General features: G+C 37.4%; 2 protein-coding genes and 1 non-coding gene across 6 annotated transcripts; 1 reads left to right on the top strand and 2 right to left on the bottom strand.

Annotated features, from left to right (window-relative positions):
• The first annotated feature begins 832 nt into the window (after positions 1 to 832).
• LOC105331817 (hydrocephalus-inducing protein homolog) lies at positions 833 to 36,602 on the top strand. Of its 2 annotated transcripts, XM_066080301.1 has the most exons (88): positions 833 to 973; positions 1,153 to 1,310; positions 1,486 to 1,611; positions 2,485 to 2,604; positions 2,785 to 2,919; positions 3,106 to 3,305; positions 3,450 to 3,574; positions 3,666 to 3,867; positions 4,123 to 4,249; positions 4,505 to 5,004; positions 5,097 to 5,164; positions 5,246 to 5,576; positions 5,905 to 6,088; positions 6,428 to 6,544; positions 6,707 to 6,859; positions 7,035 to 7,273; positions 7,415 to 7,559; positions 7,716 to 7,828; positions 7,928 to 8,078; positions 8,191 to 8,328; positions 8,446 to 8,574; positions 8,737 to 9,093; positions 9,740 to 9,901; positions 10,062 to 10,232; positions 10,323 to 10,532; positions 10,627 to 10,764; positions 10,857 to 11,141; positions 11,472 to 11,662; positions 11,781 to 11,816; positions 12,220 to 12,493; positions 12,670 to 12,864; positions 13,025 to 13,174; positions 13,266 to 13,505; positions 13,622 to 13,724; positions 13,833 to 14,075; positions 14,180 to 14,338; positions 14,434 to 14,676; positions 15,871 to 16,031; positions 16,897 to 17,010; positions 17,878 to 18,018; positions 18,880 to 19,063; positions 19,159 to 19,300; positions 19,423 to 19,503; positions 19,761 to 19,808; positions 20,183 to 20,407; positions 20,564 to 20,692; positions 20,794 to 20,954; positions 21,051 to 21,130; positions 21,247 to 21,438; positions 21,530 to 21,681; positions 21,844 to 22,122; positions 22,759 to 22,803; positions 23,509 to 23,691; positions 23,781 to 23,900; positions 24,017 to 24,349; positions 24,499 to 24,700; positions 24,800 to 24,899; positions 25,006 to 25,105; positions 25,229 to 25,480; positions 25,659 to 25,829; positions 25,959 to 26,048; positions 26,456 to 26,557; positions 26,820 to 26,958; positions 27,047 to 27,220; positions 27,312 to 27,587; positions 27,770 to 28,091; positions 28,287 to 28,550; positions 28,677 to 29,028; positions 29,144 to 29,347; positions 29,454 to 29,720; positions 29,834 to 30,058; positions 30,182 to 30,320; positions 30,414 to 30,579; positions 30,755 to 30,902; positions 31,118 to 31,213; positions 31,420 to 31,627; positions 31,808 to 32,029; positions 32,198 to 32,367; positions 32,504 to 32,705; positions 32,810 to 33,255; positions 33,500 to 33,635; positions 33,730 to 33,881; positions 33,972 to 34,143; positions 34,290 to 34,459; positions 34,601 to 34,754; positions 34,843 to 35,073; positions 35,472 to 35,699; positions 35,850 to 36,602. In XM_066080301.1, exons 2-88 carry the CDS (start codon positions 1,170 to 1,172, stop codon positions 36,330 to 36,332), a joined length of 16,134 nt encoding a protein of 5,377 aa, XP_065936373.1. In that variant the 5' UTR covers positions 833 to 973; positions 1,153 to 1,169; the 3' UTR covers positions 36,333 to 36,602. The 2 variants fall into 2 exon arrangements, with proteins under 2 accessions (XP_065936373.1, XP_065936374.1); XM_066080302.1 differs by lacking the exon at positions 31,118 to 31,213 and having other exon boundaries at positions 35,850 to 36,332.
• A 1,245-nt stretch (positions 36,603 to 37,847) lies between these two features.
• LOC105331819 (PRELI domain containing protein 3A) lies at positions 37,848 to 52,305 on the bottom strand. 3 transcript variants are annotated; one of them, XM_020068733.3, is made up of 7 exons: positions 52,155 to 52,305; positions 49,934 to 50,102; positions 48,642 to 48,728; positions 47,791 to 47,880; positions 44,848 to 44,918; positions 40,768 to 40,870; positions 37,848 to 38,798 (listed from the first exon to the last, which is right to left on the bottom strand). In XM_020068733.3, the coding sequence occupies exons 1-7, from the start codon at positions 52,184 to 52,186 to the stop codon at positions 38,616 to 38,618; spliced, it is 735 nt and encodes a 244-aa protein (XP_019924292.3). In that variant the 5' UTR covers positions 52,187 to 52,305; the 3' UTR covers positions 37,848 to 38,615. The 3 variants fall into 3 exon arrangements, with proteins under 3 accessions (XP_019924292.3, XP_011432462.3, XP_011432461.3); XM_011434160.4 differs by lacking the exon at positions 47,791 to 47,880; XM_011434159.4 differs by lacking the exon at positions 48,642 to 48,728.
• Positions 52,306 to 52,588: 283 nt separating this feature from the next.
• On the bottom strand, positions 52,589 to 52,675 carry Trnastop-uca (transfer RNA opal suppressor (anticodon UCA)). The gene has a single exon. It is a non-coding gene; the product is annotated as a tRNA-Sec (tRNA).
• Positions 52,676 to 54,253: the final 1,578 nt, after the last annotated feature.

The raw sequence follows: 54,253 nt of genomic DNA, 5'->3' as shown, positions 1-54,253 counted from the left end.
TACATTTCGATCCGCTTCAATACTCGTATTGAAAATAGAGTAAAATTGACCCTCTGCTTAAGTTTTGAAGTATTTTATCATACACAAATGTTTAGCATAATCGGATAGTTGTTTTGTTTCATGAATCAACCTCTAAATAATCTACATAAAATTATTTCTTAGAGTTTGCACAGTACTACTTCTCATGAAAAATTGAAGAAAATTAACGACAAACCGCACTTTGGCATGTGACCCCGTCAAAACGAAGTCGATGACATTGTCATTTTTAAAATGATATTAATTCAAAATCATCATACATGTATAAGTGTCATATTTTAATTTGGATAGAAAATCTAATGCAGATTTTTTTTTTCAATATTTTCTCTCTCACAAGAGCCCTTTTTCCCATTATGTTCAATTGAAAAAGAGAAGTAACACAAAATTTTTGTGAACTTGTCCCTACTTAAAATTTAATTCGATTTTTATGTTATTTTTTGATTGGTTTTTATGTATCCTTAGGAACTTTAACTCAGTATAAAATTTACATGAAAATCACAATTATAGAAGTGACTGAATTGGGTCCGTCCGGTCTTTGAATCAAAGGAAAAGTAATTATAGACTCTACTCAGTTTATACATGTACATGTACATGTATATAGGCATTCTATAGTTATATTTATTTAGTCTAAAATTGACAGAACTCTGAATTCCTTTAATAATTTAAAAATGAGTTTAGTTTAAATATCGATCGAAAGCATGTACGATCACCGTAGAAGTCTAATTTTAATAAGATTGTCTCGTACAACCAGACGCTCGGCTGTCTCCGTAAATCCCCGACGAGCTGCTCGTCCGTAATTCAAGCGTCTATGCGATTAAGACAATTAAGAGGTATTCCGAATAAGCTCTATAGCAACTAGAAAGCAAAATGGCGACGACAGTCAACAATTACTGAACGTTGCTGCAAAGAAATAGGAAATAAGATCGTTTAAGCAAAGGTAACGAAACAATGTATTTGTACAACTTAGCAATACGGTTTCTTTTTTCTACATCATAATTTACAAAATATATCAATATTATAAACCGCCAACAATGTTTTCTGAGATTGATTTAGCACCCAAATAGTTGAACAATAATTCTGTGTGATAAATAACTGCTTTTTATATCAATTCGTCAGGAAAAATATAAACAACGATGCCTCTTGGGCCATTTGGAGAAGTGGTTGGTACCACAGGGACCCTAGAGGCCCTTGGTCCTGACGCTAGTAACTACAAGAGCAAAGTAATTGCTCCACGTAACCCAAAACTCCTTAAAGATCATGAAGAAGGGCATAAGGTATGACAGTTTAATTTTTGCATTTTTTATCTTGCCTTTGATATCCATGGTTTGTTCCAAACTTTGAAGTTTATGTTTAAAGATAATTCACAAACTCTATATGTATACTTGATCGTTTTTATACATTTCATTGCTTACTTTTTTAAAATTGGAGAAAATTTTATGTTATTTTCAGATGACACCCAGCAAGTTTTTATTTGACATGCAAATGAATACAGAACAAAAACTGGCCAATACTCATATAATGAGAATCCCAAAGAAGATTGAACTTCTGGATATGGCTGATACAAGTCTGCAGAAAGTATGTCAATATAACCATATCTAGAAAAGTAGATGCCACCAGCAGAGCATTTTTAAAAATCATTAGTTATTTAACTTAATTCTAGTAATCTATTATGTGTTAGTTAGTAGACACAAAAGAGAATCTTGGTTTTTTGGGATTTACACAACTCATGTGCCTTTTTTAGATGTTAAAGTAATCTGATGGTTTAACAAGTATTGATACCAATTTGGAAATATTAAACATTTATATATACATTTTTTTCAGCCATGTATTTGGAGTTTTAGTTTCCCAAAATTGGTATTATTAAGTTGATTGTTTGTTAATGAATTATAATAATGTTGATGTTTCCCTTCATGATGTTTACCATGTCAGAAAATGCATATATCATTATGCTTGATACAGAATCTGTTATGTTGCATGAATTGACCCCCAAAAATCTGTCTTATATTGGTCAGTTTGTTTTCCAATCTATTTAAACCTTGGTAGGTTTTTTAGACTTGCCCAAGTCTCTATATTGTGTTAATGTTTTTATATTTCTTGCAAAATTTTATCATGTTTTACAAATTTTAATCCCTGCTATCTACCATTATTGAATGTAATCAAACATCATTTAAAGGTATTAAGGAGAGCACTAATTATTAAACATAAAGAATTATGCAGGTGTAATTTGGTTCTTCTTTTTTTTTACATTGAATAAATTTAGACAAATCATTTGGTGAATATCTTACAAGTCGGAATGTAGCTTATTAGAATGGCTTGATTTTTCATCAGCAGAACAATAATCATAAATGAACAATTTATTAAACAAAATATTTTTAGAGATTTCACTTAAACATAGTACAAATGTACATATAAATATTTATGAAATCCATGAATTTTCTTTTTCTTCAGTTTTCTCAAGTGAACATAGATGAACCAATGTTTCAACCATTCCCTTCTGAAATATATTTTCAAAATTTTGAGCCATATGAAGTTTATGAAGTACCTTTGATCCTTAGAAACAACGACAAGGTAAGATTGAATCCAAGGGCTGCGTTTAAAGTTATTAAGGAACACAATCAAATATTTCAAGTCTTCTTGATAGCATTTAAATTGCAAGATTGTCACATGTACTTTTGAGTTTTTAAAACACAAGATGGAAGAATATTTTAGTTTGTCATGGAAAAATGACAGAAGAGTCTAATATTTTAGGTACCAAGGCTTGTGAAAGTGACCCAGGCCGATTCCCCCTACTTTGAAATCATTAGTCCTCATGATGTGGGTCACAAAGTAGGTCCTGGACTGCCTACAACATTTAAACTACAGTTCAGGCCAGAGGAGAAAAAGGTGAGACATCATTCGAATAATCAGAAATTTATATACACAGTTACTTCTTATTCATGATAAGTTTCATCTCTCTTTCATAAATCCTTGATCTAGAAAGTAAACTTAAATGAATAAGTTTGGACTGAATAGTATAACTAATACATGATTTGCGTTGTTTAAGTAATTGAGACATATGGTACATTTCAGGACTACAACCATGAGCTTGTGTGCATCACTGAGCGGGAGAAGTTTATCGTTCCGGTGAGAGCTATTGGAGCACGAGCCATTCTTGATTTTCCAGACAACATACATTTCCCAGCAGGCCCTGTCAAACATACTCGCTCAAAAACACTGCTGGTCAGGAACATTGGCAACAGTGAAGCCAAATTTACACTCAGTGCTGAAGCGTAAGCCATCTTTCAAGATTTATTTCAGTAAAGAACTTGACTAGTTTCTTGTTTGCAGCAGATTTGGGAGTAATGATTACTCAATATTTATATCTAAGTGTAATTTGTGTTAAAGTTTTACTGTATGTGTTTATATAATTTCAGACCTTTTAGTGTTACACCAGAGATAGGAACCTTGGCTGTACAAGATAGCATGCAAGTTACTGTTGAGTTTACACCCCAAAAAGTTGGGGACTGCAACTCAGATCTTGTTCTCCACTATGACACAGGTAAGTCACAGGTACATATACTTTAACTAAATGTAGTCACATATATAATTACCATAAAATGTAATGAATTCTGATCCATTCTTATATTAAGGTGAAGATGTGCTGATTTCCCTGTATGGTGGGGCACAGGATGCCAATGTTAGATTGGACAAAAACTCCATCAGAATAGAAAACACATACATCTCTATGGCCAACCAGAGAACGGTGACTATACACAACCGCTCAGATATCATCGCACACTTCAGATGGACACAGTTTGCCACGAAGGAAGAGGAGGACCAGCAAAAGATGACGTAAGTGAAGACTTCAGTACTTTCTGCAAAATGTTTAATTGATGCGGAGTTTCATGCTTGAACATTTGCCATTTACCAACAACTAGTACATGTATTGCAATTTACTTACAAGAAGAAAAAACCCTTTTCTCTTGTTTAAAATGTAAACTAGTTATGTACAATAAGGACATAATTACTTCAGTTTAAGATAAAATAAAATTATTTCAATACTCAACTACCAGATTATGCACCATTTGATTTTGAAATTCATTTCAGCATGACAACAAGGCTCTCCTTAGAGGAAAAACAAGACTCTGACAAGTTTTTGGATGAATGCGTTCAGGACCCTACTCTCAGGGACAAACTGTCCATTCTGAACCGGACTTTTCAAAACAGGAGGAAGGTAAATGGTCAAGGTGTTGGATGAATTGCTGAAAAATACTCAAGTATAGTCTGATACATATGGGCAGTGTGCGTGTAACATAAGTGTTGATTCTGTGTAATACTGTATACTGTAGTATACCAAATAAAAGTTAAAATACCATCTCTATAACTTTTAATGACATGTAATCATCAAAATCATTTTTGAAAAAGCTTTTTTATTCTTAAATGTTCATTTTAAGATACATTTGTTTATACTTTGTACATTGTTTTTCAGCTTGTGGAAAATGACAAGATGTTGTTCAACGATGATGTGATCCAGATAGAACCGGTGGAGGGAGATGTCTGGCCTAACTCCAGCTTTGAGGTCAATGTCATCTTCAAGCCTCGCGAGGCTGAAATTTGCATGAAGACTGCTTTTTGTGACATCACAGGCAGAGAAAGTCGTCTCCCCCTACGTATCCGTGGGGATGGAATTGGACCCAATGTGCAGTTTTCTTATGAAACCCTTGACATGGGGAATATTTTCATTGGATCAAAACATTATTATGAAATCATTCTGATCAATAAAGGAGATATTGATGCCATTTACAGTGTAATGCCTACAAAAACTATATTTGGGCCATGCTTCAGTTTTAACCCAGCTGAAGGAATAGTGATGCCAGGGGGACACCAAGCCATCCAGATCTTGTTTTCCAGTCCCTACTTGGGGGATTTTCTGGAGGAGTTTGCCTTTCAAGTCGACGGACAGCCTCAGCAGCTTAAAGTCTCATTCACGTAAGTGTTGTCAGATTTCATTGATATCCTTTTAAATTAATTTCAAAGTGTGTAATTTAGAGTCACTCTCTTTGCATTTTTTTTTAATGTAGCGGCTCTGTGATTGGACCAACATTCCAGTTCAATGTGCCAAAACTCAAGTTTGGAACAATCTCGTATGGTAAGTCACCATGATAAGTTGCACGTCTAGATGGAGAATAAGAGAGGATATGTGTTGTTAATCTTATTTCATTTGTTTTAGGTTTCTTGAACACACAGACCTGTAAGCTTCAGAACACTTCTCTGGTTCCCATGAAGTTCCACTTGCGTGTCCCAGGGGATGGAACCACCCCTAGCATCTGCTGTACAGATGACCTGGACAACAGTTCCACAGACAGAGCTTCCCCCACCCCAGGGGCAGGACCCCCAAAGGAGTTTGAGATTGTCCCCAGCACTGGGACTCTTCAGCCCCAGAGTGAACAAAAGATCACCGTAAAGTTCATCTCTAACACAATCAAGAAATACGAGCTCAATCTGGTGGTTGATGTGGAGAAAGTGGGAGAGGATGTGCTGTCTCTTCCCATCTCTGCCAAGTAAGCCACTTAAGTTATAGACAGGCCACTGACATCGTCAGTAGGAAACCACTGATGATGTCAGTAGGAAACCATTGATGCTGTCAGTAGGAAACCACTGATGTTGTCAGTAGGAAACCCCTGATGTTGTCAGTAAGCCTTTCATATTGTCAATACACCACATATGTTGCCAGCAAGCCACTAATTTTCTCAGTAAAAAGCCACCGTTACTAGGTAGATCACATTTTTTGAGTCAGTGCTACTGGTAGCTAGATATTGGTGTCTGTAATGCATACATGAATAATTGTCTTTGAATTGATGATGGACCTAGCCTTGTTTTGTGTTCCAGGTGCGTAGTTCCACCTGTTACTGTATTAAGTCCTATTCTGGATTATGGTCGATGTTTCTTACGTCATCCATACGAACATTCCGTAAAACTCCACAATGACTCGGATCTACCAGCAAAATACGAGCTCCTACCACAACAGATAAATGAGGATACACCTATTGTGTATAGCAGCCCAAAAGCAAAGGTTTGTAACAGGATCACAGAGGGAATCAGTTTGTGTCAATTACAAGTGATGTTTTATAGCATATTTTGTACTTTTGAATTTCATTTGTATTAGAGTTCTGCCCCTTAGTTGATCAATAGAAATACATTTGTATAGAAAAGTATGCTTAAAATTATTCCAGCATTGTAAAAAAAAATTTATTTATGATAGGAAGAAAAAACTTTTTAGTACACAGCAAATGTTTTGAAATTTTTGGCTCATGATTAAATAAGACTGTACTTCACCCCTCCCAATGGCCATTTTGAGGGAATACCTGATAAGTCAGATTGAGTGAAGTGGTCCATGTGTTGGTGTTTACAGGGGGTTGTGGAGCCCCACTCACTGTGTGATATTCCTCTCCTGATCGAGGCCCAGATGCTGGAGGAAGAAGACATCGTGGCCTACTTCTCCATATTTGGCAGTCCAGATCCTCCTCTTGTAAGTCATCGTATCTCAATGCATCCCCTCAGCCTTTACAAATATTGACAAACACAGGCAAATGCTATACCCTTTTGACAATGCTTGCTCTTGAGTCTACTGATACATTTACCACAGTGACATGTTTAAATCTTTTATTCATAACTATTTACATGTTTTCAGGGTGTACATATTTCCTGTATTGGAGAGGGACCAGTCGTGCATATAACCCCCAGTGATTTAGACTGGGGGGTCTTGCCAGTCCTGACCAGTATTCCCATGGTCATCACCCTCTCAAATGAATCGCTGATACCAGCTCGCTTCACAGCCAACATGGTGGGTACAACATCAAAAACAAAACAAATGATCATCTATATTCAAAAAATTTTTACCTATGGATTGAGTTGTGTATGCACATATTTGTAATCACACTGGTATGTCTAAGTTATCACATACATGTTCTGGCACCAGTTATTTGTGTTGATGATATGTGACTGGATTCTCTCTGTAGGTGAGGCCTCGGTCAGCCTTCAGTGTGGATCCTGTGGAGGGGGAAATCCCGGCCGAGAGATCACTGGACATCAAGGTCATTGCTCACCTGGACGATGCAGTCAGGTTCCAGGATAAACTACAGCTCAGTTTCCAGGAGAGTCAGGTCCGCTACATTCCTCTGACTGGATATGGTCAGGGCACTACCATCGTCTCAGACCCACCCCTCACCCCACAACTCAATCTGGGACCAAATTTTAGGTAATCCCTGCAGAGAAAAATCTGATGAAGTATAATAATAACCTTCAATAAATAAGATTTTGATTTTTAATCAAACAAGAAAATTTGAAAAATTATTATAAAACAATTCTTGGAACATTACCGGTATATTGGCAATTGTAGCAACCGTCCTCTAAAGAAATCATTCAAGCTAACAAACAAAGGGAGACGACACCAGCAGTTGGTGTGGAGCATGGATGGGTTTGGTCCTGTGGGTAAAGCCAGGAAAGATCTGGCTGCTTACAACCCCCTGGACATGAAATACAGGGTAAGCTAGAGTTGCAAATAAATTGAGAAACTGCATCAGATTCTGTAAATTATATGAACTGATGCTGTATCATTAGATTACAAAGATTTCAATGCACTAATAGATATTTAATGCCTTGATAATCGGTGCATCTATGAATATTGATTGATTTTACAGAATGTTCCTCCTCCACCCCAGCCACCAAAACCAATATTCAGTCTCAATCCAAACAGATTCGATCTTCCACCAGGAGCCAGTTTTGAAATGTTCATTGAAGGCTTTGTTGAAAGGTATATTTTCAGATCCACCCAATCACTATATACTGAATAAATTGTTCAATTGTAAACAAGTTCAGCTGTTACAATGTGTTAAATGATTGAATTTTTAAGTCCACAATACGTGAAGGAGCGCATGCTTTGCCACGCCATTATTGGGAGACAGGGAGGGAAGGAGCTGATCATGAGAGTGGACGTCTCCGCTGATTTCATCAGTCCACTGCTAGAGTTCTCCACCAAATCTGTCTACTTCAGGTTTGATAAGGTGAGATCCAGGGGGGACAAAGCAAGTCCAACCGAAACAAAGCAAATTGTTGAGAAGTGTTTTTTTTTTATAAAAACTTGACCCTTTTGCTATTATGCTTGATGTACTTTAGAATCCAAAGGACTCGTTGACTAAAATGATCAGAGACCTGAAGATGATGAATGTGTCCACTCTCCCACTGACCACTGGGCTGAAGCTGCAGCAGCCATTCCAGATAGTGCTGGACGATGGCTCCAGGGTCTCAGAAACGGTCAGTGTAACCTTGTAATACAGACAGAGATATATCACTCAGAATGCAGGGAAATGTCTTGATTGTAGAGAAAACTTTCATAGTATAGTTTTAGTAACTCTGTGTCTTGTTCACTAGGAAATACATCTGGATATTGGAAAGGAGTACATCTTGAGAGTAGAGTTTGACCCAGCGTACAAAGATGATCTTCACATTCGCACTATTGATGAAGTTCTGCATATTGCCTACAAAGAACACCCCCATATTGTAAGTTCACCATCTGTCATTTCACGAAACTCTCACAAATATAGAAAATGGTACAAGAAACAGCTAAATATTTCTTTTCTGCTATATATAAAGCTATTCAAAAGATTTATCAACTGCAAGCACCATTACCCATTGTGTTGTAATGTATGATTCATTAACCAGGACTACATCGCTCTCCGTGGAGAGGTGTACTTCCCCAATCTGGACTTTGAGAAGTCTGTGGTAGACTTTGGCTGTATCCTGAATGACACAGAGGTCACCCGCTACGTAAACATCACCAACAACAGCCCAATGGAGGTCAGGTACAAGTGGTCGTTCCTGATCGGCGATGAGCCGTGCACCGTCATCAACCGCCCTCCACCAAAGAAAGCCACCATTCAGCTGGAAGAAGTCCTAGAGGAACAGGAAGTGGAAGAGGAAGAGGAGGAAGAGACAGAGAAAGTGGAAGTAGTGATTGAAGAAGAGGAGGAGGAAGAAAAGTTGGAAGAGGAGGAGAAGGCTGAAGTGGAGCCGACTAAGGTATGTTTAAAACATGTGGAATAGGCGTATGTACATTAAAATGTTGTTGTTTGTAAGGTAAGGTATATGCAAATACACAGAGATAAACTTAGAAGGGATTTGTTTAATATGAACATAACACATTTCTTATTATAGTTGATCATAAATATCTCAAATATTAGTACTTTATTTTAAATGGGTTTCAAGTTGGATGTAAAATCTGGCTTGTTTTATTCATAAAAGCTACTTTCATCTGTCAGAACTGTTTGTCGGAGCGCATCATTAGGTGTACTTTCATTTTGGTAAGTCTGGTCATGAGATTATATCTTTAAACTTTTGGATATTCATTCAAACTTAGTTTGAAATCTGTGTTTTCTTTGGATCTGCATGGAATCCTTCATGTTACATTTTGTTTTCTATTTGTTGCATGTCTGTTCAGTGATTCAGAGGATTAAAAATAGAATGCAGTTTATACATTGACTTTTTATGTATCATTATAAGCTAGAAATATGTCACTATCAAGTCTAGGTGTTCATGTACATTTTGAATATGTTATTTTGGTTTCACATAGAGAAAGAATTGTGCTCTTAATAACCCACAATTAGGTAGATTGACTTTCGTTGCAAGTGTGCTCAGAAAATGCTGATGTGTATATTGTGTTTTACAGGAGGAGGAAGAAGAGGAGGAAGAGGGCGGTCTGGAGCAGACAGAGTCCAGTGAGGAGGTAGTAAAGAAGGCGGAGGAGGAGGACAATAAACTGATAGACAGCAGTCCTCGAGCAGACAGTCCATCACAGGAGGACCACATAGAGAAAGGACAGCTGGAACAGGTGGGTGACTGGGAGGAGGGGTGACGAGGGTCAGACAGTCCCTATTTTGTATCCTTCATTATTAATAATTGAGCAGATTGTAAATATCTGATATATTCTTTTATCAATGTCACCATATTTGTTGATACTGAGTGACTAACTGATAAGTTTGGTGTGACAGGAGGGTATGCCAGAGCACGGAGTGGAGAAGGATCAGGCTGAGGACTTGAGGATCAGCATTGGGTCACTGAAGGAGGCCATCCCTGAGGAGGACCCCCTCAAGAGTAACCGCGCCCTCAGTCGCCTCCTGGAACAGGAGCGTGAGGAGTTATCTCCCATTGGCATTGAGGAGGTATGCTTTTGTATGGCTCAACTGAAGTACAGAAGACTGATTTTTGACAGCTAGAATTGATCAACTTATTTTTGCTCGTTGTTATTTCAGGTCTTTGACATTTTACCTTTGTATGGAACATTGATGCCTGGTGACACGGAGCAAGTGACCATGACCTTTTATGGTCACGCTGACATATGGGGTCAAGCCAAGGCCATTTGTGAAGTTGAAGGTGGTCCAACTTATGAAATTCTTCTGAAAGGAGAGGCATCTTTGGTGGAATACAAGTTTGACACCAAGGAAATTGATTATGGAATGCAGGTAGGAAAATTTTAAGTAGATTCATTTGATTGTGGAAGGTTTATGATATTGCATAACATGTAATCATATATTGTATTTGTTCTTCTTCTTTAAGATGTATGACCATGTTGCCTCTGCTGAGATAACACTTGTCAATTCGGGAAAAGTTGGATTTGAGTTCACAGGAGTGGGCATGGACCCAGCACAGGCAAAGAAACCTCAACCGGGTGTTCCCATTATGGTCCCCCATACTGTAAGTCCCACGGTGATAGCATGCACTAGTACGTGTATTTCACTTGTGTAAGCAATGTGATAGTGTGTAATCCTTTACTTAACATATTGTAGGGCTACATTGAACCACTGAGCCAGCAAAAGCTGACAGTCAAGTACCTACCAGGGGTACCTGAAGACTTCTCCAAGAGTTTCAAGATACAGGTGGCTCACTTTGAACCGGATGAAATCAGGATCTGTGGGGCGGGAGTGTTCCCCAGAATCTCCTTGGATCTGCCCAGAAATGTGGATCCGGATGGAAACTACATAGAACTAGAGACCTCTGCCCGAGAGAATTTGGCCAAGGTGGAGAAGAAGGTGGTGGTAGTGGCAGAACGACCAGGCTGTGCCCATGTACAGGTGAGAGCTCAACCAAAACACCTGTACATATACATGTATACCACATAGCAGCTAATTTTGGCTAATATTGGCAGTTAGACTAAATTGCATCAGTTGAAGGTGAAAAATTTTTAGGTTGGTTTTATTTATTTGAGTTGATTTCTTTGAAATTGCAAAAATAAGAAATATCAAAATTTGTACAATACATAACTTTAAAACTATCGGTAATCTTGCCAGAATTATTCTGTGATTTGTCAAAACCTAGAGTAAGTTTTCAAATGTCCAGCCTTTCTCAGACAAGTTAGAGAAGAGTTGACAATATCCTGTATGAGTTCTGTTGTGTGTTTGTAGGGGGAGATGAGCACACAGCCCCAGGAGCTGGAGATACAGATGGAGCTAGAGAGACTGGCCGTGAAACAGTTTGCGCTGGACCATCAGGCCCAGATGTTGGCACGGCCCGACTTATACGATGTCACACCCCCGGACAGTAATGAGAGCCGCGAAACATGTGACTCAAAGGTCCCCAAAAAGAAGAAAGTCAAGTATGTTCTCTTTTCTTTTATTGGCTAGTGCATTCATAACAAGAGAAAATTTTTGCACTTCTTTATGATAATCAGATGTCTCTTTGCTCTATCATTAAAGCATGATTGATATATTTAGGAAATCCGATTCAGTTTCATCTTGTGGTTCCCTGAAGTGAGTCCAGTAACTTAGATCAGTTGCAAATTATTTTGGGTTTTTTTTTCATTGTGCATGTATTTTTATTTTGTAATCCACATTTTCTGGAATATGGTTGTACTTGTTTTTGCACAGTAAAGAGTACCGTAAATGATTTAATATTAGACATTTTATTTTGATTTTGTTGTTGATTTCTTTTATTTGGTATTTGGATTTTTGCATTACCTTATAATTGAAAATCATTTTCATCATTTTGTTCTTAAATTTTTTTTTTGAATTTCTTTTTTTTACTAGATTCATCCCAGGATTTTAGTTTTTTATTGCTGAATTTAGTATTTAAAGGATGAAAAAGAGTTTTACTTCAGTAAATGATGAAGGAATTCACTACATGTACAACAACATCATTTTATTGGTCTTTCAGACCCAGACTTCCAGAGTATCAGCTGGACTTTGGCCATCGTGTCTTGGGAACAGTGTGTACACACATCGTCAGGGCAACCAACACTGGCGTGTTTCCTGTATCATTCCAAGTGGAGCGTGATGACGTCCATCGCTATGGATTCCATGTGGAACTTGATCGTGTGCGTAATTTGCCTGGAGCTCCAGATCATGAAACTGTGGACTTTGTTGTCAGTTTTGATCCCAGAGGAGCTAATCTGCCATTAGGACCTATTGAAACTGTGGTTCCAATAAATGTAAGTAGTTTTCAAATTTGATTAAATGTATCTTTTTAAAAAGTTTGAAGATTCGTGTAAATTATGTCAATCTGTATAACATTCAATATTTCCACTACTGGTATGTTTTATTATTACCTGGTATTTTACACAATGGATTTCACTTATTGATCTGCATTTCCTGTTTTGTTTACTAGATCCTGAATGGTCCAGTGATTCAGGTGAGACTGAAGGCCAACGTGACGATGCCCGACATGGAGATCTCAGATGACACTCTGGACTTCGCTGATGTCAAGTGTGGGGAGTGTAAAGTAATCACTGTTCAGCTGTTCAATCAACAGCAGGTCAAGTGTGAGTGGAATTCCCTCCCCACCGAGAAAGAACTCAGAAAGGTGAGACTAAAAACAAGTATTTTAAAACAGTTGATAAGATGATCATATTGTATAATATTCAGATAATGTATTGTATGTAAGTACATGTATATTTTATAATGTTAAGATAAACTGAGTCTCAGGTTTTCTGATTAGCAGTACAATTTGTTTCATTTTGCAGGCTGAGAAACATGTCCCGATGCACCTTCGGAGAAAACAGAAGGACAAAGATAAGAGCAAGCCCCGTCATTTTGAGATCATGCCTCCCACTGGAGTCTTAATGCCCGGACAGAGAATCAATGTCCAAGTCAAGTTTATGCCCACAGAGGAGGTAGCTTTCACTTTCATTTTCTATAGTTTAACAAAATCTCACAGTAAAGTGGTGATGTATTCTGTCTAATTACTATTACGTCTCCCCACAGAAATTTTATGAGCAGAGGATTCCGATCCGGATCTACCAGAGCAGCCAGAGAATCCTGCTGTTGTGTCGTGGGCAGGGCCTGGAACCCAGGCTGGAGTTTGATCGCAATCTTGTCGAATTCGGTCCAATTTTACCTCACAGCAGTGGAGATGAACAGGAGATTATTGTGAAGAATCCCAGCAGCTTCCCGATAGAATTCTACAATCTGGAGTTTGACTCTTCGTACCTAGAGGAAGAAAAGGTATGGGGCGTTTAAAGTTTTACAAACAAGCTAAAGAACATCAAAGGCCAGCCATGGCTTTCATTATAAATATGTATTCATCAGTATTCATATAAAGTGACATAATTTTTTTTCAGATTTTGAGAATCATGAAAGGATATGATGAATACAACACAATTTTGTTGCCTCCAAGAGGCACTGGAGAAAAATTACCCCCAGAATTGATGGAATATTATGAAGGTATGTTTAAAGCCCAGTATCTATTTCTAAATCAGTCTATGCTATGTGAATACAAATAATATATATGGACATAAAATGAATGAAACAATAATCAAACTCCTCTTCCAGAACAAATGAAGAAGTTGGAGGAGTCAGAGAGGACACGTAAGGAGGCGGAGGAGGCAGCCCTGGCCGCCAAGAGAGAGCTCGAGGACCAGAACGGGGAGGGCGAGAGTGATGAGGGCAAGGAGGATGACTCTGTCCGCACTGACCTGCCCCCAGGGACCATTGACTCCCGCCCAGGATCCAAGGCAGGGACCGCTGAGCCGCTCGACCTAGAGGGTCGCCTGAAGAAGGAGGAGATGGAAGATGGTAAGGCTGTCCTCTGGAAATGCCCCTTGTCAGTGACTGGAATTTGACTCCATTTAATATTTTTTCAGAGCATTATTTATTGTATGTTTTATGACCTGTTATAGGAGACGATACTACAAGCAGTATTGGAGTGGGCGAACTTGAGATAACACCAGTGTCTGCTGCCATCGCCAGACATCTTGGCATTGACCTTACACCTGAGGGTAAAGCTGCCAGGAACAGACGTGGGCTGGCCATTATTGTCCATGGTGCACCTATGTCAGGTAATGAAGAACACCTTGGAGTTAAATCAGAACACTCTTTAGATTTGAACTGATTTTGCACTCATTGCACTCGTAATGTTTTTCTGTGCTTCTAGGAAAGACAGCCACTGCCATTGCTCTGGCCAAGAAGTATGAGGCAGCCATTTTGACAGTTGATCAGATGATACTGGATGCTATTTCTAGTGGGAACACCACCTCTGGGCTGAGGGCAAGAGAAATGTGTCAGGAGGCAGCTAGGAAGAGGGCAGAGGAGCTTAAACTGATGGAAGGAGAGGAGGCTGAAAAGAAACCTGGGGGCCTCAGTGTGGAGCAGCTAACGGCTCATACACAAGTCACAAGTAAGTCAAAAACAGCCCATACACAAGTCACAAGTAAGTCAAAAACAGCCCATACACAAGTAAGTCAAAAACAGCCCATACACAAGTCATAAGTAAAACAAAAACTGCCCATACACAAGTCATACTAGTAAGTAAGACAAATACAACCCATACACAAGTCATAAGTAAGTCAAAAACAGTCCATGCACAAGTCATACTAGTAAGTAAGACAAATACAACCCATACACAAGTCATAAGTAAGTCAAAAACAGCCCATGCACAAGTCACAAAAGACTACCAGTAAGTCAGACCTCGATCCAAACACAATTCATGACTCACTTGAACCTTAAAATAAAACATATCAGTGAGTAAAACCTCCTAATATAAATATTTTAGAAAGACAAGCATCAATAATCAATTCTCTATCATTGAACAATTATGTTGTGTAAATTGAAGATAAAAATGGTATTCATAATTATAAAACTTGTTGAATAATCAATTTCCTCTAAACATCATATGTTTACAGTATATTTTTGTATTAAGTGAATGATATCCAAGAAATTATTACTGCTCTACCCTATGCCCCTATATGCCCCTGAAATTGCTTCACAAATACTGCACGATAGCACCAGAGACTAATATAAACGTGTACTAGCGGTTTGATTTTAGTCATCAATTCTGATACGCATCTAGAATTGTTTAAAAACGACAATTCACTCATCCATGCATGCTTTAACAATCACTTCATGTGAAATCTTGATCACCCAGATTTGCTATGTGTGTAGAAAGTCAGCATTTGGTAAACAAGTACAAGTACCACAAGTCATACCCTGTATATTTGATGTCTGCATGCTAGCGCTGGTAATGGACTTCATTTCAAAGTTTTCAGATCTTTTGTCAACCAACTCTCTCAACTATATTTTGTGATAAACTTTTCAACAATGAATAGGGTATTGGGAAATATCTAATACCTGGTTTAAATTATGGAATATGACTTGAAATAATGAAACCAGACAGAATAAATGAATCTGATTTAAGTCATTATTTTTCTCAAACAATAAGTGCTTGTAGTACATGTATTTTGATATTGAATTGGCAGTAAATCTTCATTTATTAAATGCCACATGAATAAAGTGGTTGACAGATCTGTGAACTATTGCACATCAAGGTGTGGACTAACCTCTCACTGACCATCACCCCTCACTCTATTCACAGCTGGCCCCACCGCTGTCCCCCAGACCCAATCCATCATCTCCAATCGTAAGACTAGCACTGTTTCAGATGTCAAAGGACTCAAGGACAAGCACCATGGCAGTATGGCAGCAGGAAAGACGGGCGTCAACACCTCCTCCATAGATGGCGCCACGGGAAGCCAGGTGGGTGTCTGTTGTTATATGATGGAAGTCCATTTTTATCCATCTGCACAGTAATTCTTCAATGATGATGCATGCTGATGAATTTTGATACTTGATATGATGTAAATGTTACTGTTATCTTGTTAATACATGTATTGTTGTCTGTGTTTTTGACTCTAGTTAAGACTATTCTAGTTTCACACAGTCTCTCTTTACTTACTTTATTCCTAATTACTTGTTATTAAAAAATTTATATTTGCATGTGTCTAATGCATTAACATTCATCATCATTACTATTGAACATCTCTTTATAAAGAGTCAGTATACAATTGAGGTATGTTTTGATAGTTCAAGTTGTAAGACAAATGTGCTGCTTTCAGATGCATAGTCGAGCTCAGTACCTGTATACAACTACCTATGTGGTAAGACTAGTTCAGCGTCAGAGCTGACTGAATTTATATCGGTGTCAGTCACGGTGGTAGTTGACACAAACATACAGACAATGCAAGCAGCTACTCAGGGAGACAGGTCTTTATTTACTGGGGTTGCTCTATAAGACTAGAAATGTGAAGGGAATAATCCATTTTTTTTTCAGTTCTATCATATCAATTCACCCACTGGACCACGCCAAACAGTTATGTTCTCAGAGTCTATTTCATCATCTGTCAGTTCATCAACATCATCTATTATTACATAAATATACATATATGTACCAACCTAATATCCAATATCATATCATTTAGTCATTTAACAGAGCACTTTTATATCATTTTTATTTATCACTCTTTCAAATTTCTCTTTTTTTCCTCTTTGTCCAAGATTCATTATTTATTATGTGGTTCGTCCAAGGTGTAACCCACTACTAACAATTCTTACTAATCTCCAGCAAACCAGTAGTAAGACCTTGACCACATTACAGGCTGTACCGGGTCACGGACACCCCCCAGACAAGGGCGGGGCCGGTCACCCCCCACCCACCAAAGGAGCCCATGCTGAGAAGGTGCCTCTGTTGTGACACCCCTTGTGTTGTGTTCGTGATTTTTGCACCCATACTCCTGAGCTATCCCCCTAATAGTCATTTTATGTTAATGAGTTCAATATTTTGATTTATACACTTCTTTTTTTTTAGTTGTATAGTAATGTTTTATTTTGTATATTTTGGGATTGTTTTTTAATTTCTCTCAAATTGCTTTGATTGCAATTAATCTGTGAGCCCATTTTCCTGTATCTTGATTGACTTGTTGTAAAACTAATTAATACATGATATACATATATCATTTTTCACTTAATTATTACTAAATTAGTAATATAAATCAGAGGAAAAGAGGAAATCAGTAATTTATTAAAAAAAAATTTCTTCACAATAATAGAATGATTGTGAGAAAAGTTTATTCGAAATAATGTAATAGTGCCCTATACATTCACTTACTAACACATGAACCAAACCAGCTATTGTTAGTATTTTTTCATGTAGAATATTCAACTTCTGGTTTGCATTCAAAATAGAATTTTATTTGTTTGAGGTTTATTTTGACCAACTATATTATTTTTTATTCATTACAGGGGGGTGTGAGTTCGTTATTTTGTCTTAGTTGATATTTTGTAGCACTAGTAATCTAATGGTTATTCCAAATTTATTCTCTACATGACTGAAAATCACGGATAAATGTATTAATGAATTCACATTAATGAGTACATGGTTGTCACTGTTTTCTGTCATAATAACCTGATCATGCACAGATTCTTTGGTGTTTGAAAATAATATAACATAGCAAAAATTCAATGTCAAGGTTAAATGTCCATGTTTAAGTTACCAATATTTTAGCTATTTCTGTACAATTCATTGATTTTATTTCCCCCTCTCCAGGTCCCCAGCAGTCCACCTCCTTTGGCGGCCCCCATTGCACGTCGCCTCAGCGTTAGTGCCAGCGTAGCGGGGGAGGAGGGGCTGATGAGCTGTGTCCTCCCTGAGGACCTCATTGTGGAAATCATCTCCGAGAGACTCCAGGTGAGCCTGCCCTCAATCAGTCAGTCACTGTCCTCAGTCAGCAATAAATCCCCAGTCAGTTACTGTCCTCAGTCTGCAGTAAATCCCCAATCAATCACTGTCCTCAGTCAGCAGTAAATCCCCAGTCAATCATTGTCCTCAGTCAGCAGTAAATCCTCAGTCAATCACTGTCCTCAGTCTGCAGTATATCCCCAGTCAGTCACTGTCCTCAGTCTGCAGTAAATCCCCAGTCAATCATTGTCCTCAGTCAGCAGTAAATCCCCAGTTAATCATTGTCCTCAGTCAGCAGTAAATCCTCAGTCAATCACTGTCCTCAGTCTGCAGTAAATCCCCAGTCAATCACTGTCCTCAGTCAGCAGTAAATCCCCAGTCAGGCACTGTCCTCAGTCAGCAGTAAATCCCCAGTCAGTCACTGTCCTCAGTCAGCAGTAAATCCTCAGTCAGTCACTGTCCTCAGTCAGCAGTAAATCCCCAGTCAGTCACTGTCCTCAGTCAGCAGTAAATCCTTAGTCAGTCACTGTCCTCAGTCAGCAGTAAATCCTTAGTCAGTCACTGTCCTCAGTCACACAGTCACTGTCCACACCCCAGCAGTAAATGTTCTCACCCAGCAGTAAATCCCATATGAACCTGTACAATATTTTCAAAAATCGATGAAAATTGATCTACAGAAAATAAAATTGAAATGGTGAGATAGTAAAAAATAAATAAATAATTTGAGATGAAGACCCCAGTGGATAATAATCCAAGAAAGTCTGATTGTTGATTTTGTGATATTTCAAATAATTTATTTGCAATTATTACCTTTTTTCTAACAACTTGGGACTCGATTTCTTTAAAAAGAATGTTCATATTTTCCTTCAGTTGAACGACTGTCACCGTGGAGTTGTGTTTGACGGGCTGGAGAACCTGTTTGCCCAGAATCTGTACATCACAGCCCATGCAATACTGCGGGCCCTCAACAACCGGCGCTTCATCTACTTCGTGACCATGAAACTGGACTACAATGTCCTCAAGGAGCAGGAGAAGAAGGCTGAGGAGGAGAGAGGTCAGTTAGCCTGACATGACTTGTCCAGCAGTTAAACGTTGTGTTTAGGCATTAAGAAAAATTTAGATTATTTGGATATGGTATTTTGTTTTCAGAGCGTCAAGAGAAACTGAAGGAAGAAAAAGATAGACAAAGATTAGAGGAAATGTCAGAGGATGAATACGACGCACTGTCAGAGAAAGAGAAAGCTGAAGTGGATAAAAAGAGACTGGAAATCAAGAAGGAGCGAATCAGAAAGTCAGTACATTTATAGATAGAGTGACCATTCATAAAGCGGTTTAAAGCAAGAATGTCAGAATATTGAAAAAGTTTAGGGTTTCAAATCAATGATTCATTTAATTTTAATCTTTTCATTACAGGGAGATGGAGGAAAAAATGGAGAGGGAGAGAAAACAAAGAGAACTTGAAGAAATTGAGAGACAAAAACAGGAAGAAGAAAAGTGAGTTCCCTTCTAAAGACTAGAGTCAAATTGTCATTGAATAAAAAAAAGAGGATTAAACAAATTGTACATTCAGTAGTTAGATTATCTTTTGTCAATTGAACAATATCTAACATGGATATTTTACTTGGGAAAAGTTTTAACAATATTTTGGAGGATTTTGGGACAGTTTATTAATTGCACAGTTAGTTAATTAGTGAGTAGAAGAGAGTAGCAGTAAGCTTTAGTGGATTAAATGTGTTGATATTCTGTGGTAGACACCACAAGGGAGGAGGGCATCATGTAGCACACACTAACGACCAACAGTAAGACCCGCCTGTCACTAACCAACTGATCCGTGACTGCTAACCCTGTACCGTCCGGCTTGTCGTGTCCGTGTTCTCTCAGTCAAGAATGTTTCTCAATGTTTTTTTTTCTCAACCTGAAGCGATATTTGAACTTTTGTTTGTATGTTGCTGAGCTTGGTAAGATCAGAGAAGTTTTAGTGATGTAAATCTGCAGTGGTTATACTTATAACATGATCTTGTTGTTGGGCTTCTGGTAAAGATTGTAAACACTAACTCATACTGGATTTTTTGTTTATAGTTACTTGCAATTATAGTCTTCAGCTATTTCTTTCTAAAGTAAATAAATATAGATCAGTTACGGTAAATTAAAACTTTTATACCTGATTATCTAGGGCTTTGAAGAAAGGAAAGAAAAAGACAGCTGAGAAGAAAGAAGAACCAGCCAAGGATGGAAAGAAAGCTGCAGCCACTGGGAAACCCCAGAGTGCAATGGACTCTCGTATCCAGGCATCGAGGGCGGGAGCAAAGGCTGATGGTGACCACAGCAGTAAGACCGGGGCCAATGAGAGGCCAGAGTCTCACCAGACAGAGAAGAGTGACACAGCTGTAGATGACAAGTATGTCTGAATCAACATCACTATAATCTGGTGATGCTTTCACTAGGCCTCATTTAATAACCTTATGTTTACACTGACTTGTTCGTTCAAGAGATTACATTTTTACTATTGTGAATACACTGTACCAGTATATAATAATGATTTTTTTTATTGTAGGAAAGCAAAGAAGGGTAAAGATGGAAAGAAGGATGAAAAGGGGAAAGATAAGGGCAAGGAACCAACTGATCCTCCACAAGAGGAGCTGCCTCCCCCTCCCAAGGAATCTGACATCTTGCTAATGCAGAGGTACGCACACAGGATTCAATAGTTATTGCCTTATCATAATTAAACTTTCTGCACCTACCCCTATACCCAGGTTTTATTCACATTTATTTTCTTGTTAATAGATTCCGTACATTTGAACATGCCCAAAAAGACATCCTGGAGATGATTGACTTCTGGGATAGAACCACCCTGAGTCTAAAGAGACCCCCCACACCCTCCGAGAAATCAGAAGATGATGCTGCTCACCACCCACCCTCTGGCAAAAAGGGCAAAGGAGGGAAAGGTTAGTATTCCCTCTTGTTGCATATCACTGCATCCATAAGGAGTCTTCACCTTTTAAGCATGAGAATTATTTTCTTACCTTGATTTTATTTTTTAGGTGATAAACATGAAAAAGAAAAGGAGAAAGAAAGACAAAAACAGATTGAGAAAGAAAATGCAGAGAAAGCCGCCAAAGAGGTCAGTTGATGCAGAGGCCTGATTACCATTACGTTTAGAATTGTCAAGTTTTACTGAAAGGTTATTTTGAGATTTAAAAGTACATGTATTGGCTAACATGGGGTTTAATGTTGTAGGCTGCAGAGAAGGCGGCCCAGCAAGGCGAGGGAGATGGAACAGACGGGGAGGTGATGTTTGATGCAGAGACCACCAAGGAGAAAGAAGACGATGGTGTTGGAGTCCCCAATATTGTGGTAGACTGCTCAGACAAGACAGTTCCAGCCTACGACAAAGTGCTGCAGACAAACAGACTGCCCTCAATGGAAGAGGTACTGACTCAAAGAAAACAAGTGAAAAGGAGGATAGTCACTTTCATCACTTACACAGTACTCTTGACTAAGCTTTTCTTGTTTTTTGCAGGTATTGGATGGGCTAGGTCTTGGCCCCAAGGGACCACCAATTCCACCACCCGCCACCTTTGCTGTGGTTCCTTTCCCAGTGAAGAGAAGAGCACCCCCTGTCAGTGAGTTCGGAGGGCGATACATATTTGTGGCATCATCTCCAGATGATCCGTAAGTGCTTTGTAATACATGTAATAGTGAAAATAGCAACTAGTTTTGAGTTCGTAGAATGCTGTATACATGCAGTACCACAATGCAAAAGGTTGTTTGAAAATTCTTTTTTGAAACTTCATGGTTTAACTTCATTGATTTTCTGGACCCATTTCGTTACAGAAACATTGGTGCTCCAGACCCCAAGGAACTGGAGCCAGAGGAGGAGAAATCAGTGACCCCTGACAAGACAGAACACACCACCCCCACCAAAGGCAAGGCTGGGAAGGCGTCCAAGGAAGACAAAAAGGAGAAGGAGGACAAGAAAGGCGAGCGAAAGAAGAGTGCTGAAAAACGGACCGGTACAGGAACCGCCAAAACTTCTTCCCGCCGCAACTCAATGCAGGTGGTTTCTCCACCACCGGGAGCCACCACCCCAGTGTCGGACATCGATGCCCTCAGGTAAGACCTGATGTGACAGCTTGCTGATATTCACAATGGTTTGCTCCCAGGGAAGATTAATGCTAATCCCTCACCTCTACTTATGTGGGACCCTGGTTTAGTGTCGGGAAAGTGATGTAGATTTATGATAAAATGATTATAACCTCTATATTAACACAATGATGAGTTTGTTGTATTATGAGTATTTGTGCATGACCTAACTTTGTAACACTAGCTTTAGCTGAAAAAGGACAATACTAGGACCATACTTTACAATAATAAAGTAAACGTATCAAACAAACATTATATGATTTCATCAAACCACATTATATATCTAGCTTATATTCAACATGAATATATACAATGAAATTTCTCATCATTTTGCCCTCTAATTAGTTCCCAATAAGCTTAATTGCATGCTGTAGCATTCTACCTTTGACTTGGCTTTAGTGAGGTGGAAGTTTATATTACTGTAGTTTGATATGATTAAACTAGGTGACATAGAAATAAAGCGTGTGTCAGACCCATATCAGGGGATACATAGAATTTTCCTCCAACACTAGACTCCTTAATATTAGCCTTTAACCAATTTCAATTCCCTCCCTGACTAATTAACTGCCTGATTGTGTGCATGCTGAATACTGTGTCTCCTTACAGCTCTACCGGGGAAGGCATGGCTCTCGGTGAGGCCAAAACACCCAGGTAAGAAAATGCCCTAGCACAGAGCGCCATCTTCACAGTGTGTAAGGGGAGATAATCCATGCAAACACCACACACAATCACATTTATATACTCTTGCTTATAGTTAAAAAAAAAAGAATCAGATTCAACTTGTAAAGTATGTGGGTTCAAAATTTCTCCTTGAGGCAGAAATGACCAAAGTAAGTATAAAAAATCTTGAATATGAAAAGTGAATAATACGTAAGGATAAATGTTCACATGATACACATAGACATTGCAACAGAGTCCGATTAGAGCCTAGTTCTTGTTGTGTATGATACTGTTGGTGTTGGGTATTTAGTATGTTGTTTGTGGCTCCTCACCTTGTAATGCTTATATTATCTAACTATATTACTAATCAAAGTTTTCATTTTTTGATATTATTTCTCTTCTGGGTTTTTTTTTCTTTAATTCTGTACAATTTGATTTTCAGTTAATCATTTGAAACTCTCAATAACCAACTTTTTGAACAAATTAAAGTTTTTTTTAACTTATTTTTTATTGGAAAATTAAATGTAAAAACTTGAAAAATGAGGTTAAAATGAACAGTTATTTTAAACTTCTAGATCAGTGCATGCATAATTCAATTTGGTGTCAGAGTATATGTATAAATGGATATAATAGGATTGAAAGACTGGACCAGATTAACTGTGAGCATTCACTAACTGGCATTTTGTCTTATTGTAGGCTGTCCATCTTCCGCTGGATAATCCCATCCAATGGAGAGGTGGTGATCCGCCTGCGTTTCCAGTCGGAGGAACTTGGTCAGTTTGACCAAACTCTGAACTTTGAGATCGTGGGGACTCGTCGCCGCTACCAGCTGTACTGTAGAGGGGTGTGTGCATTCCCCTCCATCAGCCGTGAGCCCAGGTACAGAGTCCATACCGCTAGCTGTAACTATCAGTCAATCTTGTCCTGTTGTGTGAATTAGCTTAACATGGAATTCTGTTATTTTTCAGGATTGTGTTTCCTAACCGTAAAAAGAACAAAAAGTCTGATGAAATTGTGCACAAGAAATACATCCTGGCTACTGAGACATTCGAATTTGGCCCACTGTCCCCAGGAAAATCAAGAGCAGAGTAAGATTTTTAATGGTTTCTTCAGCCCACGGATTCCAAAATACTGAGTGGTATGAGGTATAAATGATAATTTATATACATGTATTGTTAAGATTAAATGATTTATGATATTTCAGTATGAAGAGTGGGCGTTTCCCTGAGACCATGGAGAAGATCACCATGTGTAACACATCCCCGCTGGAGGCAGACATCAGCTTCTGTTATTTAGAGGACAGTAAAGGAGAGACCTTTATCTTGGATCCACCCAGCATGGTTCTTAAGCCGGGCGAGTCACAGCCTCTTACCATCTGGGCATACCCTCGCCATGAAGGACATTACGAGGATAAAATTGTGTGCTGTATCCGAGAAAACCCTGAGCCTGTTGTTTTCAAGGTCTGCTGTGATGCCTTCCTGCCTGCTCTAGAGCTGGACAAAAAAGTATTCCATTTTGACAGTGTCTTGTTGCACAGGTAAGCATTAATTAATAATTAATAAATAATAATTAACTTTAGTCGAGTTTATTGCTCAAAGTGAGGAGCATTTTCATATAACGACATGGTCATCACCTGTCTCTGTCTCCCATTCAACAATCGATGTAAGTTCCTTTATATTTACTCAGAAAAGACACTAAGACAATTTACATGAGGAACAACACCCAGCTCCCAGTGAAGTGGAAAATCACTGGGTGGGAGAACCTGGGTGATGACTTCACCCTGGCCGAGGACAATGGTGTGGTGGAGCCACTCTCTGAAGTTCCCCTCCACGCTTACTTCAGAGCCATGAAACCGGTCTCCACCATCAAAAAGATGATCAGGCTCGAGGTCAGTGCTTCAGTCTACAGTTCATGCTCCCTTTCACTTAAATTCTTTGTAATTTTCTCAAGTTCTTGTTTATAAAGATTTTTTACTTTGACGTTCTAGGTGTCTGATCTTCAAGAGATTACTGGTTTGTTCACTAATGAAGCCATTCAGGTTATGGCCGAGGCTTATGATGTAGCACTGGATGTCAGCTTCCAGAAGGGTAGGTCCAGAAATACATACCTAGTTCAGAGACAAAAATCTATTTAAAAAAAACACTCTTTTTTCTCAGAGAAACGTTATGATTCATTTCTACCCTTGGTTCTCAGGAAATGATGGAGGACTGGATTTCGGAACAGTCAAAGTTGGACAGGAAGAAAAGCTAACCTGCCACCTGAAAAATAAAGGCAAATTTGAGATTCAATACAAGTAAGTAAATCTGGTTTCCTTTGATAAATTGATCTGTAAGTACATCTTCAAATCACAACATGTATGCACATATCTACTCGTCAACAAGATAGTTGATGAATAACATCCACTGAATATTTGCAGCTTTGTTTTTGACAACTGTGATCCCAAGAATCCTAATCCTTGGGACTTGTTCACTGTGAATCCCAGCAAAATGACTCTGAACATGAATGACCGCCCTCAGCCCGTTACTGTGTCGTTCAAGTCCAATAAGGAGGTTCACATCAAGGAACAGCCCATCCTGAAATGTCAGGTGATTGAGCCCAGACTGGGTGACGGAGGTGAAGTCATCGCCAACATTCCAATCAAAGTCTCAGCTGAGGCTGAATTTGCCAAGTAAGAAATTCTGGAATTTTGTTGAAAAATCTTAAATACCCCAACTACTGCCTTTTTATTTCTTATGTTTACATTTTCATTCATTTAATGATAATATCAAATTATATGATGATGGTAGGTTAAATGTTGTTAGGAAATTAAAACTTCTGACTGTACTATGGTTCATTTTTCTTTTCAGGTACTCAATCTCACCTGTCAGTGATATCAACTTTGGAGCTCTCCTAGTGAACAATAAGAAGCAGAAACAGTTCACTATCTACAACCACGGGAAGTATGAGTTCAAATACACCATCACTCTGATGCAGAAGGACAAGGACAATCAGCAAGGTCAAGGTCGCGGCAATCGCCCGTAAGTATCCACATAGTGCCCAGAAAAACCACCACAAATTAATGTTTTGAATCTTAAGCTTTATTACATTGTGTCTTATTAAGTAATTAAGTAATGTTTATGTGAAATGTTGTACTTTTTTTTATAAAGACCTGTGAAAGACAACAAGAGAAGTCGATCTCGAGACGGCTCGAGCTCAGGCCGTTCAGTTGCCAAGCCTAAGAAGACAGATTCAGTCAGGTAAGGATTTATCTGGTGATGTGGTTATTAGATGCATAGCCGATAGTTGCTTATAGTTTTTATGACTTTGATAGAAATAGATATTTCACACTTAGATGTAGACCTAATAATACTTGTAGATTAATTGTTTAACAGTACTTAATATTTGGAAAATCTTAGATTTCAAATGTTTTTCTCTCTAATATGTCACAACACTTGAACATATCAAAAAATCATAATCTGTTGCTTTCACTGCTAATACAATTTGCTATTTCCTAATTCTTATGTTCCACCTCTTTAAACAGACCAAGCTTTTGTACGTTCTTGAATTATATGTAAAAATGATGCTACCATTCCCTACCTACAAAAGCTTGGTTCAGTAGCTTGCTTGGTGTGTGTCTAATTGTGAGTTTCTTGGCTTTATGAAGTAGTGAGTTTAACAGCTATAGCAAGGCAGGTTTACTAGATCGCACAGCCTCCCGAAGTCTACAACCCTCCAACCAAACTAACAGACGCACTGGCCTGTTCAGGTATCAGCCTTGTGGGCAAGTGTAGGCTGCAGACGTTCGTTACTTTGCACTTATTTAAGCTCTTTAAAAGAATACTAGCATAGACTATAACATGTTCTGTGTATTATGGGAATATTAAATTAATGATTTACATAGAACTATTTGAACTGATTTTAATTTTGCTTGCTCTGCAAAATCTTTCAGATCAATCTTGGTTTTTATCTTGATTGGTACTTCATTTATAGTTCTAAGTAGAAACTAATCCAAAGAATTTTTTTTTTAGACAAGAAGGTGTTGGTGGTCAGTCTAGACTTCAGTTCAAGATCTTCACCTTGTCCCCAGCGTACGGAATTATCTACCCTGACCACAGCCAGCAGATTCTGGTTGAGTGTGCTGCCGAGATGCAGGGCAGATTTGATGAGGTAAAGATCTTTGGTTTTAAATGCTTAAACATTTAATATTGACTTTCTTCAATGCCTGTTTACTGAGATCTTGATTCCTCGTGTACAGGAGCTGTCCATAGATATCACAGACAGGGACCCATCAGATCACTACCCTCACGGAATCTCCTACAGAATCATTGCCGAGACCTGCACTCCCTCCATCAATGTGGATGATATCGGGTCCATCTTTGAGGAGCACAGGATCGTCAAGAATCTGGCCCTGTGGCAACATCACAGTCAGGTATGGTATTGTCATTAGTAACAGCCAAATCAGGAGAGCAGCCTACCTCTAACAATGCATTACAATACATTAAAATCATTTGTTTTTGCAGAATGCTGAGAATACCACAATGGATGGTGGAGTGTATGGCGAGGATGATAAGAAGTTTATTTTTAACAATGTTATTATCGGACGTAAAGCCAAGGCTCGTTTCAAGATCAGTAACACCAACAAGGTGCCTTGTGACATTCTGTTCTCAGTGAAGGCTGTACAGACAAAGGGAACCAGACAACTACAGGACATCTTTGAGGTGGAACCTGTTCGGGCTCAGATCATGAACCACAGCCATGTCTACGCCACGGTCACCTTCACTCCAACCTCGATGCAGGTATGCCTCACTACTCATACTACATTGGAATGTTAGATAAAAATTTACATTAAAGAGTGTAGAAATATGCTAAGTTATATTTACATTTAAATTTCAGCTGAGGAGTGTGTTGTGTCTTAGTTGAAAAATGAATTTGCTTGAAAGTTTCTGATTTACAATCTTTGGCCTGTTTTTTTTTTCAGACTTTCAATGCCATCTTTGAGGCTGCAATAGAGGGTGTGGCCACAAACCAAGCCAGAGGAAAGAACCTGACATTTGAGGTGTCTGGGGATGGAAACCTTCCCAGAATCAACATTCAGAAGCCAACGGTGCGTAACAAGCGGGGCCAGGCTCTGATGCTCTTCAAGAAGAATCTGGTCAACCACTCTGAGACCATGCCTCTGGTGCTGGTCAACGATGGAACACTCCCCAGTAAGGTGGACATTGATCTTATTGACCAGGACGGTGTGTTCCAGCTCAAACCGGTCGAGGGCACCAATGCTGTGATGGATGATGATTATGAAGGTATATACTAGTATCCTAGTACTACCGGTATTTACAAGTTTGTAAAATGTCTTTCTGAAAGGTTTTAGCAAATAAGTCTATGCTAATCCGACAGAGACGACAAAGCTAATGCACATATATTTAGCAATCACTTTGCATTGTTGATAATGTGTCAGATATTTGTTAATGCTATTACCTATATGGATTTTTTTTCAGACACCAAACGCCCACACACTGCCTCAGTAATCGTTGGGGTAGGAGAGACGGCGTCCTTCACTGTGACCTATAAACCTACAGCAGTTCAGAGGTCACAGGCCCACATTCACCTGATGGTGGTGGACAACCAGTACGAGGACTCTGTCATCCAGGTGGTGGGTGAGGGTTACCAGGATGACATCACCCTCGACAATATCCACAGTGTGGACAATGGCACCGAACTGGACTTTGAGGAGGGCAATATGGCTGAAGATGATGTAGCAGGTTTGCTGCCCTAAACATTACTTTAGTTCAGCTTTTACTTACTACATTTAGTTTTAAAAGTGGAACAATCATAATGTAAGTGTTTTCACTACACAGCACTAAGTACCTTATAAACTCTCTTTTTAGCTGCCAAGCCAAACTTGATCAGATTTGGAGACTGCTTCATCAATGAACCCAGAACTCTGTCCTTCTCCATGAGAAACCACTCAAAGACAGACTGCCTGAGGTTTGCATGGCCCGACCACCCACAGCTCAAGTTCTCCCCACAAGTTGGTCACCTCCACCCTAACAATGCTAAAGACATGACCGTCACCTTCAAATCTGACCAGCCCAAAACCTTGAAGGAGAACCCAATCAACTGTAAGGTCACCAAGATCACGTTTGACAAGCCTCTGGATAAGGTATCTGACTGGGACGACAGGATCCGCACGGTCAAGTGGATAGATATCCCCACCTCTCCACAGCCCTCAAGTGAAGGGTAGGTTCAGAATGGCATAAATTTTAAGCTTTGTCTTTTAAGATTTATAAACGGTAATATTACACTGATAATTAGTTGGAAAGACACTATTCTATCTTTTCCTGTTTTGTTGCAGAGGGGCCAAGGCACCGTTGAGCAGTCGCCCAGCCAAGAAAAAGGTGATTGAAACAGAGACCGAGCCTACTCACACTGAGCAGGCAGACTCGAGCCGAAATGTGGAGCTCCTGGTGTCAGCAGCAGCAGACTTCTGTAAATACGAGTGCAAGATTGAGTCAATTCACTTCAAGGACACCCTTATGTTCCAAAGCAGAGTTTACGAGTAAGTCTGCCATCATATTTTTGTGATTTCATGTACATGAATGTGTAGTGAACTGATGATTATTAACATTAAGTGATTTATGAATATTAATGTTTTCGTTCATTAGATTCTCCATTAGCAACAAGGGCAACATCAAGATGGACTACAGCTGGCAGGTTGTCATGGAGAACATGCCCCCACCCCCACAGCGGGCCGTGACCTTTGTGTCTGAGGGTGACCGCCCAGAGTCCAGGATGGAGGTACCAGACGCCAGCTATATACCATTCAGCATTGAACCAGAGTTTGGTACAATAGCCGGCGGTAAAAAACAGAGCTTTATCGTCAAGATGGCTCCCCTGGACGTCAGTGACTATGAGGGAAGATTGATCTGCACGTAAGTATCCGTGATAAACCCATCAGAATTGTCTTATATTGAAACACTGAGAAATTAAGATATCTGTTTACTGAGTTTTTTCTCTGATCACATATTAACTCTTTGTATCCTAGGATTCCCAACCTGGAAAAGGACCAGCAGGGACCAGTGGTCGGTCTGAAGGGCAAGAGCCTGATGCCGTACTGTCACTTTGAGCTGGAGGACTCGGACTACATCAGTGGGGCGCGCAGAAACCCAGAGATGAAGGGACCAAACGGGGCCCCACCAGGATCCACCCTGGACCCCAACACCAGAGTTATTGAGTTTAGCTGCATAGGCATTGGAGTCAAGAACACCAAGTATGTATTTGTCTGTAGCTGTTTGATTTTTTTTATTATTAGTATGCTGCTATAGAACTCCCTATATATTGTACATGTACATTTATCACTATTTTACAACTGTTAATGCTTGTTCCATTACAGAACGTTTGCTATAGTGAATCCAACTAGTCAGCCCTATAGCTTTGAGTGGACCTGTGAAGACGAGGATGATGCTAAGAAGCCATCAGCATTCAAATGTCTCTCACCTAAGGGCAGTGTTAGATGTGGCAAGAAATTCCAGGTGATTGCTTGTGATTTTTTCTCTATTCTAGAGCTTAAGAATGCTATGAATTCAGTGTTTCCCAGGAGATTTAATGCTTTATCTGTTTTCCAGGTCTCATTCGAGTTCACATCCCAGGAGCTCACTCTGGTCGAGTCCTTCTGGAGGTTCCACATTCCTGAGCAGAACATCAGTGTCCCGTTCCTGTTGGTGGGTCAGGCTCGCGAGCCGGATATTTCCATGGACAGGTCTCACATGAACTTCAAAGCTCTCCTTATTGGTAAGTTTGAAATTAACATGGAAAGTGTAAAATAGAGTCATGCATTAGATGTGATTTATGAGGAAGGCTTATATTGGCAATGCCTGCTGCCTAATCCAGTTATGTTTTGCATAATAGAATATATGCTCAAATGAGAGATGTCAGTACTATGGAATGATTTAATCTGTATTTCCAGGACACGAGGCAGTGGAGACGGTCTACCTGTTGAACAATGAGGACCAACCATTCTTCTTCCAGTTTGAGGAGGACTCCTGCCACTCGGCCGGCTTTGCTGCTCACTTAGGAGTCAGTCCAATGTCTGCCACCATCCCTGCCAAGTCTCGGTAGGTCATAGATTTAACAACCCCCATACACTTAGAATCCTTACCTTTCTTTTATTTCTTTTCATTAGTTCATTTATTTATTCTTACACCCTGACTCCGAGATACCATAACTTTTTATTTGCTGGATTTTCCATTCTCTTTTGTTTACTAACATGTTTATTGATCTTTTTCCTCTCTTTTCTTTCTTTTCCTCCATGCTTTCTCTATCTTGCCAGTCGAAAGACAGGCTGGCTTTATTACAAAACTTACCCTGGTGTGTTTGAGAAACTTAAAGTAACACCCTGTCAAGGTTCTATCCCACCCAAATCCAGGTAGAGTACTCCAATCAATATTGAACACCCAGATCATCTCTATTGCTCACTGCTTTTGTCCTCATTTCATGCATGAACATTTGCCTGAGCTTAACACTTATCTGACCATTGTGTTGGGAAATTTATTCATTTTTCTATAATCCAGTTTTAGAACTTGCGATGATTTTAGAAAAAATTAAAACTTAAATGTAATATGAAATTTTTAGGATGCCTATAGAGCTGTACTTTGTGCCAAACTCAGACAAGGAAGTGAACTTTAACCTTGTGTGTCGCGTCAAACGGAAGGTGCTCCCCGTCACACTGAACGTGAAGGCCGAGGGCTACGCCATGAACTGCCAGCTCCTGTGCGAGGACTCCCAGGGGGTCAACAAGGAGTTTGTGTCTGACGGAATCAACATCATTAGATTTGGAGAGGTACACAAAGGGGTCAAACAGTTGACGGCAGATTTGATATTTTTGTACATGAAATAGAAAACAAAGCAACAAACTTCCCAATATAAAACTTTTTTTCAATTAGATACAAATCAAAAATATTTCACAAAATTTTCATTGTTCGACAGAAATTAATGAATATATGATAAATGTGAACTGCAGGTTGAGGTCAATGAGAAACAGCTGAGGAACCTGACCATCTTGAACACAGGGAAGTTCAACTTTGATTACCAGTGGGAGCTACACATGTCCAACAAGAAGAAGGAGATGGTCACCATTGAGCCCATGACTGGAGGAGTGGAGAATGGGAAGCGAGTAAACTGTAAACTGACCTTCTGTCCTCCATGTAGGACTACACTCAAGGACACCCAAATTGTCCTCAAGGTAAGAGGATTCTGTCCTCCAAGTAGTAGTACAATCATAGAAATTGTTCTTAAACAACAATCTCATGCAAAAAACATTATTATATTTCTCATGCCATGTAAGTAAATTTTTTGAAAATGGACTTATATTATAATAAATATTTTAAAGTATGGATTGAATTTGCTACAGATTTCTCATGGTCCGACCTACGTGATAAGCCTGGAAGGACTCGGAGTGACCCCTGGTCTCGGATTTTCCTTCCCCGCCTACAACTTTGGGAACTGCTTCATCATCAAACCAGGCATTCCACCCAAAACAAAGGTCCTCACCCTCATCAACAAGGACAAGAAGGAAATCAGGTAACTATGAATTAGAATTTACTGACATATGTCCATATCTTGTCAGGCTGTGTTTAGAAAAATAGTGTAATTGTGGGTATAAAATAATGTAATTACCAAGCTTTTCTTGGAACTGTAATGTTCCTTTTTTTTGCAGTGTGGAGTGCTTGTATCCCAACAATGACTATTTGCGGCACACGTTTGAGAGTGGAATCTGCATTCCACCTGGCAAGTCCTACGACATGACCTTCACCTTCTGTCCCAGAGAAGCCAAGAAGTATGTGGAGACTGTACAGTTTGAGATCAATGGTCTGTCCAAGCAGAGTGTGCAGATCAGTGGAACAGGCACAGAACTAAAGGTCAGACTCTATGGCAATCAACCATGAGGCCTCAAACAATCTATTAATATTTACATTAAAATTCTTTTATTTGTATTATCACATGAAATATTTTGTTTCGCTAGGTGGAAGTGGCAGATCCTAGACACAGAATTGTGGACCTAGGAGCAACTGAGGTCACTAAAAATGCCCCAAAGAAAAAGAAATATATCCCAATCATCAACAATAGTCCAGCCCCTGTGACCTTTAACCTGGCCTTGACTCCGGAGACCCCTGCCCTCCAGTCAACAGGTGCCCTTACCATTTCTCCCACTAACACAATCACACTGGAGCCCGGCGGTATGTGTAAGGTGGAGGTGGCCTTTGCCAGCAGTAGTAGGATCCCCCAGTTCTCAGAGGAAGTGACGATGGAGTTTGCCGGTCAGTACGAGACTCTATTTGTGGTGAAAGGTCAGTGTCTGGGTATGGAGGTCAGCATGGACACCACAGCGATCCCGTTCCCCACCGTGGTGAAGGGAAGTTCCAGCTCTCGGAAACTCATCATGAGCAACACTGGGGACATGACAGCCAAGTATGCATTACTTTATCTTTGTGAATTACATTATACCGGTACATTGGAATTTTTTAGATAAATGTATTTAACTTTAGAGTTACCAGATACATGCTTTAGGTTACAATTAAATTTGACTTTTGAAATTATGTTTAAGAAGTCTTCTTTGTCAAGTGAATTTTAATGTCATCAGTACATTTTGAATAATACCCAGCTAAGTTCATACACTAAAAATATAATATGTACAACAATGTATATTTTTCAGATTTAAATGGGACCTGAAAAAATTCCGCCCTGATTTCTCTGTCTATCCTGTGGAGGGCTGCATTACTCCAGGCATGGATGTGACCTTTGAGGTCATCTTTGAGCCCAAGGAAGCTGTAGCTGACATCCGATATGATGTAAGGCTGACAAATTAATTCTTTAAACTTGAATAAGGAAACACTACTTTGCACTACTAATATTGGAAAAACTTATATCCAAATCACATTGTAGAATTTGAGATGCTTCTTGGAGGACCCAGTTACCAAGAAACCTGGAGTTCATCCTCCAGTAACCTTGACCCTTACTGGAGGTTGTACAGCACAGCCAACCACAAAGGAAGTCCCCCAGCACTTCTCTTGTCCCGTCCGCTCCACGGATTCAAAGTAAGTCGAAGCAACTCAACAGTTTTCTCCAACAAATCATTTAGTTGTCTTGGACAGAAACATGACAAATGATGTTTTTTGTCTCTCCAGGACTCTTTCAATTACCAACAAGACCAATGCCTTGTGGACCCTGAAGCCTGTTATTGATGCTGAATACTGGAGTGGCCCCCTTACATTCACAGTGGAGCCACAGACTATGAACAAGGGCTACCCCATCTCATACCACCCCCTGACCATGACACAGGAGGGGAAAAAGCACACTGTAAGTGATTGATCTCAAGGAATTCCTAGTCTTGTTGAAACTGACAATACCACTTCATACTCTTGCTTCATTTCTCCATTCTTGTCATGTAGAATGTGTACATACTATTAAGTTTGAATGTGGATTAATTCTGTGATTGTTTACAGGGCACTGTTTTCTTCCCGTTACCTGATGGCACAGGTCTACTGTTTACAGTTAGTGGGACAGCAGAACCACCCAAAATGAATGGCGGTGCCAAAATTCAGAACGACATCCCATGTAAAGTTCCATATGTGGAGCATTTGCCTGTAGAGAATTGGTTAAAGAGGCCTCAGAGGTACAAGACCATTTCTGGACAACTTTTGTTGTTCTATTCAAAAGAAATGAAGTGTTATCAAAGAGTGTGATTTAAATGCAAAAATGTATGTACATGTTTAGTAGTACTCTTGTCCATAATTTATAAATCTGTATGCTTCAGGTTTTCTGTGAAATGGGAGATCTTGCGTCAGGACACAAGACAAGACATGTCCACCGATATCAAAGGCATGAGTTTCATTGACGTCCCAGCCAATGGCACCAAGGATTACAAGCTAAATGTCTTCGCTTACAAAGAAACAACTCTGCCTCTAAAGGTAAAATCTTAACCTGCAATAGGTTGATTTCTTCTTTTATCCCTGTAATAATAATTTCTTTTTCTAAACATGTCCTGATTGATTGTAGGTTGTGTTTACCAATGACAAGACTGGAGAATACCAGTGGTACGAGCTTCAATATAAGTTCATAAAGGGAGGAACCATCGAGACCATAGAACTCACAACTCCAGTCAGGCAGAGTGCATTCAAGAAGATCAAACTAGAGAACACAACAAAACAGGCCACAACCTTCAACGTCCAGAACAACATCGCTGAGATTCTGATGCCTAACACGTTCTCTGTCCCTCCACAGTCCACAGTGAGTCTCTTTCTCCTCTCTCCTTTTCTCTCTATTATCCGTGTTTTTAAGGTACTGTGGAGTCATTAGAATTCATTGTAGCTCAGTTTTCATAGATTTCTTGGGTATTCTTCACACAAAGATTAATATCTTCAACATATTGTGAGTCAAAGTTTTTAGTCTCTCTCTCTCTCTCTCTCTCCCTCTATAAGTAAATCCTAGGAGTTACATCCTTAAAATATTGACAATTTATTAACAATTGGCTGCCAAGTAGTTCATACTCATCACTGCAGGACTGGGAAAATTCTGATAACAAGAATTTGGAAAAAAGATGATAAGAAAATCTTTGATTCCAGGATAAGGTACACTGCATTTACTGTATGTGCAATTTGATTAATTGAAATGATCTTTGTTTCCAGTATGAATGTACCATTGAGTACCAGCCCTTGAAGGTCGGCGAGTCCCTGCAGAGAATTGAGATGGTGTCCAATGACCTTGGCAGCTATGTGTACGAACTGAAGCTAAAAGCCACCCCAGCCCGCCCTGAGAAGGCTCTGTACTTCAGAGCAGGCCTCGGACAAAGTCACATCCAAGTAGCCAAGTTCCTGAACTTTGCCAAACAAGCTAAAGCAGATTACACATGCAAGGTAAATTTTCGGTTCCCGTCTTTCTCACAAAAAAAGGCAATTGTGTGACTGTGCAGTTACTTTTGTAGCACTTTATGCTGAAATGCCTTGTTTCATCTTTCACTGTTCTGAAAGGTATATATATTGTAACACTTCATAACTACAATACAGGTAGACAACAATGATTTCCACACAGAGAAAACTGTGGCCGCAGCTCCTGGAGCACCAGGGGGGACAGAGGTGGCCCTAGATGTGACCTTTGAACCTTCTAAACTGGGAGAACAGAGAGCGTTACTGACAATCAGTTCACCGCAGGGAGGGGAATATGTCTTCCCTCTGTTCGGAACCTGTGTACCACCCAAACCACAGGGACCCTATGTAGTAAAGGCTGGATCCACCACTTCTATTCCATTCCGTAATGTATTCCACCAACAGACGGCCTTCACCTTCCAAGTGGATAACCCAGCCTTCCACCTCACAAAACAAAGCGAGAACATCAAACATCGTAAGGAGTACAAGATTGTAGTTGGATTTGATGGAAATGACAGCGGAACCAAGGCAGGCGTGATGGGAAAATTAATAATCACATGTCCCAAGTCTGCTGGTGGCCAAAACATTCAGTGGGTCTATTACCTGAAAGGTGTCACTGTGTAAAGTGCTAAATCGATGAAAGACACCGCCATTTTATGAAATATGACACGATATGTGATGTGTGAAACAATGTAAATTCCGTCCTTGAATTGTTGAACTGTGAAACTGTGATATTCCTTTGACTGTGTTGTACTATTTATACTATTTATCTCTGAGCACTTTAGCTATTGTTTGAAGAGATTTCATTCTTTGTGAATTTATGTAAAAGTTTTTGTCATTCATTGGGAATGAAGTACATGTCAATTGTAATGAAATAAACCTATCTTTACAAGAGTTTTCACTGTTGAACTTATTGAGCAATGTAATACGGATGATAAATTCTACACAAGATTTGAGCTAAGGCAATCAAAGGCATACTGAGTACATTTTTATTTAAGAAACTAAGTATGATCGAATTTCTGTGAATCTTGCAGAATATCCTCTTTATTTCTATTCTACTAACAGCTCAGTTTTTCTACTGATTGTTTCTCTGTTTTGTTAGTAATAGTTTACACGTGTATCAATCACAAGCTACTGATTGGAATGACATGCAGACAACAGATTTTAAATTGTTTTTATAACTTTTATTAAATAGCTTTGAATCATATTTTTTAAATTTTAAGGGTATTAAATATTATTATTTATTTCATGAAAAAAACACAGTGGAAGTGTGTTAGAGAGGTCCTTTGAACAGCCGCATAGAGTTCTTTGAAATAAACATTTGCGGCAATACACATCTGACTGGAACTATTAGACATAAAATTAACATAGTTTAACTTTTTTAAGATCTGAAAATATACTTTTAAGATTCATGCAAGGCTAATAGGTACTGTTCTGATCTGATTATTTACTGGTGGCATCCATGGGATATTGGAGAATAATGGAGGCACATTTCTTTGATCTTGGCAGTAGCTGTAGGAAAATATGCATTCACTTCAAATGTATACAGAAAACTACACATTATATTAGAAATGCCATCAAAAAAGATAGAAATAATCACAACAGGTAAACTGTTTCTGACAATGGTACACCATGACCTGAATAAGTTCCCCCAGCTTGTATTAGAGAATGCATTATTACAAGAACTTCCAAGGTTTGTAGTGTAAATATGTACCGTTGGTTGATCAGATAAAGCTTATCTACCAATTAGCTGACAACATGTAAACCATGCTTAGTAAAATACAACCAGCTGAGAAACAATAGTTTTTTGTAGACTGCCTGGGTTAGAACTGACAGCAAACTTGAATGGTGTACAATAGCTGTCATAATCAAGGGGAGTTAATTCTTGTATGGTCTTCATGCGACTATGGTTCACCAATTATTTTCATACAAAATAGCAGGATATTACTTTATTGACATCTATCATAAAGATTACATGCATCTGTGTAATCCGAGTTGTGTTTTGTTTTTTTGTTATTTTACAGACAATCATTTACCGTAAAAGTTAATTAATGTAAGTATTAACGATAAACTTTTATATATTTGAATGCTTTACCCGTACTATATTTTCTGTTTTATAAAATACAAAAAGCAAAACCATTAAGTTTCATTTCATTTATTTTCTTGAAATATGATTTAAAACAAAACTATAAACAACAGAAAATAACACGATACATAAAGTAACATATTACAGTGAAAAGACCAGACTGCAATTCCCATTAATCACAGTCATGATATGCAGAAATCCACCAATAATCAGTCAATTCAGATTTTAAATTGAAAAAAAGTGGAATTTCTCAATACACAAAAATGCCTTCATTGTTTGTTTCCTATATATTTATATAAGTTAAATGAACTAGAATAATTATATGTGCATCAACATTTTTATCATGCAGCAAGATCTAACAACAGAGGCAGATTTAACTGACTATAAAATGTGTTCATCATTCAAATGTACATAGAAACCATTAATGAACAATGTAATGATCTATGTCATGACCATTAAATATACATGAAGCTTCAGTTGTAGAGTCAGAGATTCCTACACTGCATCAGAAATGCAACAGAACATATTACACAAATTTTCTTAATATCCTAATTGTACTAAAATTGAAAAAAAAAGAAAGAAATAAAACACCTAGATGGATTTCCATGTGTGTATACCAATGATGAAGACCCTGAGGAGTTTATTATGGTGATGACTTTATCACAGATGGTAGCTCAGATGTCAAGAAATGAAAAGAGCTGGTCACACAAGGCATAACAAGCTATAATACAGCAGTGGATTCCAGAATCAGAAGTTCATTGCATCCATGCAAATCCACTGGTTCAAAGAGAAACTTAACAACAGCCTAGAGTGGGCCTTGATCAAAGTGGGGAGGTGTTGGCCTGGGTTTTGTGAAAGAAACTGTCCATGCTTTGTTTGAGGTCCTCAGCTTCCCTCTTGAATTTGGTTTCTAATTGTGTTAAAATGTCTGACGATTGTTTTACTTTGTTTGATGAATCCTCTTCTTTTATTTTATCAATCACCCACTCCATACCATTACGTCCCTGAAACAGACACATGAGTGAAATTTAAAACCATCCTAAATACAAGAGGCCCAGGGGCCACATCGCTCACCTGAGCATCTGATCAAATTAGCATTACAGTATCAAAATATCTTGACAACTAAGTACAGTAGATCTTGCTTAAAAAAAAATTGATAATCTGCCAATTTTTATTCCACCTCTTTCTTTTGGTAAATACCAAGCCCCTTTTGTTGTTGTACATGTAAGATGATTTTTCTCTATTCCTATATACCCCTCCCCCCATTTTGTTGCCCCACTTTTCTCCAGGGTATCATGGTTTCATCAAACTTATATCTGCATAACCTGTGCTTTCACACTAAGTACTGAGTTTTGGACCGAAAAACTTTCCCAGTATATTTTTAAAGATTTTCTCTATATATTCCTATGTAAAAATTCAAACCGCCATCACGGCCCCGCCCTACCACTAGGGACTGTGATTTTGAATTTACACTACCCGAGGATGCCTCTACACAAGTTAAAGCTTTTCTGGCCAAATGGTCTTTAAAACGAAGATTTTTAAAGATTTTCTCTATATATTCCTATGTAAAAATTCACCCCCCACTGTGGTCTCACCATACCACTGGACTATTATTTTAACAAACTTGAATCTATACGATTTGGAAATGCTTCCACTCAGATTTGGGCTTTCCTGGCCTAATAGTTTTGAGAAGAAGATTTTTTAGAGATTTTCTCTATTTATAAAAATGTATCCCCCTTTGTGGCCCCTCCCTACCCCCAGGGACCGTGATTTGAACAAACTTGAATCAACATTATCTGAGGATGGTTACCCGCCAATTTGAGCTTTCTTGGTCAAATAGTTTTTGAGAAGAAGATTTTTAAAGATTTTCTCTATATATATCCTATGTAAAACTTGATCCCCCAATTGTGGCCCCACCCTACCCCCTGGGACCATGATTTGAACAAACTTGAATCTACACTACCTGTGAATGCTTCCACTCAAATTTGAGCATTCCTGGCCTAATAGTTTTTGAGAAGAAGATTATCTCTATATATTCCTATGTAAAACTTGATCCCCCATTGTGGCCCCTCCATACCCCGGGGACTATCATTTGAACAAATTTGTATCTACACTACCTGAGGATGCTTCCAATTTAAATTGAGCTTTCTGGCCTAATAGTTTTTGAGAAGATTTTTATAGATTTTCTCTATATATTCCTATGTAAAACTTGATCCCCCAATTGTGGCCCCACCCTACCCCCAGGGACCATGATTTGAACAAATTTGAATCTACACTACCTGTGGATGCTCCCATTTTAATTTAAGCTTTTATTACTGGCCCAATAGTTTTTGAGAAGAAGATTTTTAAAGATTTTCTCTATATATTCCTATGTAAAACTTCTTCCCCCAATTGTGGCCCCACCCTACCCCCAGGGACCATGATTTGAACAAATTTGAATCTACACTACCTGTGGATGCTCCCATTTTAATTTCAGCTTTTCTGGCCCAATAGTTTTTGAGAAGAAGATTTTTAAAGATTTTCTCTATATATTCCTATGTAAAACTTGATCCCCTTCTTGTGGCCCCTCCATACCCCCGGGGACCATGATTTGAACAAATTTGAATCTACACTACCTGAGGATGCCTCCACACAAGTTTTAGCTTTTCAGGCCAAATAGTTTTTGAGAAAAAGATTTTTGAAAAATACCAACAAATTTTCAATAATTCTCAATTATCTCCCCTTTAAAGAGGGCGTGGCCCTTCATTTGAACAAAGTTGAATCCCCTTTACCTAGTGGTGCTTTGTGCCAAATTTGGTTGAAATCTGCCCAGTGGTTCTTGAGAAGAAGATGAAAATGTGAAAAGTTAATGACGACGATGACAGCGACAGACAACGGACAAATTGTGATCAGAAAAGCTCACTTGAGCCTTTGGCTCAGGTGAGCTAATAAGATCAGTGAGACTACTTCACACAAAGGAATCAGAATACATACCTTCATGGCATTCTTCTCAAAGTTCTCTATAAGGAGCCTCTCTAGGTAGCCTGACAAAAAAGGCACATTGACTTTGACTGTGGACTGCTGTTTGAGACAGGTTCTACAAAATAAAATAAATTAGAATACTGTTAATGCATTATTATACACTGAAACCAAACCATTGATATCATGAATGACATAAAAGAAATATCGATACGGGTATAAAATAACTACACGAACAGATTTGTAGTTTATATAGAGAATAATACATACCCATTTCCATATCACAGCTTGTATCAGCCTGAGACTCCAATATCAGCCCGAGGGCCGAAGGCCCAAGGGTTGATATTGGTCGAGGGCTGATACAAGCTGTGATATGGAAAAGGGTATCTATTTTTATATTTATTACATACTTAGTAATAAATTTAAAAAGAAAACCCATCAACTTGAACAAATTGATTATTCATATCATTTGAAAAAAGTCTGGACATGTTATTCATATTATTTGAAAAAAGTCTGGACATGTACATGTATTTAATAAAAATATGAGTTCTTCTTGTTTTAACAAACATGAAGCTACAGAACAAAATTTCACCAGGTTTTAAAAGTTGACTGCTTTAAAACATTTGCTAGCATTTGAAGTTTTCAACTGCACTTAAAAATGTCGACGGTAACTGAAAATGTTTTATTTTTCGTCTGTAAACATCCAAAAAGGCCGAAGCGAAAAAAGGCAGAGGAGTTCCGCAAGGGGTGTGATACGGATCCGTATCAGCCCTGGAGGGCTGATAACCTGTATCAGCCCTGGAGGCCGATACGGATTTTGTGATGTCATCTGTATCACATGTGCAAACAAGAGGCCCATGGGCCACATCGCTCACCTGAGGAACAATAGGTATGATAAAATCAGCTTAATGGAGTCATAATACAAACTATCTGGACAATGTACAATAATACATGTAGATCCTGTATAAATAAAATCCATTTTCCCCTGGACATTCTTATGTTTATAATCATTAGTCCCTTTTCTAACAGGATGATTTTATAGTCATATCATATGTTGAGTATTGCAGTTCTCAAAAAGATCCTTAACAATAGTTTATATATGGGATATAAACGTACATCAAACTCTGACCCTTCTCGTGAGGCCTAAGAATTGTCCTGGGGCCAAAGTCTTAACAATTGTAAAGAATCATCTAGCTGATTAGTTTCTGAGAAGATATTTTAAAGATCTACCCTATATATTCCTTTGTTAAACTTTGACCCCCCCCCCCCCCCATTGTGGCCCCACCCTACCCCTGGGGATCACGATTTTCACAACCTTGAATCTACACTACCTGAGGATGCTTTCACACAAGTTTCAGCTTTCCTAGCTGATTAGTTTTTGAGAAGTAGATTTTTAATGGTTTACTATGTTTATTCCTATGTAAAACATCGACCTCCCATTGTAGCCCAAACCTACCCCCAGGGGTCATGATTTTCACAACCTTGAATCTACACTACCTGAGGATGCTTCCACACAAGTTTCAGCTTTCCTGGCTGAGAAAAGAAGATTTTTAAAGATTTACTTTATATAATCATATGTTAAACTTCGACCCCCCATTGTAGCCCCAACCTACCCCCAGGGGTTATTATTTTCACATCCTTGAATTTACACTACCTGAGGATGCATCCACACAAGTGTCAGCTTTCCTGGCTGAATAGTTTCTGAGAAAAAGATTTTTAAAGATTTACTATATATATATTCCTATGTAAAACTTCGATCCCCCATTGTGGCCCCACCCTACCCCCGGGGGTCATGAATTTCACACCTATGAATCTACACTACCTGAGGATGCTTTCACACAAGTTTCAGCTTTCCTGGCTGATTAGTTTCTGAGAAGAAGATTTTTAAAGATTTACTCTATATATTCCTATGTAAAACTTCGACCCACCATTGTGGCCCCACTCTACCCCGGGGGTCATGGTTCTCACAACTTTCAATCTACACTACCTGAGGATGCTTCCACACAAGTGTCAGCTTTCCTGGCCGATTAGTTTCTGAGAAGAAGATTTTTAAAGATTTACTTTATATATTCATATGTTAAACTTCGACCCCCCATTGTGGCCCTACCCCCGGGGGTCATGATTTTTTCAACTTTGAATTTACACTACCTGAGCATACTTCCACACAAGTGTCAGCTTTTTCTGACCGATTAGTTTCTGAGAAGAAGATTTTTAAAGATTTACTGTATATATTCCTATGTAAAACTTCGATCTCCCATTGTGGCCCCACCCTACCCCCGGGGGTCATGATTTTCACAACTATGAATGTACATTACCTGATAATGCTTTCACACAAGTTTCAGCTTTCATGTCTGATTAGTTTCTGAGAAGAAGATTTTTAAAGATTTACTCTATATATTTATTTGTTAAACTTCGACCCCCCACCCCCCATTGTGGCCCCACCCTCAGGTGAGCTTTAAAGGTTAAGTTTACATTACAATTATTGTTAAAGTTGGTTCCTGGAAGAACAGACTTTGAAAATTTTCTTAATAAATATTGACAATTTCTTTACTTTTTTAATCTTTAGTTTTTAAGATCTGTGTACAAACATAGAATTGTGAGCAAATCTCTGTATCTTGCTTATAAATCGAAGCGTAACACTCAAATATGGTTAGTAAATAGAAATTGTAAACAATTAAACACAAGAAACATGCACTATAACAAATAAAGAACACAATTTATTTTTTCGAAATGAATCATATATATATATATACCTACATATTTCCGTCAGCGATATCAAACTCTATTTAAACTGAATAAACTCGAGAAAATGCCGAGCGACTCAACAAAACCTATTGCATTGTAATCTACCATTACGCAAAAGATAATGCCGAATTACCGATAGAATGAATTGTATTTCAGTACTTTTTTGATACATCAGATTTTGCTTAATTTGCGCAGGTAAACAGTTAACTGTTTGATTTACCGAAGTATCTGTTTAATTTGATACGTAAAAATCACGAAATACAGACGATAGTCTCCAAGTTACAAAGCATAAATAATGAAAACGAAACAAAAATCAGAACAAGCTAACACCAACGTCATGTGTGAAAACTGTCAACGCATTGAAATATTTAGCCTCAATTTACTTCACAAAATCGGCACCAATATATTTTGCATGTTTCAAAAATTTCCCTTCATACGCGAACTGTTGCATAACAAGCAAATTCATCATAGTCAGGTCAACCCTTTTTCGTATAATGTCATAGCTGCTTTAAACAAAGAGCCTCGTTTAGAAGTATGGAATACGAGTTTTGGTAAAATGGGTATGCAAACCCGGGCCGTGGCAAAATAAAAGCCGGGGCAGATCGGCAATCGTCAGTTCCAAATACGCATTATTTTGCGGCATATTTACAGCGAATACAAATATTACTGGTCCATCAAATATCCTGAAATTTTAATGAGATTGGCAGATTAATAACTGCCAATCTTTTGTTTTGCCCAGGCCAAGTCTTGCCTACCCATTTTACCGGATGCCGAACGCGAAGCTGAAACACGCCTATCCTTTATTATTAATTTCGTAATAACTCAGATTTGAAACAGAATTAGACCTTAATTTTTGCAATTTATATTTTCCTTCCCATAAGGATAATTTATGCTAAACTACGTTGAATTGAAATCAGTAGTTCTTGAGAAGAAGATTTTTAAAAATGCACCCCCCTTTTTCTACAGTTTCAAGGTTTTCTCCGCTTTGAATACAGATCGGACTTTTATTTCTGCAATTTATATTCGCCATCCCTTAAGGATGCTTTGTGCCAAATTTGGTTGAAATTGGATAAGCGGTTTTAGAGAAGAAGTTCAAAATGTAAAAAGTTTACAGACGGACGGACGGACGGACAGACAGACGGACAGACGGACGACGGACAAAATGTGATCAGAATAGCTCACTTGAGCTTTCAGCTCAGGTGAGCTAAAAACCTGTATTTATTACTAAGTATGTAATAAATTACATGAACTGACAAAATTGAAATAAGAAGTTACTGGATTTAATCTGTAACTGTTGAATTAATTCATAAACACTGTCACATTCCAATATAGTATACAGGAAATACTTACTTTGATCTATCCTGAGGGTGAGGGAAATATTCCATGCGTTCGTGGACGGTCACTAAATGCCCAAGGGTAAGCTTAAAAAAAAAATATAAAGGACACTTAAAAAATTAAATTCTAAACAAAAAAAAGAATTTAAAGACCATCTTTAAAATATATTGATGATTAATTGATATACACTTCTATAATGTTTATGAACTTATTGGAAAAAAAAATTCTCAACGAGAAAAATTGTTATAAACTATTATTGTATCAAGCATTTCATGCAACGAAAGGATATCTTTAAGGTAGGACATATGTTGCAAATTACCGGTACCTACATGTATACCTGGGTAGACGGTATTTTCACTCTTACTTTAGAACTGACAACTACCAGTATATGTTAATTATGTATTTTTGTACTGCCAATTTAGGCATGATAAAAAATGAAAGAATGTAAATAATTAAGATACAATTTCATAAATTAATCTTAAAAACTGAAAAACATAATTCATAAAGGACTATGTGCGGTTTTATGCATTTATTGCCCCCAAAATCCAATATTTAGAAAGAGCTTTAAAAATAAGGTGAAAGATAGTTAAAATCAAATTGGAAATAAAGGTGTAAAAGGTTATCACCACAGTGACGTCATAATGTAAAAATGATGTCATGAAGATTGCACTATTTTGATAAATTGATGTTTTGTAGCAAAATATGGGTGTTTTCCGATGGTTTTTCGACTGGGAAACATCGAGCGCAGGCTTGCTCAAGTACCATTTTTTAGTATAATGTGTATCACTTTATGAAGAAAAACATATGTTAAAATGGCACTTGAGCAGACCTGCGCTCTATAATTCTTAATGCAAAATAGAGAGCAAAAATGAGAATTTTTTCATTGTTTGCAAATTTGCGGAAATTAGGTAATTTAGGTGACGTCATAGATAAACAGCGAATGAGTAATGATGACTAAAATCAAGATTAAAGTTATAGGCAACCTCTGTACAATGATTTGTGAAGATTTTATTTTTATACGATACTATTTCAAAATTGGTTGAAATCGGGGGCAGATATTTGAGCATACCGCACATAGTCCTTTTAACATTATCCCAAATTTTAGGCATAAAACACAGATATGGAGGCAGTTGCAAAATAATCCCGAGTCCATTCACCAAATATTATGGATTATTTGCAGTTTTGTGCAAGTCAATATTTTGTATTTAATGATGCATTTTGGTAGACGAGCAATATATTTATATTGAATATTGGTCAATGTTCAAACCAGACAAAGACTAGTTATCCTTTTCTGCAGTTTGATTTCTTAGTTATGCATTAAAAGTTTACAAGCATGCACAAATTGAACATCCTGTGAAAAAGACTTTTGCAACATATGTCCTTACCTAAAAGCTGATAACAGACAAGATATTTGTAATATTAGAGAAGTTTAGCAAACCAACGTGTATGCGTACGTGTACGTGTAGAAAAAGAAATACATGCATTACATCATCAGTTTGTGTAATGACGAATTTCTACACGTATGTACCCGAATGAACATACGTGTAAATTGCAAAGTACCCGTAAGGTTAAACTTGTAGCTTTTGTTTCCCTGTTGGCTATTTATTTTAACAAATATGTTTATTTTTCTTAAGCCTGAATATTTATTGCGAATACTGATATCAACAAACATAAATTTTCATTAAATTTCGTTCAATATGTTATTGGAGTTTTAATACACATATCTCTTCTTCCAAAACATGCAATGGTTCTGTTATTTTATTCATCTGTGATAAATAAAAATATACATATATAAACAATATGTATAATAAAATTAGCACATACAGAATTCTCAATTTTCAACTGCGACTAAAATTCTCAGCTTTGTAGGAGAGGATATCTAGAATTGCATAAAAACATTTACACGTACAGGTACATGTTACAACTGCTAAACAAGAAAAGTTATGTGAACTGGTACGTGTAGCCTACACATACAAGTAAGCATACCTGTTGGTCTGCTAAACCTCTCTGTTATTGAAAAGAGTGTAAAGCATTTTTTAATTGAATATATTCATAACAATTAACAGCTGACATGCAATACAACATTGAGATTATTATGTAATCTGTATAAACATTATTACCTGATGACAATGGTTTGGTATGTATCACAATAAAGTCTTGTGTATAATAAGCACAGGTGTATATAAATATGCATCCCCATCCACAAAAAAATTGGTTGAATGTCTTAAAAAAAATTATATCCCTGTTTTTTATTACAAACTTCAACAGTACTGAAGACATGTTGTTGAAGTGACATATCTAACTTTAATGCTTAATTCAAGATCTTTGTTATATCACAACGATAATTGACCATAATATTACTGATAGATATTTCTCTTGGTAAGTAATTCTCCTAAATTTGGATGTCTAAAATTACTACAGTCTACTTTAATTCCCAAGCAATCCACATTCTGAGATAAATAATACAGAAATTTTGATGGGATGAGTTTAAGCTCTGAAAATTATAAAGGCTAAAATTTTTACGTCAAACACTGCCATTCTATAATGTCTTCATAGATTAGTTTAAAGGTTCTTTTAAAATATACCGGTACACTATTATTTTATCTGTACCTTGATCTCTAGTGAACATAATATAGGCTTTATGCCTGCTGTATGATTCATGTTCACTGTACAGATATAATATACTTTGAGAATATAATCATAAATGACATACTTCTTAATATTATAATACTGCTATTATACAATATTTATTCCCCGTTTCATAATTATTTTCAGCTGAAAAGATTGTGTGGCCCAGTGTGCACTATACAAAGGACTTTACTTTTCTACATTTTTACTTGGCTTTAAATTGATTAAATTACAAACCTTCCTGAAACTCCTGTCATTACATCAGACCTGGAATCTACATACTCAACTACGTAATTGTATAGTAATTTTAGACCAGACTGCCATACTTACATTTTTGGACTGAAGTTCATATTTGGACTTGGATCTGTCAAGTTTGGAATGTTCACTTATATGCATAGCATGATCATTTGCCCCTAAAAGCTAACAGCAAAGAACAAAGGAATTTAAACAGCATGCAGGTATCAACTGAATACAATACATCTGAATACATACATCTTTCTAGATAACCTGTTACAGCCAGGAACTGGGTTAATCTAGTTTAGGCCTAACAAAAAAATAGGTTTGTTTCCGCTTTCCCGACCGACCCTAACTTAAACCCGCCGACCCAAAAATTTTTTTTTGAGTTTTTTCGTAAATTTCCGTTTTTATCCGTTTTTTGTTAAAATTTTGTTTTTATCCCATTTAAAAATTTATTGTGTCCTCTAAATTTAAGTCGTAAAAAGGCTTATAGAACTTATTTAGATGTCATCAGTGTTGTGTAGATGTTTGCTATTTACAAATGGCAGCACATGTCGTGCCAGTTGAGCTCGAGAAATGTTCCCACCAGCCGGGGAAAAAGTTCATCAAATCATTTAAACAATGACAACAAATACTTGTTGTTTTTTTTTATCTTACCCAGTTTAATAGATAAATGGTTTAATATGCACAATTGAACAGATGGAGAGGGGAAAAAAAAAGATAAAAAAAAAAAAACCGACCTACCGACCCTAATTTTTTTCAGCCTGAAAGCGGAAACAAACCTATTTTTTTGTTAGGCCTTAGTACATGTATAAAGTTTGTTCCCCCCAGTTTGTGTTACATTCACAGAACTAGTGAGGGACAATGGACAGCCAGATACCATCATTCAGGAGCCATGCAATCAGTACAACATTCATGCTGCTATACTCCACCTAAGTACTTACATTGCGAGATTCTAATTTGAACATTTTATTTCTGGCATTTAATGTGGAGTGTTCGCTGATGAAGTTTTTCTCTGGTGTTCCAATAATCTGAATGCATTGAATACTACTTTTATGGAAAGTTTACAAATTATAGTACATGTACTATGAATACAATGTTAAACTTCCTACATCATTTGACAATAACTATGGTGATAGCAGCCTCACATGTCATTAATCATTATAAACAAATGAACAAACTAATAGTAATGCTGTAAACAGAGTTGGCGAAATGCACAAGATTGCTTGCAAAAGCCAAGTACTCATTTGTTTATGTATGCAAATTTAGCAAAATGGTAGTAAAAGAGAATGGGGTGACCTAAAGAGACACATCAATCAATATTCAAAGTTTAAAGTGATACAAATCTCAATTAACAGCAGAGGCTAGTACACAATAAAGAGAAGGGCTGATGTATGACAGGATGGACTAAAAGAAGAAATGAAAAACAAAAGCAAGAGATAACACAAATGTAATTTATAGAACCTTGGTAGATGAGAGACTATTTAACTGATCCACAACCCTTCTATAAATAGGCAGTAACAGGTAATTATCAGATTTTTATATATTTATTTTATTAGAGATTAGCAATGTGTCTCCATTTTTATCGCCTTTGATATTGTATAAAACAGAAGCACAACCAGATGAGGTTGAATTACAAACAATCACAATTGCCAGACTCTATTGGTTGGATTACTCATTTACAAGTCAATGTGTTTCTTCAGGAGGGAAATTAATAAAGAATATATCTTTTTTATTTTGCAGAGGAGAGAGAAGAAAGAGTGAAGGAGGTGAAATCAGACAATCTGAACATGCTACAGAAAATAATCTCTGCTAGATTTTGAAAAACTAACTGGGAGTAAATGACTGATCTAAAAAAAAATCCTAATATGTACAGTGTTTATCTTTTTGTTTTTCAGAAAATCATTTTATTGGTTAGGGAGATTTAAAGGATATTTGCATACATGTCAAAGTTATTGGTTGGGAAAATTTGAAAGTTTTCTGAAAGTTCATCAGACACACCGTGCAATGTATTTAAAGGTTTTTTCGCCAACTCTGACTGCTAAAAAAAAAATCAATCTTTATGATAGAGTCCATTAAAAATTAAAAAATTATCTTGCACATCTTGTTTTCTAAATATGATATCATAAACTTGACCATCTATTACTGGTCATTAAATCTCTGAAGTAAATTATTAACTGTTAAAAGATTAATATCATCACCCTGCATTTCCTAAATTATAAAGACATATACATACTCTGGCAGCCACCTCTGGGAGGGGGAATTCTGTCGAGAGCAGGCGGTGGCTCTGAATAGTCCCCTGGGGACACACTGATCGGTTCACAACATCCACCCCCTTCACTGCTGGGTTACAGGGATTGGGATATTTACGGTACGCTGCTCGCACCACATCCTCCCAAGGATGCCTGTAAAATTAACAAAACATTCATATTAATCATAAATGATTTGGCTATGTGGAATGTGAAGTGAAATATAAAAGGTGCATATCTTTTATACAAATGACATTCAAAGTGACACAGTTTCAAGACATGACCAATCATTTTGTATTTCTTAATTCTCTTACATTTTGTTTGTGATCATGCACAGACGTCATACTGTGACAGGTAAAAATCACAGTCTTCAACAGAGGGAAAGGTCTTTCCAGTAACATTTATAGTACATACATTACCGAGCAACATTCATGTGTTACAGTAACATGTATCATATACATAATTTATCCTCTGCAACAATAATTTATAAAAATATTCATTTTCTGCTTGTTTACAATAAGACAGCTGAAGGGTCAAAATACTAGAATCATCACTTGACAAGGATGAAAAATTAATTCATGAGGTGCCGGTATTATTTATAGTTTATTGGACTTTGTCAAATGGACACAAGCATGAGAAATGACACAATATTTATCAGTGACTGAATCAACTCTTTAGTATATACATTTTCCTATTGTGTTGTGAAGTACCAGGTTATTTCACTATGTTCACCCTGAATAAAATTACAATACAAATAAAGAATAATATTTTATGTTGTTTTTGGTCTATATGAAAGCAATCAGGTCCATAGATTTTGAAAATGTTGTAGACCGATTGTCTATATAGTACAGAAAAGTTAATTTCGCACACTGGTAAAGTTCATTATCATTGGGATATAATAATATATTTCTCTGCATATTCAAATATGGTAAAAAGTCTGACAAATTCATATACTGAAATTGTAAGTAAAGCATTTCCAGTGCATTTTACATTTAATATTTTGGATATCTTTCCATGAAATCAATGGAGATGTTCTCGCTATTATATATAACAGTGTCACATATTAACAAAAATTACTAACATTCATAAGAAAGTTAATACACAACAACTTGTAATGAATCAATTTATACAAAAAGACAATTCATCTTCACTCAACTTTATGTAAAAACCCTGCATCTCACATTCATTTCGTAACGTGTGTCCACAAGTTCACCGAGTGGAACACGTGAAGCGAAGGTCAATGGAAATATTGCTTCATGGTACAAATTTACCATTAAAAATCACTTAAACGCATTAAAAATATTCTTACAATTCAATCTATCAAATATTATTATGCCTTCTGTCAGTTTGTCACTATATATTCAATACTCATCTATTTTCGCATAGTATCAAAGGATTTATATAGCGTAAGCATACTATGCCGAAATAGAGCACGGCGAATATTTTCAACGAAAATCTGTCAAGCGCCGACAGCGGGATTCGAACTCACGACGCTAAAATCATTACTTCTAGCATGAAGCCCAACGCGTTACCGCTACGCTAAATTAGCCGTTATTATGAACACCGGTATTTAGGTATATAAAATGTAGATATATACGACTGACATCAAGCAATTAAAATTATTCATTTTTCCAAAAAAAACTTCATTATTGACGGTAATTTTAAAGTTAAAGTTTCCTATAAACTTTTGAACAAATTGATTGAACATTTTTCAAAGAAATTCTACATGAGAATCACAAAAACGCTTTTTTAAATGACGCTTGATAAAGAATGTTCAAGGAGATTTCGTCTGCTAGACATTTCGAGTTTTCTCGGTAAGGCCAAACGTCTCTCTATTTCTTGAAAAGAACATAAACCTTTGTTGACTTTTTATTGTACAACAACTTGTTGATTAAATAAACAATCAAATCAATTGATTACACGTAATTTGAAAAACAACAACAAACGCTTGCTTTTCCGGTGATTATTTTAAGACTTGTCAACACTCGAACGTCAGAGCTACTTAGAGCAAAGCACGTCGGTATATTCAACAGTCGGCATAATAATAACAATAGTGTTGTGTTGTGCATGTACTATGCCTAAATAGTAGTCAGGGTTTGATACATAGTGCACTCGCCTCCGGCTCGTGCACCATGTATCAAACCCTGACTACTATTTAGGCATAGTACATGCACAACACAACACTATTATATAATAACTGGCACTTACTCGAAAATATGTTCCGAAGACCAAGAGGACATGGTAACGATCAAACAGTGTCACTTTCAGTAGGTCTATGACGTTTACGCCTAATCACAGACGAACACCGGTTATGATGCCGCGCGAACTACATAGAAAATAATCTAATCTCTTTGTTTATAGATGATATGTATTTAAAAAAAATGATTGAAAAACTTACGTATGATTATTCATAAAACGTTTACTATATGAATCAATAATATAAAAGGTAAATCGTAAAGAGTGTTAAAACAAAAGTAGGCGTATAAATATGTATGGTTCCAAAGGTCAAGTAATAAGGAGGGATTGTCTCAAAATAAATTTTAATATAAGACAGTCAATTATAAAACTGCAGCTGTATCGCTCTTGACAGTTTTAAATCAATGTTTAAAAATTAAAATATAGTAAGAAGGTATATCTGCGACCGCCCAGAAGGTGGAATTGAACCACTCCGACGCTAATCGGCTACAGGTTTGAAGCCTGCACCCCGGACCACCGAGGTTCATCCGGGCACTTCTAAGACCTTTTCTAGAGATATATATCATTAGAAAAGAGGTTGTGTGCATATTTGATGCTTTCTAGAATTTACAAGTATATTTTGCTTAATTCATTTTGTTTAAAATGAAACAAACATATTGTAAATAAGTTTTAACTAAATATTACAAAGGTATATAAATTAGATAATCGTATGATTTAAGTGCAAATTCTTTATCGATGTTGTACACAAAATAACCAAAAATATATTTACATGTTAAAAAGGGCTTAAAAGATAATTGGTAGTTATCGTTCTTTAATAGTTCGCAAGTGCCGATGTAACGAAGAATTTTGACCCGGGTTGAAAATTGACCCGGGGGTCATTTTTCCACGTTGAATATTGAGACCAAAGGTGTTGAATAAAGACCCTAATCCGTTGAAAATTGACCCGCATCGTTGAATTTTGATCATGAAACCGGTTCAAAATTCAACAGCAAAGAAGCACAAATTAACGAATCAATATTATAACTTGAGTTTATTTAATTAAAAATTATCAGTTTTTATTTATTTATTCTTTAGATTTACATCTTTCAACGTGGGGGGGGGGGGGGGGTTGTTAAAATGAGACTTAAATAATTATGAATTACATAGTATCCCTTTAAATATGTACATGTAATAACTATTTTATTCATAATAAACTTATCGCGTATAATTGAAGTTTTATGTGATATCTATATATTTTTAAAGAAGTATATGTTTTTTAATAATATTAGTATACATGGTTACACGTTAAAATATTAAATTCCGTAAAACTCTTCTTTTTTTTTTAAATTACAATACGTCATATTATTTAATTTTGGTTTTACGTTCACCCAGTAAATTGAAACTTTGATATTGTTCGTTGTAAATTTTCTGAGTGGGTGTAAATAAAAAAAAATTACAGTTTGTCATATTGAGATTTTTGTGTTTGCACCCACTCAGTTTGTTAAAACTGTGACTATCTGAATTTTGTATTCACACCCATCCAGCCAATAACAGTTTACAAAATGATGATATGCTAACATGATTGTACTCTTTCATGAACAATTCTGTAGTAACTATATCTTGAAGCCGATTTTTGGTGTTTTATTTGTTCCGTTAGAATAACTTCTGATGTAACTAAATATCATCAAATCGCAAATTCTTCTAGGCATTAACAATTCTGCTTCATGGAATCTGTAGCAAGTTAGCAACCTAATTTTTGTACAGGATGACAATAGAATTTTGCTTTAACGTTTCTATCCAGGGGAAAAATCACATTTCCTTCAGATTCAGACCCACAGTATAAACATCGACTCACATCAGAGAAAAAAAAATCCTTAAATAAGTAAGCTTTACTAGCTTTATTCCGTAATTGACGTAAAATAATATTTCCTATTGTCTTAACTGAAAGGTTTGTAGGCTCTAGGTATATTTTGTTTTTGAAGTTTTGACTTAAAAGAAAGATAAAGTTGATGAAATTTTCTTTTCTGCATGAAGATTATTCCATAATTTACATGTACATGTAGACGCGCGAAACAAAGCTATTGTAATAAGTATATAGTGGTAGATAGTAAAAAAACTAATTTGATCTATGA

Source organism: Magallana gigas, chromosome 3 (genome assembly GCF_963853765.1).
Source record: "Magallana gigas chromosome 3, xbMagGiga1.1, whole genome shotgun sequence".
NCBI classification, from domain to species: Eukaryota; Metazoa; Mollusca; class Bivalvia; order Ostreida; family Ostreidae; genus Magallana; species Magallana gigas.
This window is presented reverse-complemented; position numbering and strand designations above follow the sequence as displayed.

Bases quoted from the DNA above. Each gene is read 5' to 3' on its own strand.
- LOC105331817 (XM_066080301.1), top strand. From the start codon at position 1,170: ATGCCTCTTGGGCCATTTGGAGAAGTGGTTGGTACCACAGGGACCCTA. The intron at 25,481-25,658 runs GTAAGAAATTCT...TTTTCTTTTCAG, and splicing joins GCTGAGGCTGAATTTGCCAA to GTACTCAATCTCACCTGTCA. The intron at 30,059-30,181 runs GTATGTATTTGT...GTTCCATTACAG, and splicing joins ATTGGAGTCAAGAACACCAA to AACGTTTGCTATAGTGAATC.
- LOC105331819 (XM_020068733.3), bottom strand. From the start codon at position 52,186: ATGTCCTCTTGGTCTTCGGAACATATTTTCGA. The intron at 44,919-47,790 runs GTAAGTATGGCA...TTTTTTTTTAAG, and splicing joins ATGAACTTCAGTCCAAAAAT to CTTACCCTTGGGCATTTAGT. The intron at 40,871-44,847 runs GTAAGTATTTCC...TTTATTTTGTAG, and splicing joins CACCCTCAGGATAGATCAAA to AACCTGTCTCAAACAGCAGT.